Genomic DNA, 72,089 nt, shown 5'->3' with positions numbered 1-72,089 from the left:
TATGTTGCATTGCATTTGTTTCGTGTTATTACCTAATTTTGTCAGCCATTTCTGACATCACATTGCACTTTACTATGTGGAAATAGTACTATTTATGTGAAACTATTCATAAACTGTAAACATTTGTCAGTAGGCAATTCGATAAAGACTTCCGGCTCCTCGGGCTGGTGCGAATATTTCAATGTCCGTATGTGCCAAACCGTTGGTTTGTGACACACCTTTACACGTCTCTCGCTCGCTACGCTCGCTCGAAAGCTATAGCTTAACCTAAAACCAATCCATCTTGCGTTCAGTATTCGATATGGTGGTGACATATTTCGAATTTGCGAACGTGTCGCATCGGTTGTGAGGTTGGACTAGATTTTTACGAGCGAGCGGATCAAGCGAGCAACGATCACAATTTCCAAGCTATACATATACCTTATATTGCATTGCATTTGTTTCGTGTTATTACCTAATTTTGTCAGCCATTTCGGACATCACATTGCACTGTAGAATGTGGAAATAGTACTATTTATGTGAAGCTATTCATAAACTGTAAACATTTGTCAGTAGGCCATAGGATAACGACTTCCGGCTCCTCGGGCTGGTGCGAATATTTCAATGTCCGTATGTGCCAAACCGTTGGTTTGTGACACACCTTTACGCGTCCCTCGCTCGCTGCGCTCGCTCGAAAACTATTGCCCAACCTAAAACCAATCCATCTTGCGTTCATTATTCGATATAGTGGCGACTTATTTCAAATTTGCGAACGTGTCGCATCGGTTGTGAGGTCGGACTAGATTTTTACGAGCGAGCGGAGCGATCGAGCAACGATCACAATTTCCAAGCTATACATATACCTTATATTGCATTGCATTTGTTTCGTGTTATTACCTAATTTTGTCAGCCATTTCTGACATCACATTGCACTTTACTAAGTTGAAATAGTACTATTTATGTGAAACTATTCATAAGCTGTAAACATTTGTCAGTAGGCAATTCGATAAAGACTTCCGGCTCCTCGGGCTGGTGCGAATATTTCAATGTGCGTATGTGCCAAACCGTTGGTTTGTGACACACCTTTACGCGTCTCTCGCTCGCTGCGCTCGCTCGAAAGCTATAGCCTAACCTAAAACCATACATCTTGCGTTCAGTAATCGATATGGTGGCGACATATTTCGAATTTGCGAACGTGTCGCATCGGTTGTGAGGTTGGACTAGATTTTTACGAGCGAGCGGAGCGAGCGAGCAACGGTGACAATTTCCAAGCTATACATATACCCTATATTGCATTGCATTTGTTTCGTGTTATTACCTAATTTTGTCAGCCATTTCGGACATCACATTGCACTGTAGTATGTGGAAATAGTACTATTTATGTGAAACTATTCATAAACTGTAAACATTTGTCAGTAGGCAATTCGATAAAGACTTCCGGCTCCTCGGGCTAGTGCGAATATTTCAATGTCCGTATGTGCCAAACCGTTGGTTTGTGACACACCTTTACACGTCTCTCGCTCGCTACGCTCGCTCGAAAGCTATAGCTTAACCTAAAACCAATCCATCTTGCGTTCAGTATTCGATATGGTGGCGACTTATTTCAAATTTGCGAACGTGTCGCATCGGTTGTGAGGTCGGACTAGATTTTTACGAGCGAGCGGAGCGAGCGAGCAACGATCACAATTTCCAAGCTATATATATACCTTATATTGCATTGCATTTGTTTCGTGTTATTACCTAATTTTGTCAGCCATTTCTGACATCACATTGCACTTTACTATGTGGAAATAGTACTATTTATGTGAAACTATTCATAAACGGGAAACATTTGTCAGTAGGCAATTCGATAAAGACTTCCGGCTCCTCGGGCTGGTGCGAATATTTCAATGTCCGTATGTGCCAAAATGTTGGTTTGTGACACACCTCTACGCGTCCCTCGCACGCTGCGCTCGCTCGAAAACTATTGCCCAACCTAACACCAATACACCTTGCGTTCATTATTCGATTGGTGGCGACATATTTCGAATTTGCGAACGTGTCGGATCGGTTGTGAGGTTGGACTAGATTTTTACGAGCGAGCGGAGCGAGCGAGCAACGGTGACAATTTCCAAGCTATACATATACCTTATATTGCCTTGCATATATTTCGTGTTATTACCTAATTTTGTCAGCCATTTCTGACATCACATTGCACTTTACTATGTGGAAATAGTACTATTTATGTGAAACTATTCATAAACTGTAAACATTTGTCAGTAGGCAATTCGATAAAGACCTCCGGCTCCTCGGGCTGGTGCGAATATTTCAATGTCCGTGTGTGCCAAACCGTTGGTTTGTGACACACCTTTACGCGTCTCTCGCTCGCTGCGCTCGCTCGAAAACTATTGCCCAACCTAAAACCAATACATCTTGCGTTCATTATTCGATATGGTGGCGACATATTTCAAATTTTCGAACGTGTCGGATCGGTTGTGAGGTTGGACTAGATTTTTACGAGCGAGCGGAGCGAGCGAGCAACGGTGACAGTTTCCAAGCTATACATATACCTTATATTGCCTTGCATTTGTTTCGTGTTATTACCTAATTTTGTCAGCCATTTCTGACATCACATTGCACTTTACTATGTGGAAATAGTACTATTTATGTGAAACTATTCATAAACTGTAAACATTTGTCAGTAGGCAATTCGATAAGGACTTCCGGCTCCTCGGGCTGGTGCGAATATTTCAATGTCCGAATGTGACAAACCGTTGGTTTGTGACACACCTTTACGCGTCTCACGCTCGGTGCGCTCGCTCGAAAGCTATAGCCTAACCTAAAACCATACATCTTGCGTTCAGTAATCGATATGGTGGCGACATATTTCGAATTTGCGAACGTGTCGCATCGGTTGTGAGGTTGGACTAGATTTTTACGAGCGAGCGGAGCGAGCGAGCAACGGTGACAATTTCCAAGCTATACATATACCTTACATTGCATTGCATATGTTTCGTGTTATTACCTAATTTTGTCAGCCATTTCGGACATCACATTGCACTGTAGTATGTGGAAATAGTACTATTTCTGTGAAACTATTCATAAACTGTAAACATTTGTCAGTAGGCAATTCGATAAATACTTCCGGCTCCTCTGGCTGGTGCGAATATTTCAATGTCCGTATGTGCCAAACCGTTGGTTTGTGACACACCTTTACGCGTCCCTCGCACGCTGCGCTCGCTCAAAAACTATTGCCCAACCTAAAACCAATACACCTTGCGTTCATTATTCGATTGGTGGCGACATATTTCGAATTTGCGAACGTGACGGATCGGTTGTGAGGTTGGACTAGATTTTTACGAGCGAGCGGAGCGAGCGAGCAACGGTGACAATTTCCAAGCTATACATATACCTTATATTGCCTTGCATATATTTCGTGTTATTACCTAATTTTGTCAGCCATTTCTGACATCACATTGCACTTTACTATGTGGAAATAGTACTATTTATGTGAAACTATTCATAAACTGTAAACATTTGTCAGTAGGCAATTCGATAAAGACTTCCAGCTCCTCGGGCTGGTGCGAATATTTCAATGTCCGTATGTGCCAAACCGTTGGTTTGTGACACACCTTTACACGTCTCTCGCTCGCTACGCTCGCTCGAAAGCTATAGCTTAACCTAAAACCAAGCCATCTTGCGTTCAGTATTCGATATGGTGGTGACATATATCGAATTTGCGAACGTGTCGCATCGGTTGTGAGGTTGGACTAGATTTTTACGAGCGAGCGGAGCGAGCGAGCAACGATCACAATTTCCAAGCTATACATATACCTTATATTGCCTTGCATTTGTTTCGTGTTATTACCTAATTTTGTCAGCCATTTCTGACATCACATTGCACTTTACTATGTGGAAATAGTACTATTTATGTGAAACTATTCATAAACAGTAAACATTTGTCAGTAGGCAATTCGATAAAGACATCCGGCTCCTCGGGCTGGTGCGAATATTTCAATGTCCGTATGTGCCAAACCGTTGGTTTGTGACACACCTTTACGCGTCCCTCGCTCGCCGCGCTCGCTCGAAAACTATTGCCCAACATAAAACCATACATCTTGCGTTCAGTAATCGATATGGTGGCGACATATTTCGAATTTGCGAACGTGTCGCATCGGTTGTGAGGTCGGACTAGATTTTTACGAGCGAGAGGAGCGAGCGAGCAACGATGACAATTTCCAAGCTATACATATACCTTATATTGCCTTGCATATATTTCGTGTTATTACCTAATTTTGTCAGCCATTTCTGACATCAAATTGCACTTTACTATGTGGAAATAGTACTATTTATGTGAAACTATTCATAAACTGTAAACATTTGTCAGTAGGCAATTCGATAAGGACTTCCGGCTCCTCGGGCTGGTGCGAATATTTCAATGTCCGAATGTGACAAACCGTTGGTTTGTGACACACCTTTACTCGTCTCACGCTCGGTGCGCTCGCTCGAAAGCTATAGCCTAACCTAAAACCATACATCTTGCGTTCAGTAATCGATATGGTGGCGACATATTTCGAATTTGCGAACGTGTCGCATCGGTTGTGAGGTTGGACTAGATTTTTACGAGCGAGCGGAGCGAGCGAGCAACGGTGACAATTTCCAAGCTATACATATACCTTATATTGCCTTGCATATATTTCGTGTTATTACCTAATTTTGTCAGCCATTTCTGACATCACATTGCACTTTACTATGTGGAAATAGTACTATTTATGTGAAACTATTCATAAACTGTAAACATTTGTCAGTAGGCAATTCGATAAAGACTTCCGGCTCCTCGGGCTGGTGCGAATATTTCAATGTCCGTATGTGCCAAACCGTTGGTTTGTGACACACCTTTACACGTCTCTCGCTCGCTACGCTCGCTCGAAAGCTATAGCTTAACCTAAAACCAAGCCATCTTGCGTTCAGTATTCGATATGGTGGTGACATATATCGAATTTGCGAACGTGTCGCATCGGTTGTGAGGTTGGGCTAGATTTTTACGAGCGAGCGGAGCGAGCGAGCAACGATCACAATTTCCAAGCTATACATATACCTTATATTGCCTTGCATATATTTCCTGTTATTACCTAATTTTGTCAGCCATTTCTGACATCAAATTGCACTTTACTAAGTGGAAATAGTACTATTTATGTGAAACTATTCATAAACGGGAAACATCTGTCAGTAGGCAATTCGATAAAGACTTCCGGCTCCTCGGGCTGGTGCGAATATTTCAATGTCCGTATGTGCCAAACCGTTGGTTTGTGACACACCTTTACGCGTCTCACGCTCGGTGCGCTCGCTCGAAAGCTATAGCCTAACCTAAAACCATACATCTTGCGTTCAGTAATCGATATGGTGGCGACATATTTCGAATTTGCGAACGTGTCGCATCGGTTGTGAGGTTGGACTAGATTTTTACGAGCGAGCGGAGCGAGCGAGCAACGGTGACAATTTCCAAGCTATACATATACCTTACATTGCATTGCATATGTTTCGTGTTATTACCTAATTTTGTCAGCCATTTCTGACATCAAATTGCACTTTACTAAGTGGAAATAGTACTATTTATGTGAAACTATTCATAAACTGTAAACATTTGTCAGTAGGCAATTCGATAAAGACTTCCGGCTCCTCGGGCTGGTGCGAATATTTCAATGTCCGTATGTGCCAAACCGTTGGTTTGTGACACACCTTTACACGTCTCTCGCTCGCTACGCTCGCTCGAAAGCTATAGCTTAACCTAAAACCAATCCATCTTGCGTTCAGTATTCGATATGGTGGCGACTTATTTCAAATTTGCGAACGTGTCGCATCGGTTGTGAGGTCGGACTAGATTTTTACGAGCGAGCGGAGCGAGCGAGCAACGATCACAATTTCCAAGCTATATTTATACCTTATATTGCATTGCATTTGTTTCGTGTTATTACCTAATTTTGTCAGCCATTTCTGACATCAGATTGCACTTTACTATGTGGAAATAGTACTATTTATGTGAAACTATTCATAAACGGGAAACATTTGTCAGTAGGCAATTCGATAAAGACTTCCGGCTCCTCGGGCTGGTGCGAATATTTCAATGTCCGTATGTGCCAAAATGTTGGTTTGTGACACACCTCTACGCGTCCCTCGCACGCTGCGCTCGCTCGAAAACTATTGCCCAACCTAACACCAATACACCTTGCGTTCATTATTCGATTGGTGGCGACATATTTCGAATTTGCGAACGTGTCGGATCGGTTGTGAGGTTGGACTAGATTTTTACGAGCGAGCGGAGCGAGCGAGCAACGGTGACAATTTCCAAGCTATACATACACCTTATATTGCCTTCCATATATTTCGTGTTATTACCTAATTTTGTCAGCCATTTCTGACATCACATTGCACTTTACTATGTGGAAATAGTACTATTTATGTGAAACTATTCATAAACTGTAAACATTTGTCAGAAGGCAATTCGATAAAGACCTCCGGCTCCTCGGGCTGGTGCGAATATTTCAATGTCCGTGTGTGCCAAACCGTTGGTTTGTGACACACCTTTACGCGTCTCTCGCTCGCTGCGCTCGCTCGAAAACTATTGCCCAACCTAAAACCAATACATCTTGCGTTCATTATTCGATATGGTGGCGACATATTTCAAATTTTCGAACGTGTCGGATCGGTTGTGAGGTTGGACTAGATTTTTACGAGCGAGCGGAGCGAGCGAGCAACGGTGACAGTTTCCAAGCTATACATATACCTTATATTGCCTTGCATTTGTTTCGTGTTATTACCTAATTTTGTCAGCCATTTCTGACATCACATTGCACTTTACTATGTGGAAATAGTACTATTTATGTGAAACTATTCATAAACAGTAAACATTTGTCAGTATGCAATTCGATAAAGACATCCGGCTCCTCGGGCTGGTGCGAATATTTCAATGTCCGTATGTGCCAAACCGTTGGTTTGTGACACACCTTTACGCGTCCCTCGCTCGCCGCGCTCGCTCGAAAACTATTGCCCAACATAAAACCATACATCTTGCGTTCAGTAATCGATATGGTGGCGACATATTTCGAATTTGCGAACGTGTCGCATCGGTTGTGAGGTCGGACTAGATTTTTACGAGCGAGAGGAGCGAGCGAGCAACGATGACAATTTCCAAGCTATACATATACCTTATATTGCCTTGCATATATTTCGTGTTATTACCTAATTTTGTCAGCCATTTCTGACATCAAATTGCACTTTACTATGTGGAAATAGTACTATTTATGTGAAACTATTCATAAACTGTAAACATTTGTCAGTAGGCAATTCGATAAGGACTTCCGGCTCCTCGGGCTGGTGCGAATATTTCAATGTCCGAATGTGACAAACCGTTGGTTTGTGACACACCTTTACGCGTCTCACGCTCGCTGCGCTCGCTCGAAAGCTATAGCCTAACCTAAAACCATACATCTTGCGTTCAGTAATCGATATGGTGGCGACATATTTCGAATTTGCGAACGTGTCGCATCGGTTGTGAGGTTGGACTAGATTTTTACGAGCGAGCGGAGCGAGCGAGCAACGGTGACAATTTCCAAGCTATACATATACCTTACATTGCATTGCATATGTTTCGTGTTATTACCTAATTTTGTCAGCCATTTCGGACATCACATTGCACTGTAGTATGTGGAAATAGTACTATTTATGTGAAACTATTCATAGACTGTAAACATTTGTCAGTAGGCAATTCGATAAATACTTCCGGCTCCTCTGGCTGGTGCGAATATTTCAATGTCCGTATGTGCCAAACCGTTGGTTTGTGACACACCTTTACGCGTCCCTCGCACGCTGCGCTCGCTCAAAAACTATTGCCCAACCTAAAACCAATACACCTTGCGTTCATTATTCGATTAGTGGCGACATATTTCGAATTTGCGAACGTGACGGATCGGTTGTGAGGTTGGACTAGATTTTTACGAGCGAGCGGAGCGAGCGAGCAACGGTGACAATTTCCAAGCTATACATATACCTTATATTGCCTTGCATATATTTCGTGTTATTACCTAATTTTGTCAGCCATTTCTGACATCACATTGCACTTTACTATGTGGAAATAGTACTATTTACGTGAAACTATTCATAAACTGTAAACATTAGTCAGTAGGCAATTCGATAAGGACTTCCGGCTCCTCGGGTTGGTGCGAATATTTCAATGTCCGAATGTGACAAACCGTTGGTTTGTGACACACCTTTACGCGTCTCACGCTCGCTGCGCTCGCTCGAAAGCTATAGCCTAACCTAAAACCATACATCTTGCGTTCAGTAATCGATATGGTGGCGACATATTTCGAATTTGCGAACGTGTCGCATCGGTTGTGAGGTTGGACTAGATTTTTGCGAGCGAGCGGAGCGAGCGAGCAACGGTGACAATTTCCAAGCTATACATATACCTTACATTGCATTGCATATGTTTCGTGTTATTACCTAATTTTGTCAGCCATTTCGGACATCACATTGCACTGTAGTATGTGGAAATAGTACTATTTATGTGAAACTATTCATAAACTGTAAACATTTGTCAGTAGGCAATTCGATAAATACTTCCGGCTCCTCTGGCTGGTGCGAATATTTCAATGTCCGTATGTGCCAAACCGTTGGTTTGTGACACACCTTTACGCGTCCCTCGCACGCTGCGCTCGCTCAAAAACTATTGCCCAACCTAAAACCAATACACCTTGCGTTCATTATTCGATTAGTGGCGACATATTTCGAATTTGCGAACGTGACGGATCGGTTGTGAGGTTGGACTAGATTTTTACGAGCGAGCGGAGCGAGCGAGCAACGGTGACAATTTCCAAGCTATACATATACCTTATATTGCCTTGCATATATTTCGTGTTATTACCTAATTTTGTCAGCCATTTCTGACATCACATTGCACTTTACTATGTGGAAATAGTACTATTTACGTGAAACTATTCATAAACTGTAAACATTTGTCAGTAGGCAATTCGATAAAGACTTCCGGCTCCTCGGGCTGGTGCGAATATTTCAATGTCCGTATGTGCCAAACCGTTGGTTTGTGACACACCTTTACACGTCTCTCGCTCGCTACGCTCGCTCGAAAGCTATAGCTTAACCTAAAACCAAGCCATCTTGCGTTCAGTATTCGATATGGTGGTGACATATATCGAATTTGGGAACGTGTCGCATCGGTTGTGAGGTTGGACTAGATTTTTACGAGCGAGCGGAGCGAGCGAGCAACGATCACAATTTCCAAGCTATACATATACCTTATATTGCCTTGCATATATTTCATGTTATTACCTAATTTTGTCAGCCATTTCTGACATCAAATTGCACTTTACTAAGTGGAAATAGTACTATTTATGTGAAACTATTCATAAACTGTAAACATTTGTCAGTAGGCAATTCGATAAAGACTTCCGGCTCCTCGGGCTGGTGCGAATATTTCAATGTCCGTATGTGCCAAACCGTTGGTTTGTGACACACCTTTACGCGTCTCTCGCTCGCTGCGCTCGCTCGAAAGCTATAGCCTAACCTAAAACCATACATCTTGCGTTCAGTAATCGATATGGTGGCGACATATTTCGAATTTGCGAACGTGTCGCATCGGTTGTGAGGTCGGACTAGATTTTTACGAGCGTGCGGAGCGAGCGAGCAACGATCACAATTTCCAAGCTATACATACACCTTATATTGCATTGCATTTGTTTCGTGTTATTACCTAATTTTGTCAGCCATTTCTGACATCACATTGCACTTTACTATGTGGAAATAGTACTATTTATGTGAAACTATTCATAAATTGTAAACATTTGTCAGTAGGCAATTCGATAAAGACTTCCTGCTCCTCGGGCTGGTGCGAATATTTCAATGTCCGTATTTGCCAAACCGTTGGTTTGTGACACACCTTTACAGGGCTCTCGCTCGCTACGCTCGCTCAAAAGCTATAGCTTAACCTAAAACCAATACACCTTGCGTTCATTATTCGATTGGTGGCGACATATTTCGAATTTGCGAACGTGACGGATCGGTTGTGAGGTTGGACTAGATTTTTACGAGCGAGCGGAGCGAGCGAGCAACGGTGACAATTTCCAAGCTATACATATACCCTATATTGCGTTGCATTTGTTTCGTGTTATTACCTAATTTTGTCAGCCATTTCGGACATCACATTGCACTGTAGTATGTGGAAATAGTACTATTTATGTGAAACTATTCATAAACTGTAAACATTTGTCAGTAGGCAATTCGATAAAGACTTCCGGCTCCTCGGGCTAGTGCGAATATTTCAATGTCCGTATGTGCCAAACCGTTGGTTTGTGACACACCTTTACACGTCTCTCGCTCGCTACGCTCGCTCGAAAGCTATAGCTTAACCTAAAACCAATCCATCTTGCGTTCAGTATTCGATATGGTGGCGACTTATTTCAAATTTGCGAACGTGTCGCATCGGTTGTGAGGTCGGACTAGATTTTTACGAGCGAGCGGAGCGAGCGAGCAACGATCACAATTTCCAAGCTATATATATACCTTATATTGCATTGCATTTGTTTCGTGTTATTACCTAATTTTGTCAGCCATTTCTGACATCACATTGCACTTTACTATGTGGAAATAGTACTATTTATGTGAAACTATTCATAAACGGGAAACATTTGTCAGTAGGCAATTCGATAAAGACTTCCGGCTCCTCGGGCTGGTGCGAATATTTCAATGTCCGTATGTGCCAAAATGTTGGTTTGTGACACACCTCTACGCGTCCCTCGCACGCTGCGCTCGCTCGAAAACTATTGCCCAACCTAACACCAATACACCTTGCGTTCATTATTCGATTGGTGGCGACATATTTCGAATTTGCGAACGTGTCGGATCGGTTGTGAGGTTGGACTAGATTTTTACGAGCGAGCGGAGCGAGCGAGCAACGGTGACAATTTCCAGGCTATACATATACCTTATATTGCCTTGCATATATTTCGTGTTATTACCTAATTTTGTCAGCCATTTCTGACATCACATTGCACTTTACTATGTGGAAATAGTACTATTTATGTGAAACTATTCATAAACTGTAAACATTTGTCAGTAGGCAATTCGATAAAGACCTCCGGCTCCTCGGGCTGGTGCGAATATTTCAATGTCCGTGTGTGCCAAACCGTTGGTTTGTGACACACCTTTACGCGTCTCTCGCTCGCTGCGCTCGCTCGAAAACTATTGCCCAACCTAAAACCAATACATCTTGCGTTCATTATTCGATATGGTGGCGACATATTTCAAATTTTCGAACGTGTCGGATCGGTTGTGAGGTTGGACTAGATTTTTACGAGCGAGCGGAGCGAGCGAGCAACGGTGACAGTTTCCAAGCTATACATATACCTTATATTGCCTTGCATTTGTTTCGTGTTATTACCTAATTTTGTCAGCCATTTCTGACATCACATTGCACTTTTCTATGTGGAAATAGTACTATTTATGTGAAACTATTCATAAACTGTAAACATTTGTCAGTAGGCAATTCGATAAGGACTTCCGGCTCCTCGGGCTGGTGCGAATATTTCAATGTCCGAATGTGACAAACCGTTGGTTTGTGACACACCTTTACGCGTCTCACGCTCGCTGCGCTCGCTCGAAAGCTATAGCCTAACCTAAAACCATACATCTTGCGTTCAGTAATCGATATGGTGGCGACATATTTCGAATTTGCGAACGTGTCGCATCGGTTGTGAGGTTGGACTAGATTTTTACGAGCGAGCGGAGCGAGCGAGCAACGGTGACAATTTCCAAGCTATACATATACCTTACATTGCATTGCATATGTTTCGTGTTATTACCTAATTTTGTCAGCCATTTCGGACATCACATTGCACTGTAGTATGTGGAAATAGTACTATTTATGTGAAACTATTCATAAACTGTAAACATTTGTCAGTAGGCCATAGGATAACGACTTCCGGCTCCTCGGGCTGGTGCGAATATTTCAATGTCCGTATGTGCCAAACCGTTGGTTTGTGACACACCTTTACGCGTCCCTCGCTCGCTGCGCTCGCTCGAAAACTATTGCCCAACCTAAAACCAATCCATCTTGCGTTCATTATTCGATTGGTGGCGACATATTTCGAATTTGCGAACGTGACGGATCGGTTGTGAGGTTGGACTAGATTTTTACGAGCGAGCCCAGCGAGCGAGCAACGATCACAATTTCCAAGCTATACATATACCTTATATTGCCTTGCATATATTTCATGTTATTACCTAATTTTGTCAGCCATTTCTGACATCAAATTGCACTTTACTAAGTGGAAATAGTACTATTTATGTGAAACTATTCATAAACTGTAAACATTTGTCAGTAGGCAATTCGATAAAGACTTCCGGCTCCTCGGGCTGGTGCGAATATTTCAATGTCCGTATGTGCCAAACGGTTGGTTTGTGACACACCTTTACGCGTCTCTCGCTCGCTGCGCTCGCTCGAAAGCTATAGCCTAACCTAAAACCATACATCTTGCGTTCAGTAATCGATATGGTGGCGACATATTTCGAATTTGCGAACGTGTCGCATCGGTTGTGAGGTTGGACTAGATTTTTACGAGCGAGCGGAGCGAGCGAGCAACGGTGACAATTTCCAAGCTATACATATACCTTATATTGCATTGCATTTGTTTCGTGTTATTACCTAATTTTGTCAGCCATTTCTGACCTCACATTGCACTTTACTATGTGGAAATAGTACTATTTATGTGAAACTATTCATAAACTGTAAACATTTGTCAGTAGGCAATTCGATAAAGACTTCCGGCTCCTCGGGCTGGTGCGAATATTTCAATGTCCGTATGTGCCAAACCGTTGGTTTGTGACACACCTTTACGCGTCTCTCGCTCGCTGCGCTCGCTCGAAAGCTATAGCCTAACCTAAAACCAAGCCATCTTGCGTTCAGTATTCGATATGGTGGTGACATATATCGAATTTGCGAACGTGTCGCATCGGTTGTGAGGTTGGACTAGATTTTTACGAGCGAGCGGAGCGAGCGAGCAACGATCACAATTTCCAAGCTATACATATACCTTATATTGCCTTGCATATATTTCATGTTATTACCTAATTTTGTCAGCCATTTCTGACATCAAATGGCACTTTACTATGTGGAAATAGTACTATTTATGTGAAACTATTCATAAACTGTAAACATTTGTCAGTAGGCAATTCGATAAATACTTCCGGCTCCTCTGGCTGGTGCGAATATTTCAATGTCCGTATGTGCCAAACCGTTGGTTTGTGACACACCTTTACGCGTCCCTCGCACGCTGCGCTCGCTCAAAAACTATTGCCCAACCTAAAACCAATACACCTTGCGTTCATTATTCGATTAGTGGCGACATATTTCGAATTTGCGAACGTGACGGATCGGTTGTGAGGTTGGACTAGATTTTTACGAGCGAGCGGAGCGAGCGAGCAACGCTGACAATTTCCAAGCTATACATATACCTTATATTGCCTTGCATATATTTCGTGTTATTACCTAATTTTGTCAGCCATTTCTGACATCACATTGCACTGTACTATGTGGAAATAGTACTATTTATGTGAAACTATTCATAAACTGTAAACATTTGTCAGTAGGCAATTCGATAAAGACTTCCGGCTCCTCGGGCTGGTGCGAATATTTCAATGTCCGCATGTGCCAAACCGTTGGTTTGTGACACACCTTTACACGTCTCTCGCTCGCTACGCTCGCTCGAAAGCTATAGCTTAACCTAAAACCAAGCCATCTTGCGTTCAGTATTCGATATGGTGGTGACATATATCGAATTTGCGAACGTGTCGCATCGGTTGTGAGGTTGGACTAGATTTTTACGAGCGAGCGGAGCGAGCGAGCAACGATCACAATTTCCAAGCTATACATATACCTTATATTGCCTTGCATATATTTCATGTTATTACCTAATTTTGTCAGCCATTTCTGACATCAAATTGCACTTTACTAAGTGGAAATAGTACTATTTATGTGAAACTATTCATAAACTGTAAACATTTGTCAGTAGGCAATTCGATAAAGACTTCCGGCTCCTCGGGCTGGTGCGAATATTTCAATGTCCGTATGTGCCAAACCGTTGGTTTGTGACACACCTTTACGCGTCTCTCGCTCGCTGCGCTCGCTCGAAAGCTATAGCCTAACCTAAAACCATACATCTTGCGTTCAGTAATCGATATGGTGGCGAAATATTTCGAATTTGCGAACGTGTCGCATCGGTTGTGAGGTTGGACTAGATTTTTACGAGCGAGCGGAGCGAGCGAGCAACGGTGACAATTTCCAAGCTATACATATACCTTATATTGCATTGCATTTGTTTCGTGTTATTACCTAATTTTGTCAGCCATTTCGGACATCACATTGCACTGTAGTATGTGGAAATAGTACTATTTATGTGAAGCTATTCATAAACTGTAAACATTTGTCAGTAGGCCATAGGATAACGACTTCCGGCTCCTCGGGCTGGTGCGAATATTTCAATGTCCGTATGTGCCAAACCGTTGGTTTGTGACACACCTTTACGCGTCCCTCGCTCGCTGCGCTCGCTCGAAAACTATTGCCCAACCTAAAACCAATCCATCTTGCGTTCATTATTCGATTGGTGGCGACATATTTCGAATTTGCGAACGTGACGGATCGGTTGTGAGGTTGGACTAGATTTTTACGAGCGAGCCCAGCGAGCGAGCAACGATCACAATTTCCAAGCTATACATATACCTTATATTGCCTTGCATATATTTCATGTTATTACCTAATTTTGTCAGCCATTTCTGACATCAAATTGCACTTTACTAAGTGGAAATAGTACTATTTATGTGAAACTATTCATAAACTGTAAACATTTGTCAGTAGGCAATTCGATAAAGACTTCCGGCTCCTCGGGCTGGTGCGAATATTTCAATGTCCGTATGTGCCAAACGGTTGGTTTGTGACACACCTTTACGCGTCTCTCGCTCGCTGCGCTCGCTCGAAAGCTATAGCCTAACCTAAAACCATACATCTTGCGTTCAGTAATCGATATGGTGGCGACATATTTCGAATTTGCGAACGTGTCGCATCGGTTGTGAGGTTGGACTAGATTTTTACGAGCGAGCGGAGCGAGCGAGCAACGGTGACAATTTCCAAGCTATACATATACCTTATGTTGCATTGCATTTGTTTCGTGTTATTACCTAATTTTGTCAGCCATTTCTGACATCACATTGCACTTTACTATGTGGAAATAGTACTATTTATGTGAAACTATTCATAAACTGTAAACATTTGTCAGTAGGCAATTCGATAAAGACTTCCGGCTCCTCGGGCTGGTGCGAATATTTCAATGTCCGTATGTGCCAAACCGTTGGTTTGTGACACACCTTTACGCGTTTGTCGCTCGCTGCGCTCGCTCGAAAGCTAAAGCCTAACCTAAAACCATACATCTTGCGTTCATTATTCGATATGCTGGCGACATATATCGAATTTGCGAACGTGTCGGATCGGTTGTGAGGTTGGACTAGATTTTTACGAGCGAGCGGAGCGAGCGAATAACGGTCATCATTTCCAAGCTATACATATACCTTATATTGCATTGCATTTGTTTCGTGTTATTACCTAATTTTGTCAGCCATTTCTGACCTCACATTGCACTTTACTATGTGGAAATAGTACTATTTATGTGAAACTATTCATAAACTGTAAACATTTGTCAGTAGGCAATTCGATAAAGACTTCCGGCTCCTCGGGCTGGTGCGAATATTTCAATGTCCGTATGTGCCAAACCGTTGGTTTGTGACACACCTTTACGTGTCTCTCGCTCGCTGCGCTCGCTCGAAAGCTATAGCCTAACCTAAAACCATACATTTTGCGTTCAGTAATCGATATGGTGGTGACATATTTCGAATTTGCGAACGTGTCGTATCGGTTGTGAGGTTGGACTAGATTTTTACGAGCGAGCGGAGCGAGCGAGCAACGATTACAATTTCCAAGCTATACATATACCTTATATTGCCTTGCATATATTTCGTGATATTACCTAATTTTGTCAGCCATTTCTGACATCACATTGCACTTTACTATGTGGAAATAGAACTATTTATGTGAAAATATTCATAAACTGTAAACATTTGTCAGTAGGCAATTCGATAAAGACTTCCGGCTCCTCGGGCTGGTGCGAATATTTCAATGTCCGTATGTGCCAAACCGTTGGTTTGTGACACACCTTTACACGTCTCTCGCTCGCTACGCTCGCTCGAAAGCTATAGCTTAACCTAAAACCCAAGCCATCTTGCGTTCAGTATTCGATATGGTGGTGACATATATCGAATTTGCGAACGTGTCGCATCGGTTGTGAGGTTGGACTAGATTTTTACGAGCGAGCGGAGCGAGGCGAGCAACGGTGACAATTTCCAAGCTATACATATACCTTATATTGCCTTGCATATATTTCGTGTTATTACCTAATTTTGTCAGCCATTTCTGACATCACATTGCACTTTACTATGTGGAAATAGTACTATTTATGTGAAACTATTCATAAACTGTAAACATTTGTCAGTAGGCAATTCGATAAAGACTTCCGGCTCCTCGGGCTGGTGCGAATATTTCAATGTCCGTATGTGCCAAACCGTTGGTTTGTGACACACCTTTACACGTCTCTCGCTCGCTACGCTCGCTCGAAGCTATAGCTTAACCTAAAACCAATCCATCTTGCGTTCAGTATTCGATATGGTGGTGACATATTTCGAATTTGCGAACGTGTCGCATCGGTTGTGAGGTTGGACTAGATTTTTACGAGCGAGCGGAGCGAGCGAGCAACGATCACAATTTCCAAGCTATACATATACCTTATATTGCATTGCATTTGTTTCGTGTTATTACCTAATTTTGTCAGCCATTTCGCACATCACATTACACTTTACTATGTGGAAATAGTACAATTTATGTGAAACTATTCATAAACTGTAAACATTTGTCAGTAGGCAATTCGATAGACTTCCAGCTCCTCGGGCTGGTGCGAATATCTCAATGTCCGTATGTGCCAAACCGTTGGTTTGTGACACACCCTTTACGCGTCTCTCGCTCGCTGCGCTCGCTCGAAAGTTATAGCCTAACCTAAAACCATACATCTTGCGTTCAGTAATTGATATGGTGGCGACATATTTCGAATTTGCGAACGTGTCGCATCGGTTGTGAGGTTGGACTAGATTTTTACGAGCGAGCGGAGCGAGCGAGCAACGGTGACAATTTCCAAGCTATACATATACCTTATATTGCATTGCATTTGTTTCGTGTTATTACCTAATTTTGTCAGCCATTTCGGACATACATTGCACAGTAGTATGTGGAAAATAGTACTATTTATGTGAAGCTATTCATAAACTGTAAGCATTTGTCAGTAGGCCATAGGATAACGACTTCCGGCTCCTCGGGCTGGTGCGAATATTTCAATGTCCGTATGTGCCAAACCGTTGGTTTGTGACACACCTTTACGCGTCCCTCGCTCGCTGCGCTCGCTCGAAAGTTATAGCCTAACCTAAAACCATACATCCTTGCGTTTAGTAATTGATATGGTGGCGACATATTTCGAATTTGCGAACGTGTCGCATCGGTTGTGAGGTTGGACTAGATTTTTACGAGCGAGCGGAGCGAGCGAGCAACGGTGACAATTTCCAAGCTATACATATACCTTATATTGCATTGCATTTGTTTCGTGTTATTACCTAATTTTGTCAGCTATTTCGGACATCACATTGCACAGTAGTATGTGGAAATAGTACTATTTATGTGAAGCTATTCATAAACTGTAAGCATTTGTCAGTAGGCCATAGGATAACGACTTCCGGCTCCTCGGGCTGGTGCGAATATTTCAATGTCCGTATGTGCCAAACCGTTGGTTTGTGACACACCTTTACCGCGTCCCTCGCTCGCTGCGCTCGCTCGAAAACTATTGCCCAACCCTAAAACCAATCCATCTTGCGTTCATTATTCGATATGGTGGCGACTTATTTCAAATTTGCGAACGTGTCGCATCGGTTGTGAGGTCGGATTAGATTTTTACGAGCGAGCGGAGCGAGCGAGCAATGATCACAATTTCCAAGCTATACATATACCTTATATTGCATTGCATTTGTTTCGTGTTATTACCTAATTTTGTCAGCCATTTCTGACATCACATTGCACTTTACTATGTGGAAATAGTACTATTTATGTGAAACTATTCATAAACTGTAAACATTTGTCAGTAGACAATTTGATAAAGACTTCCGGCTCCTCGGGCTGGTGCGAATATTTCAATGTCCGTATTTGCCAAACCGTTGGTTTGTGACACACCTTTACAGGTCTCTCGCTCGCTACGCTCGCTCGAAAGCTATAGCTTAACCTAAAACCAATCCATCTTGCGTTCAGTATTCGATATGGTGGTGACATATTTCGAATTTGCGAACGTGTCGCATCGGTTGTGAGGTTGGACTAGATTTTTACGAGCGAGCGGAGCGAGCGAGCAACGATCACAATTTCCAAACTATACATATACCTTATATTGCCTTGCATATATTTCGTGTTATTACCTAATTTTGTCAGCCATTTCTGACATCAAATTGCACTTTACTATGTGGAAATAGTACTATTTATGTGAAACTATTCACAAACTGTAAACATTTGGCAGTAGGCCATAGGATAAAGACTTCCGGCTCCTCGGGCTGGTGCGAATATTTCAATGTCCGTATGTGCCAAACCGTTGGTTTGTGACACACCTTTACACGTCTCTCGCTCGCTACGCTCGCTCGAAAGCTATAGCTTAACCTAAAACCAAGCCATCTTGCGTTCAGTATTCGATATGGTGGTGACATATATCGAATTTGCGAACGTGTCGCATCGGTTGTGAGGTTGGACTAGATTTTTACGAGCGAGCGGAGCGAGCGAGCAACGATCACAATTTCCAAGCTATACATATACCTTATATTGCCTTGCATATATTTCATGTTATTACCTAATTTTGTCAGCCATTTCTGACATCAAATTGCACTTTACTAAGTGGAAATAGTACTATTTATGTGAAACTATTCATAAACTGTAAACATTTGTCAGTAGGCAATTCGATAAAGACTTCCGGCTCCTCGGGCTGGTGCGAATATTTCAATGTCCGTATGTGCCAAACCGTTGGTTTGTGACACACCTTTACGCGTCTCTCGCTCGCTGCGCTCGCTCGAAAGCTATAGCCTAACCTAAAACCATACATCTTGCGTTCAGTAATCGATATGGTGGCGACATATTTCGAATTTGCGAACGTGTCGCATCGGTTGTGAGGTTGGACTAGATTTTTACGAGCGAGCGGAGCGAGCGAGCAACGGTGACAATTTCCAAGCTATACATATACCTTATATTGCATTGCATTTGTTTCGTGTTATTACCTAATTTTGTCAGCCATTTCGGACATCACATTGCACTGTAGTATGTGGAAATAGTACTATTTATGTGAAGCTATTCATAAACTGTAAACATTTGTCAGTAGGCCATAGGATAACGACTTCCGGCTCCTCGGGCTGGTGCGAATATTTCAATGTCCGTATGTGCCAAACCGTTGGTTTGTGACACACCTTTACGCGTCCCTCGCTCGCTGCGCTCGCTCGAAAACTATTGCCCAACCTAAAACCAATCCATCTTGCGTTCATTATTCGATTGGTGGCGACATATTTCGAATTTGCGAACGTGACGGATCGGTTGTGAGGTTGGACTAGATTTTTACGAGCGAGCCCAGCGAGCGAGCAACGATCACAATTTCCAAGCTATACATATACCTTATATTGCCTTGCATATATTTCATGTTATTACCTAATTTTGTCAGCCATTTCTGACATCAAATTGCACTTTACTAAGTGGAAATAGTACTATTTATGTGAAACTATTCATAAACTGTAAACATTTGTCAGTAGGCAATTCGATAAAGACTTCCGGCTCCTCGGGCTGGTGCGAATATTTCAATGTCCGTATGTGCCAAACGGTTGGTTTGTGACACACCTTTACGCGTCTCTCGCTCGCTGCGCTCGCTCGAAAGCTATAGCCTAACCTAAAACCATACATCTTGCGTTCAGTAATCGATATGGTGGCGACATATTTCGAATTTGCGAACGTGTCGCATCGGTTGTGAGGTTGGACTAGATTTTTACGAGCGAGCGGAGCGAGCGAGCAACGGTGACAATTTCCAAGCTATACATATACCTTATGTTGCATTGCATTTGTTTCGTGTTATTACCTAATTTTGTCAGCCATTTCTGACATCACATTGCACTTTACTATGTGGAAATAGTACTATTTATGTGAAACTATTCATAAACTGTAAACATTTGTCAGTAGGCAATTCGATAAAGACTTCCGGCTCCTCGGGCTGGTGCGAATATTTCAATGTCCGTATGTGCCAAACCGTTGGTTTGTGACACACCTTTACACGTCTCTCGCTCGCTACGCTCGCTCGAAAGCTATAGCTTAACCTAAAACCAATCCATCTTGCGTTCAGTATTCGATATGGTGGCGACTTATTTCAAATTTGCGAACGTGTCGCATCGGTTGTGAGGTCGGACTAGATTTTTACGAGCGAGCGGAGCGAGCGAGCAACGATCACAATTTCCAAGCTATACATATACCTTATATTGCATTGCATTTGTTTCGTGTTATTACCTAATTTTGTCAGCCATTTCGGACATCACATTGCACTGTAGTATGTGGAAATAGTACTATTTATGTGAAGCTATTCATAAACTGTAAACATTTGTCAGTAGGCCATAGGATAACGACTTCCGGCTCCTCGGGCTGGTGCGAATATTTCAATGTCCGTATGTGCCAAACCGTTGGTTTGTGACACACCTTTACGCGTCCCTCGCTCGCTGCCCTCGCTCGAAAACTATTGCCCAACCTAAAACCAATCCATCTTGCGTTCATTATTCGATTGGTGGCGACATATTTCGAATTTGCGAACGTGACGGATCGGTTGTGAGGTTGGACTAGATTTTTACGAGCGAGCGGAGCGAGCGAGCAACGGTGACAATTTCCAAGCTATACATATACCTTATATTGCCTTGCATATATTTCGTGTTATTACCTAATTTTGTCAGCCATTTCTGACATCACATTGCACTTTACTATGTGGAAATAGTACTATTTATGTGAAACTATTCATAAACTGTAAACATTTGTCAGTAGGCAATTCGATAAAGACTTCCGGCTCCTCGGGCTGGTGCGAATATTTCAATGTCCGTATGTGCCAAACCGTTGGTTTGTGACACACCTTTACACGTCTCTCGCTCGCTACGCTCGCTCGAAAGCTATAGCTTAACCTAAAACCAATCCATCTTGCGTTCAGTATTCGATATGGTGGCGACTTATTTCAAATTTGCGAACGTGTCGCATCGGTTGTGAGGTCGGACTAGATTTTTACGAGCGAGCGGAGCGAGCGAGCAACGATCACAATTTCCAAGCTATACATATACCTTATATTGCATTGCATTTGTTTCGTGTTATTACCTAATTTTGTCAGCCATTTCGGACATCACATTGCACTTTACTATGTGGAAATAGTACTATTTATGTGAAGCTATTCATAAACTGTAAACATTTGTCAGTAGGCCATAGGATAACGACTTCCGGCTCCTCGGGCTGGTGCGAATATTTCAATGTCCGTATGTGCCAAACCGTTGGTTTGTGACACACCTTTACACGTCTCCCGCTCGCTACGCTCGCTCGAAAGCTATAGCTTAACCTAAAACCAATCCATCTTGCGTTCAGTATTCGATATGGTGGTGACATATTTCGAATTTGCGAACGTGTCGCATCGGTTGTGAGGTTGGACTAGATTTTTACGAGCGAGCGGAGCGAGCGAGCAACGATCACAATTTCCAAGCTATACATATACCTTATATTGCATTGCATTTGTTTCGTGTTATTACCTAATTTTGTCAGCCATTTCGGACATCACATTGCACTGTAGTATGTGGAAATAGTACTATTTATGTGAAGCTATTCATAAACTGTAAACATTTGTCAGTAGGCCATAGGATAACGACTTCCGGCTCCTCGGGCTGGTGCGAATATTTCAATGTCCGTATGTGCCAAACCGTTGGTTTGTGACACACCTTTACGCGTCCCTCGCTCGCTGCGCTCGCTCGAAAACTATTGCCCAACCTAAAACCAATCCATCTTGCGTTCATTATTCGATATGGTGGCGACTTATTTCAAATTTGCGAACGTGTCGCATCGGTTGTGAGGATGGACTAGATTTTTACGAGCGAGCGGAGCGAGCGAGCGACGGTGACAATTTCCAAGCTATACAGATACCTTATATTGCATTGCATTTGTTTCGTGTTATTACCTAATTTTGTCAGCCATTTCGGACATCACATTGCACTGTAGTATGTGGAAATAGTACTATTTATGTGAAACTATTCATAAACTGTGAACATTTGTCAGTAGGCAATTCGATAGAGACTTCCGGCTCCTCGGGCTGGTGCGAATATCTCAATGTCCGTATGTGCCAAACCGTTGGTTTGTGACACACATTTACGCGTCCCTCGCACGCTGCGCTCGCTTGAAAACTATTGCCCAACCTAAAACCAATACACCTTGCGTTCATTATTCGATTGGTGGCGACATATTTCGAATTTGCGAACGTGACGGATCGGTTGTGAGGTTGGACTAGATTTTTACGAGCGAGCGGAGCGAGCGAGCAACGGTGACAATTTCCAAGCTATACATATACCTTATATTGCCTTGCATATATTTCGTGTTATTACCTAATTTTGTCAGCCATTTCTGACATCACATTGCACTTTACTATGTGGAAATAGTACTATTTATGTGAAACTATTCATAAACTGTAAACATTTGTCAGTAGGCAATTCGATAAAGACTTCCGGCTCCTCGGGCTGGTGCGAATATTTCAATGTCCGTATGTGCCAAACCGTTGGTTTGTGACACACCTTTACACGTCTCTCGCTCGCTACGCTCGCTCGAAAGCTATAGCTTAACCTAAAACCAATCCATCTTGCGTTCAGTATTCGATATGGTGGTGACATATTTCGAATTTGCGAACGTGTCGCATCGGTTGTGAGGTTGGACTAGATTTTTACGAGCGAGCGGAGCGAGCGAGCAACGATCACAATTTCCAAGCTATACATATACCTTATATTGCATTGCATTTGTTTCGTGTTATTACCTAATTTTGTCAGCCATTTCGCACATCACATTACACTTTACTATGTGGAAATAGTACAATTTATGTGAAACTATTCATAAACTGTAAACATTTGTCAGTAGGCAATTCGATAGACTTCCAGCTCCTCGGGCTGGTGCGAATATCTCAATGTCCGTATGTGCCAAACCGTTGGTTTGTGACACACCTTTACGCGTCTATCGCTCGCTGCGCTCGCTCGAAAGTTATAGCCTAACCTAAAACCATACATCTTGCGTTCAGTAATTGATATGGTGGCGACATATTTCGAATTTGCGAACGTGTCGCATCGGTTGTGAGGTTGGACTAGATTTTTACGAGCGAGCGGAGCGAGCGAGCAACGGTGACAATTTCCAAGCTATACATATACCTTATATTGCATTGCATTTGTTTCGTGTTATTACCTAATTTTGTCAGCCATTTCGGACATCACATTGCACAGTAGTATGTGGAAATAGTACTATTTATGTGAAGCTATTCATAAACTGTAAGCATTTGTCAGTAGGCCATAGGATAACGACTTCCGGCTCCTCGGGCTGGTGCGAATATTTCAATGTCCGTATGTGCCAAACCGTTGGTTTGTGACACACCTTTACGCGTCCCTCGCTCGCTGCGCTCGCTCGAAAACTATTGCCCAACCTAAAACCAATCCATCTTGCGTTCATTATTCGATATGGTGGCGACTTATTTCAAATTTGCGAACGTGTCGCATCGGTTGTGAGGTCGGATTAGATTTTTACGAGCGAGCGGAGCGAGCGAGCAATGATCACAATTTCCAAGCTATACATATACCTTATATTGCATTGCATTTGTTTCGTGTTATTACCTAATTTTGTCAGCCATTTCTGACATCACATTGCACTTTACTATGTGGAAATAGTACTATTTATGTGAAACTATTCATAAACTGTAAACATTTGTCAGTAGACAATTTGATAAAGACTTCCGGCTCCTCGGGCTGGTGCGAATATTTCAATGTCCGTATTTGCCAAACCGTTGGTTTGTGACACACCTTTACAGGTCTCTCGCTCGCTACGCTCGCTCGAAAGCTATAGCTTAACCTAAAACCAATCCATCTTGCGTTCAGTATTCGATATGGTGGTGACATATTTCGAATTTGCGAACGTGTCGCATCGGTTGTGAGGTTGGACTAGATTTTTACGAGCGAGCAACGATCACAATTTCCAAACTATACATATACCTTATATTGCCTTGCATATATTTCGTGTTATTACCTAATTTTGTCAGCCATTTCTGACATCAAATTGCACTTTACTATGTGGAAATAGTACTATTTATGTGAAACTATTCACAAACTGTAAACATTTGGCAGTAGGCCATAGGATAAAGACTTCCGGCTCCTCGGGCTGGTGCGAATATTTCAATGTCCGTATGTGCCAAACCGTTGGTTTGTGACACGCCTTTACGCGTCTCTCGCTCGCTGCGCTCGCTCGAAAGCTATAGCCTAACCTAAAACCATACATCTTGCGTTCAGTAATCGATATGGTGGCGACATATTTCGAATTTGCGAACGTGTCGCATCGGTTGTGAGGTTGGACTAGATTTTTACGAGCGAGCGGAGCGAGCGAGCAACGATCACAATTTCCAAGCTATACATATACCTTATATTGCCTTGCATATATTTCGTGATATTACCTAATTTTGTCAGCCATTTCTGACATCACATTGCATTTTACTATGTGGAAATAGTACAATTTATGTGAAACTATTCATAAACTGTAAACATTTGTCAGTAGGCAATTCGATAAAGACATCCGGCTCCTCGGGCTGGTGCGAATATTTCAATGTCCGTATGTGCCAAACCGTTGGTTTGTGACACACCTTTACACGTCTCTCGCTCGCTACGCTCGCTCGAAAGCTATAGCTTAACCTAAAACCAATCCATCTTGCGTTCAGTATTCGATATGGTGGCGACTTATTTCAAATTTGCGAACGTGTCGCATCGGTTGTGAGGTCGGACTAGATTTTTACGAGCGAGCGGAGCGAGCGAGTAACGGTGACAATTTCCAAGCTATACATATACCTTATATTGCATTGCATTTGTTTCGTGTTATTACCTAATTTTGTCAGCCATTTCGGACATCACATTGCACAGTAGTATGTGGAAATAGTACTATTTATGTGAAACCATTCATAAACTGTAAACATTTGTCAGTAGACAATTCGATAAAGACTTCCGGCTCCTCGGGCTGGTGGGAATATTTCAATGTCCCTATGTGCCAAACCGTTGGTTTGTGACACACCATTGCACGGCTCTCGCTCGCTACGCTCGCTCGAAAGCTATAACTTAACCTAAAACCAATCCATCTTGCGTTCAGTATTCGATATGGTTGTGACATATTTCGAATTTGCGAACGTGTCGCATCGGTTGTGACGTTGGACTAGATTTTTACTAGCGAGCGGGGCGAGCGAGCAACGATCACAATTTCCAAGCTATACATATACCATATATTGCATTGCATTTGTTTCGAGTTATTACCTAATTTTGTCAGCCATTTCTGACATCACATTGCACTTTACTATGTGGAAATAGTACTATTTATGTGAAACTATTCATAAACTGTAAACATTTGTCAGTAGGCAATTCGATAAAGACTTCCGGCTCCTCGGGCTGGTGCGAATATTTCAATATCCGTGTGTGCCAAACCGTTGGTTTGTGACACACCTTTACGCGTCTCTCGCTCGCTGCGCTCGCTCGAAAGCTATAGCCTAACCTAAAAACATACATCTTGCGTTCAGTAATCGATATGGTGGTGACATATTTCGAATTTGCGAACGTGTCGCATCTGTTGTGACGTTGGACTAGATTTTTACTAGCGAGCGGAGCGAGCGAGCAACGATCACAATTTCCAAGCTATACATATACCTTATATTGCCTTGCATATATTTCGTGATATTACCTAATTTTGTCAGCCATTTCTGACATCACATTGCATTTTACTATGTGGAAATAGTACAATTTATGTGAAACTATTCATAAACTGTAAACATTTGTCAGTAGGCAATTCGATAAAGACATCCGGCTCCTCGGGCTGGTGCGAATATTTCAATGTCCGTATTTGCCAAACCGTTGGTTTGTGACACACCTTTACAGGTCTCTCGCTCGCTACGCTCGCTCGAAAGCTATAGCTTAACCTAAAACCAATCCATCTTGCGTTCAGTATTCGATATGGTGGTGACATATTTCGAATTTGCGAACGTGTCGCATCGGTTGTGAGGTTGGACTATATTTTTACGAGCCAGCGGAGCGAGCGAGCAACGATCACAATTTCCAAGCTATACATATACCTTATATTGCCTTGCATATATTTCGTGTTATTACCTAATTTTGTCAGCCATTTCTGACATCACATTGCACTTTACTATGTGGAAATAGTACTATTTATGTGAAACTATTCATAAACTGTAAACATTTGTCAGTAGGCAATTCGATAAAGACTTCCGGCTCCTCGGGCTGGTGCGAATATTTCAATGTCCGTATGTGCCAAACCGTTGGTTTGTGACACACCTTTACGCGTCCCTCGCTCGCTGCGCTCGCTCGAAAGCTATAGCTTAACCTAAAACCAATCCATCTTGCGTTCAGTATTCGATATGGTGGTGACATATTTCGAATTTGCGAACGTGTCGCATCGGTTGTGACGTTGGACTAGATTTTTACTAGCGAGCGGGGCGAGCGAGCAACGATCACAATTTCCAAGCTATACATATACCATATATTGCATTGCATTTGTTTCGAGTTATTACCTAATTTTGTCAGCCATTTCTGACATCACATTGCACTTTACTATGTGGAAATAGTACTATTTATGTGAAACTATTCATAAACTGTAAACATTTGTCAGTAGGCAATTCGATAAAGACTTCCGGCTCCTCGGGCTGGTGCGAATATTTCAATATCCGTGTGTGCCAAACCGTTGGTTTGTGACACACCTTTACGCGTCTCTCGCTCGCTGCGCTCGCTCGAAAGCTATAGCCTATCCTAAAACCATACATCTTGCGTTCAGTAATCGATATGGTGGTGACATATTTCGAATTTGCGAACGTGTCGCATCGGTTGTGAGGTTGGACTAGATTTTTACGAGCGAGCGACGCGAGCGAGCAACGATCACAATTTCCAAGCTATACATATACCTTATATTGCCTTGCATATATTTCGTGTTATTACCTAACTTTGTCAGCCATTTCTGACATCATATTGCACTTTACTATGTGGAAATAGTACTATTTATGTGAAACTATTCATAAACTGTAAACATTTGTCACTAGGCAATTCGATAAAGACTTCCGGCTCCTCGGGCTGGTGCGAATATTTCAATGTCCGTATGTGCCAAACCGTTGGATTGTGACACACCTTTACGCGTCTCTCGCTCGCTGCGCTCGCTCGAAAGCTATAGCCTAACCTAAAACAATACATCTTGCGTTCAGTAATCGATATGGTGGCGACATATTTTGAATTTGCGAACGTGTCGCATCGGTTGTGAAGTTGGACTAGATTTTTACGAGCGAGCGGAGCGAGCGAGCAACGATTACAATTTCCAAGCTATACATATACCTTATATTGCCTTGCATATATTTCGTGATATTACCTAATTTTGTCAGCCATTTCTGACATCAAGTTGCACTTTACTATGTGGAAATAGTACTATTTATGTGAAACTATTCATAAACTGTAAACATTTGTCAGTAGGCAATTCGATAAAGACTTCCGGCTCCTCGGGCTGGTGCGAATATTTCAATATCCGTATGTGCCAAACCGTTGGTTTGTGACACGCCTTTACGCGTCTCTCGCTCGCTGCGCTCGCTCGAAAGCTATAGCCTAACCTAAAACCATACATCTTGCGTTCAGTAATCGATATGGTGGCGACATATTTCGAATTTGCGAACGTGTCGCATCGGTTGTGAGGTTGGACTAGATTTTTACGAGCGAGCGGAGCGAGCGAGCAACGATCACAATTTCCAAGCTATACATATACCTTATATTGCCTTGCATATATTTCGTGTTATTACCTAATTTTGTCAGCCATTTCTGACATCACATTGCACTTTACTATGTGGAAATAGTACTATTTATGTGAAACTATTCATAAACTGTAAACATTTGTCAGTAGGCAATTCGATAATGACTTCCGGCTCCTCGGGCTGGTGCGAATATTTCAATGTCCGTATCTGCCAAACCGTTGGTTAGTGACACACCTTTACGCGTCTCTCGCTCGCTGCGCTCGCTCGAAAGCTATAGCCTAACCTAAAAACATACATCTTGCGTTCAGTAATCGATATGGTGGTGACATATTTCGAATTTGCGAACGTGTCGCATCGGTTGTGACGTTGGACTAGATTTTTACTAGCGAGCGGAGCGAGCGAGCAACGATCACAATTTCCAAGCTATACATATACCTTATATTGCCTTGCATATATTTCGTGATATTACCTAATTTTGTCAGCCATTTCTGACATCACATTGCATTTTACTATGTGGAAATAGTACAATTTATGTGAAACTATTCATAAACTGTAAACATTTGTCAGTAGGCAATTCGATAAAGACATCCGGCTCCTCGGGCTGGTGCGAATATTTCAATGTCCGTATTTGCCAAACCGTTGGTTTGTGACACACCTTTACAGGTCTCTCGCTCGCTACGCTCGCTCGAAAGCTATAGCTTAACCTAAAACCAATCCATCTTGCGTTCAGTATTCGATATGGTGGTGACATATTTCGAATTTGCGAACGTGTCGCATCGGTTGTGAGGTTGGACTATATTTTTACGAGCGAGCGGAGCGAGCGAGCAACGATCACAATTTCCAAGCTATACATATACCTTATATTGCCTTGCATATATTTCGTGTTATTACCTAATTTTGTCAGCCATTTCTGACATCACATTGCACTTTACTATGTGGAAATAGTACTATTTATGTGAAACTATTCATAAACTGTAAACATTTGTCAGTAGGCAATTCGATAAAGACTTCCGGCTCCTCGGGCTGGTGCGAATATTTCAATGTCCGTATGTGCCAAACCGTTGGTTTGTGACACACCTTTACGCGTCCCTCGCTCGCTGCGCTCGCTCGAAAGCTATAGCTTAACCTAAAACCAATCCATCTTGCGTTCAGTATTCGATATGGTGGTGACATATTTCGAATTTGCAAACGTGTCGCATCGGTTGTGACGTTGGACTAGATTTTTACTAGCGAGCGGGGCGAGCGAGCAACGATCACAATTTCCAAGCTATACATATACCATATATTGCATTGCATTTGTTTCGAGTTATTACCTAATTTTGTCAGCCATTTCTGACATCACATTGCACTTTACTATGTGGAAATAGTACTATTTATGTGAAACTATTCATAAACTGTAAACATTTGTCAGTAGGCAATTCGATAAAGACTTCCGGCTCCTCGGGCTGGTGCGAATATTTCAATATCCGTGTGTGCCAAACCGTTGGTTTGTGACACACCTTTACGCGTCTCTCGCTCGCTGCGCTCGCTCGAAAGCTATAGCCTATCCTAAAACCATACATCTTGCGTTCAGTAATCGATATGGTGGTGACATATTTCGAATTTGCGAACGTGTCGCATCGGTTGTGAGGTTGGACTAGATTTTTACGAGCGAGCGACGCGAGCGAGCAACGATCACAATTTCCAAGCTATACATATACCTTATATTGCCTTGCATATATTTCGTGTTATTACCTAACTTTGTCAGCCATTTCTGACATCATATTGCACTTTACTATGTGGAAATAGTACTATTTATGTGAAACTATTCATAAACTGTAAACATTTGTCACTAGGCAATTCGATAAAGACTTCCGGCTCCTCGGGCTGGTGCGAATATTTCAATGTCCGTATGTGCCAAACCGTTGGATTGTGACACACCTTTACGCGTCTCTCGCTCGCTGCGCTCGCTCGAAAGCTATAGCCTAACCTAAAACAATACATCTTGCGTTCAGTAATCGATATGGTGGCGACATATTTCGAATTTGCGAACGTGTCGCATCGGTTGTGAAGTTGGACTAGATTTTTACGAGCGAGCGGAGCGAGCGAGCAACGATTACAATTTCCAAGCTATACATATACCTTATATTGCCTTGCATATATTTCGTGATATTACCTAATTTTGTCAGCCATTTCTGACATCAAGTTGCACTTTACTATGTGGAAATAGTACTATTTATGTGAAACTATTCATAAACTGTAAACATTTGTCAGTAGGCAATTCGATAAAGACTTCCGGCTCCTCGGGCTGGTGCGAATATTTCAATATCCGTATGTGCCAAACCGTTGGTTTGTGACACGCCTTTACGCGTCTCTCGCTCGCTGCGCTCGCTCGAAAGCTATAGCCTAACCTAAAACCATACATCTTGCGTTCAGTAATCGATATGGTGGCGACATATTTCGAATTTGCGAACGTGTCGCATCGGTTGTGAGGTTGGACTAGATTTTTACGAGCGAGCGGAGCGAGCGAGCAACGATCACAATTTCCAAGCTATACATATACCTTATATTGCCTTGCATATAATTCGTGTTATTACCTAATTTTGTCAGCCATTTCTGACATCACATTGCACTTTACTATGTGGAAATAGTACTATTTATGTGAAACTATTCATAAACTGTAAACATTTGTCAGTAGGCAATTCGATAATGACTTCCGGCTCCTCGGGCTGGTGCGAATATTTCAATGTCCGTATCTGCCAAACCGTTGGTTAGTGACACACCTTTACGCGTCTCTCGCTCGCTGCGCTCGCTCGAAAGCTATAGCCTAACCTAAAAACATACATCTTGCGTTCAGTAATCGATATGGTGGTGACATATTTCGAATTTGCGAACGTGTCGCATCGGTTGTGACGTTGGACTAGATTTTTACTAGCGAGCGGAGCGAGCGAGCAACGATCACAATTTCCAAGCGATACATATACCTTATATTGCCTTGCATATATTTCGTGATATTACCTAATTTTGTCAGCCATTTCTGACATCACATTGCATTTTACTATGTGGAAATAGTACAATTTATGTGAAACTATTCATAAACTGTAAACATTTGTCAGTAGGCAATTCGATAAAGACATCCGGCTCCTCGGGCTGGTGCGAATATTTCAATGTCCGTATTTGCCAAACCGTTGGTTTGTGACACACCTTTACAGGTCTCTCGCTCGCTACGCTCGCTCGAAAGCTATAGCTTAACCTAAAACCAATCCATCTTGCGTTCAGTATTCGATATGGTGGTGACATATTTCGAATTTGCGAACGTGTCGCATCGGTTGTGAGGTTGGACTATATTTTTACGAGCGAGCGGAGCGAGCGAGCAACGATCACAATTTCCAAGCTATACATATACCTTATATTGCCTTGCATATATTTCGTGTTATTACCTAATTTTGTCAGCCATTTCTGACATCACATTGCACTTTACTATGTGGAAATAGTACTATTTATGTGAAACTATTCATAAACTGTAAACATTTGTCAGTAGGCAATTCGATAAAGACTTCCGGCTCCTCGGGCTGGTGCGAATATTTCAATGTCCGTATGTGCCAAACCGTTGGTTTGTGACACACCTTTACGCGTCCCTCGCTCGCTGCGCTCGCTCGAAAGCTATAGCTTAACCTAAAACCAATCCATCTTGCGTTCAGTATTCGATATGGTGGTGACATATTTCGAATTTGCGAACGTGTCGCATCGGTTGTGACGTTGGACTAGATTTTTACTAGCGAGCGGGGCGAGCGAGCAACGATCACAATTTCCAAGCTATACATATACCATATATTGCATTGCATTTGTTTCGAGTTATTACCTAATTTTGTCAGCCATTTCTGACATCACATTGCACTTTACTATGTGGAAATAGTACTATTTATGTGAAACTATTCATAAACTGTAAACATTTGTCAGTAGGCAATTCGATAAAGACTTCCGGCTCCTCGGGCTGGTGCGAATATTTCAATATCCGTGTGTGCCAAACCGTTGGTTTGTGGACACACCTTTACGCGTCTCTCGCTCGCTGCGCTCGCTCGAAAGCTATAGCCTATCCTAAAACCATACATCTTGCGTTCAGTTATCGATATGGTGGTGACATATTTCGAATTTGCGAACGTGTCGCATCGGTTGTGAGGTTGGACTAGATTTTTACGAGCGAGCGACGCGAGCGAGCAACGATCACAATTTCCAAGCTATACATATACCTTATATTGCCTTGCATATATTTCGTGTTATTACCTAACTTTGTCAGCCATTTCTGACATCATATTGCACTTTACTATGTGGAAATAGTACTATTTATGTGAAACTATTCATAAACTGTAAACATTTGTCACTAGGCAATTCGATAAAGACTTCCGGCTCCTCGGGCTGGTGCGAATATTTCAATGTCCGTATGTGCCAAACCGTTGGATTGTGACACACCTTTACGCGTCTCTCGCTCGCTGCGCTCGCTCGAAAGCTATAGCCTAACCTAAAACAATACATCTTGCGTTCAGTAATCGATATGGTGGCGACATATTTTGAATTTGCGAACGTGTCGCATCGGTTGTGAAGTTGGACTAGATTTTTACGAGCGAGCGGAGCGAGCGAGCAACGATTACAATTTCCAAGCTATACATATACCTTATATTGCCTTGCATATATTTCGTGATATTACCTAATTTTGTCAGCCATTTCTGACATCAAGTTGCACTTTACTATGTGGAAATAGTACTATTTATGTGAAACTATTCATAAACTGTAAACATTTGTCAGTAGGCAATTCGATAAAGACTTCCGGCTCCTCGGGCTGGTGCGAATATTTCAATATCCGTATGTGCCAAACCGTTGGTTTGTGACACGCCTTTACGCGTCTCTCGCTCGCTGCGCTCGCTCGAAAGCTATAGCTTAACCTAAAACCAATCCATCTTGCGTTCAGTATTCGATATGGTGGTGACATATTTCGAATTTGCGAACGTGTCGCATCGGTTGTGAGGTTGGACTATATTTTTACGAGCGAGCGGAGCGAGCGAGCAACGATCACAATTTCCAAGCTATACATATACCTTATATTGCCTTGCATATATTTCGTGTTATTACCTAATTTTGTCAGCCATTTCTGACATCACATTGCACTTTACTATGTGGAAATAGTACTATTTATGTGAAACTATTCATAAACTGTAAACATTTGTCAGTAGGCAATTCGATAAAGACTTCCGGCTCCTCGGGCTGGTGCGAATATTTCAATGTCCGTATGTGCCAAACCGTTGGTTTGTGACACACCTTTACGCGTCCCTCGCTCGCTGCGCTCGCTCGAAAACTATTGCCCAACCTAAAACCATACATCTTGCGTTCAGTAATCGATATGGTGGCGACATATTTCGAATTTGCGAACGTGTCGCATCGGTTGTGAGGTCGGACTAGATTTTTACGAGCGAGCGGAGCGAGCGAGCAACGATCACAATTTCCAAGCTATACATATACCTTATATTGCCTTGCATATATTTCGTGTTATTACCTAATTTTGTCAGCCATTTCTGACATCACATTGCACTTTACTATGTGGAAATAGTACTATTTATGTGAAACTATTCGTAAACTGTAAACATTTGTCAGTAGGCAATTCGATAAAGACTTCCGGCTCCTCGGGCTGGTGCGAATATTTCAATGTCCTGTATGTGCCAAACCGTTGGTTTGTGACACACCTTTACGCGTCCCTCGCTCGCTGCGCTCGCTCGAAAACTATTGCCCAACCTAAAACCATACATCTTGCGTTCAGTAATCGATATGGTGGCGACATATTTCGAATCTGCGAACGTGTCGCATCGGTTGTGAGGTCGGACTAGATTTTTACGAGCGAGCGGAGCGAGCGAGCAACGATCACAATTTCCAAGCTATACATATACCTTATATTGCATTGCATTTGTTTCGTGTTATTACCTAATTTTGTCAGCCATTTCGGACATCACATTGCACTGTAGTATGTGGAAATAGTACTATTTATGTGAAACTATTCATAAACTGTAAACATTTGTCAGTAGACAATTCGATAAAGACTTCCGGCTCCTCGGGCTGTTGGGAATATTTCAATGTCCCTATGTGCAATACCGTTGGATTGTGACACACCTTTACACGTCTCTCGCTCGCTACGCTCGCTCGAAAGCTATAGCTTAACCTAAAACCAATCCATCTTGCGTTCAGTATTCGATATGGTGGTGACATATTTCGAATTTGCGAACGAGTCGCATCGGTTGTGAGGTTGGACTAGATTTTTACGAGCGAGCGGAGCGAGCGAGCAACGGTGACAATTTCCAAGCTATACATATACCTTATATTGCATTGCATTTGTTTCGTGTTATTACCTAATTTTGTCAGCCATTTCGGACATCACATTGCACTGTAGTATGTGGAAATAGTACTATTTATGTGAAACCATTCATAAACTGTAAACATTTGTCAGTAGACAATTCGATAAAGACTTCCGGCTCCTCGGGCTGGTGGGAATATTTCAATGTCCCTATGTGCCAAACCGTTGGTTTGTGACACACCATTGCACGGCTCTCGCTCGCTACGCTCGCTCGAAAGCTATAACTTAACCTAAAACCAATCCATCTTGCGTTCAGTATTCGATATGGTGGTGACATATTTCGAATTTGCGAACGTGTCGCATCGGTTGTGACGTTGGACTAGATTTTTACTAGTGAGCGGGGCGAGCGAGCAACGATCACAATTTCCAAGCTATACATATACCATATATTGCATTGCATTTGTTTCGAGTTATTACCTAATTTTGTTAGCCATTTCTGACATCACATTGCACTTTACTATGTGGAAATAGTACTATTTATGTGAAACTATTCATAAACTGTAAACATTTGTCAGTAGGCAATTCGATAATGACTTCCGGCTCCTCGGGCTGGTGCGAATATTTCAATATCCGTATGTGCCAAACCGTTGGTTTGTGACACGCCTTTACGCGTCTCTCGCTCGCTGCGCTCGCTCGAAAGCTATAGCCTAACCTAAAAACATACATCTTGCGTTCAGTAATCGATATGGTGGTGACATATTTCGAATTTGCGAACGTGTCGCATCGGTTGTGAGGTTGGACTAGATTTTTACGAGCGAGCGGAGCGAGCGAGCAACGATTACAATTTCCAAGCTATACATATACCTTATATTGCCGTGCATATATTTCTTGATATTACCTAATTTTGTCAGCCATTTCTGACATCAAATTGCACTTTACTATGTGGAAATAGTACTATTTATGTGAAACTATTCATAAACTGTAAACATTTGTCAGTAGGCAATTCGATAAAGACTTTCGGCTCCTCGGGCTGGTGCGAATATTTCAATATCCGTATGTGCCAAACTGTTGGTTTGTGACACACCTTTACGCGTCACTCGTTCGCTGCGCTCGCTCGAAAGCTATAGCCTAACCTAAAACCATACATCTTGCGTTCAGTAATCGATATGGTGGCGACATATTTCGAATTTGCGAACGTGTCGCATCGGTTGTGAGGTTGGACTAGATTTTTACGAGCGAGCGGAGCGAGCGAGCTACGGTGACAATTTCCAAGCTATACATATACCTTATATTGCATTGCATTTGTTTCGTGTTATTACCTAATTTTGTCAGCCATTTCGGACATCACATTGCACTGTAGTATGTGGAAATAGTACTATTTATGTGAAACTATTCATAAACTGTAAACATTTGTCAGTAGGCAATTCGATAAAGACTTCCGGCTCCTCAGGCTGGTGCGAATATTTCAATGTCCGTATGTGCCAAACCGTTGGTTTGTGACACACCTTTACGCGTCTCTCGCTCGCTGCGCTCGCTCGAAAGCTATAGCCAAACCTAAAACCATACATCTTGCGTTCAGTTATCGATATGGTGGCGACATATTTCGAATTTGCGAACGTGTCGCATCGGTTGTGAGGTTGGACTAGATTTTTACGAGCGAGCGGAGCGAGCGAGCTACGGTGACAATTTCCAAGCTATACATATACCTTATATTGCATTGCATTTGTTTCGTGTTATTACCTAATTTTGTCAGCCATTTCGGACATCACATTGCACTGTAGTATGTAGAAATAGTACTATTTATGTGAAACTATTCATAAACTGTAAACATTTGTCAGTAGGCAATTCGATAAAGACTTCCGGCTCCTCGGGCTGGTGCGAATATTTCAATGTCCGTATGTGCCAAACCGTTGGTTTGTGACACACCTTTACGCGTCCCTCGCTCGCTGCGCTCGCTCGAAAACTATTGCCCAACCTAAAACCATACATCTTGCGTTCAGTAATCGATATGGTGGCGACATATTTCGAATTTGCGAACGTGTCGCATCGGTTGTGAGGTCGGACTAGATTTTTACGAGCGAGCGGAGCGAGCGAGCAACGATCACAATTTCCAAGCTATACATATACCTTATATTGCCTTGCATATATTTCGTGTTATTACCTAATTTTGTCAGCCATTTCTGACATCACATTGCACTTTACTATGTGGAAATAGTACTATTTATGTGAAACTATTCGTAAACTGTAAACATTTGTCAGTAGGCAATTCGATAAAGACTTCCGGCTCCTCGGGCTGGTGCGAATATTTCAATGTCCTGTATGTGCCAAACCGTTGGTTTGTGACACACCTTTACGCGTCCCTCGCTCGCTGCGCTCGCTCGAAAACTATTGCCCAACCTAAAACCATACATCTTGCGTTCAGTAATCGATATGGTGGCGACATATTTCGAATCTGCGAACGTGTCGCATCGGTTGTGAGGTCGGACTAGATTTTTACGAGCGAGCGGAGCGAGCGAGCAACGATCACAATTTCCAAGCTATACATATACCTTATATTGCATTGCATTTGTTTCGTGTTATTACCTAATTTTGTCAGCCATTTCGGACATCACATTGCACTGTAGTATGTGGAAATAGTACTATTTATGTGAAACTATTCATAAACTGTAAACATTTGTCAGTAGGCAATTCGATAAAGACTTCCGGCTCCTCGGGCTGGTGCGAATATTTCAATGTCCGTATGTGCCAAACCGTTGGTTTGTGACACACCTTTACGCGTCCCTCGCTCGCTGCGCTCGCTCGAAAACTATTGCCCAACCTAAAACCATACATCTTGCGTTCAGTAATCGATATGGTGGCGACATATTTCGAATTTGCGAACGTGTCGCATCGGTTGTGAGGTCGGACTAGATTTTTACGAGCGAGCGGAGCGAGCGAGCAACGATCACAATTTCCAAGCTATACATATACCTTATATTGCCTTGCATATATTTCGTGTTATTACCTAATTTTGTCAGCCATTTCTGACATCACATTGCACTTTACTATGTGGAAATAGTACTATTTATGTGAAACTATTCGTAAACTGTAAACATTTGTCAGTAGGCAATTCGATAAAGACTTCCGGCTCCTCGGGCTGGTGCGAATATTTCAATGTCCTGTATGTGCCAAACCGTTGGTTTGTGACACACCTTTACGCGTCCCTCGCTCGCTGCGCTCGCTCGAAAACTATTGCCCAACCTAAAACCATACATCTTGCGTTCAGTAATCGATATGGTGGCGACATATTTCGAATCTGCGAACGTGTCGCATCGGTTGTGAGGTCGGACTAGATTTTTACGAGCGAGCGGAGCGAGCGAGCAACGATCACAATTTCCAAGCTATACATATACCTTATATTGCATTGCATTTGTTTCGTGTTATTACCTAATTTTGTCAGCCATTTCGGACATCACATTGCACTGTAGTATGTGGAAATAGTACTATTTATGTGAAACTATTCATAAACTGTAAACATTTGTCAGTAGACAATTCGATAAAGACTTCCGGCTCCTCGGGCTGTTGGGAATATTTCAATGTCCCTATGTGCAATACCGTTGGATTGTGACACACCTTTACACGTCTCTCGCTCGCTACGCTCGCTCGAAAGCTATAGCTTAACCTAAAACCAATCCATCTTGCGTTCAGTATTCGATATGGTGGTGACATATTTCGAATTTGCGAACGAGTCGCATCGGTTGTGAGGTTGGACTAGATTTTTACGAGCGAGCGGAGCGAGCGAGCAACGGTGACAATTTCCAAGCTATACATATACCTTATATTGCATTGCATTTGTTTCGTGTTATTACCTAATTTTGTCAGCCATTTCGGACATCACATTGCACTGTAGTATGTGGAAATAGTACTATTTATGTGAAACCATTCATAAACTGTAAACATTTGTCAGTAGACAATTCGATAAAGACTTCCGGCTCCTCGGGCTGGTGGGAATATTTCAATGTCCCTATGTGCCAAACCGTTGGTTTGTGACACACCATTGCACGGCTCTCGCTCGCTACGCTCGCTCGAAAGCTATAACTTAACCTAAAACCAATCCATCTTGCGTTCAGTATTCGATATGGTGGTGACATATTTCGAATTTGCGAACGTGTCGCATCGGTTGTGACGTTGGACTAGATTTTTACTAGTGAGCGGGGCGAGCGAGCAACGATCACAATTTCCAAGCTATACATATACCATATATTGCATTGCATTTGTTTCGAGTTATTACCTAATTTTGTTAGCCATTTCTGACATCACATTGCACTTTACTATGTGGAAATAGTACTATTTATGTGAAACTATTCATAAACTGTAAACATTTGTCAGTAGGCAATTCGATAATGACTTCCGGCTCCTCGGGCTGGTGCGAATATTTCAATATCCGTATGTGCCAAACCGTTGGTTTGTGACACGCCTTTACGCGTCTCTCGCTCGCTGCGCTCGCTCGAAAGCTATAGCCTAACCTAAAAACATACATCTTGCGTTCAGTAATCGATATGGTGGTGACATATTTCGAATTTGCGAACGTGTCGCATCGGTTGTGAGGTTGGACTAGATTTTTACGAGCGAGCGGAGCGAGCGAGCAACGATTACAATTTCCAAGCTATACATATACCTTATATTGCCGTGCATATATTTCTTGATATTACCTAATTTTGTCAGCCATTTCTGACATCAAATTGCACTTTACTATGTGGAAATAGTACTATTTATGTGAAACTATTCATAAACTGTAAACATTTGTCAGTAGGCAATTCGATAAAGACTTTCGGCTCCTCGGGCTGGTGCGAATATTTCAATATCCGTATGTGCCAAACTGTTGGTTTGTGACACACCTTTACGCGTCACTCGTTCGCTGCGCTCGCTCGAAAGCTATAGCCTAACCTAAAACCATACATCTTGCGTTCAGTAATCGATATGGTGGCGACATATTTCGAATTTGCGAACGTGTCGCATCGGTTGTGAGGTTGGACTAGATTTTTACGAGCGAGCGGAGCGAGCGAGCTACGGTGACAATTTCCAAGCTATACATATACCTTATATTGCATTGCATTTGTTTCGTGTTATTACCTAATTTTGTCAGCCATTTCGGACATCACATTGCACTGTAGTATGTGGAAATAGTACTATTTATGTGAAACTATTCATAAACTGTAAACATTTGTCAGTAGGCAATTCGATAAAGACTTCCGGCTCCTCAGGCTGGTGCGAATATTTCAATGTCCGTATGTGCCAAACCGTTGGTTTGTGACACACCTTTACGCGTCTCTCGCTCGCTGCGCTCGCTCGAAAGCTATAGCCAAACCTAAAACCATACATCTTGCGTTCAGTTATCGATATGGTGGCGACATATTTCGAATTTGCGAACGTGTCGCATCGGTTGTGAGGTTGGACTAGATTTTTACGAGCGAGCGGAGCGAGCGAGCTACGGTGACAATTTCCAAGCTATACATATACCTTATATTGCATTGCATTTGTTTCGTGTTATTACCTAATTTTGTCAGCCATTTCGGACATCACATTGCACTGTAGTATGTAGAAATAGTACTATTTATGTGAAACTATTCATAAACTGTAAACATTTGTCAGTAGGCAATTCGATAAAGACTTCCGGCTCCTCGGGCTGGTGCGAATATTTCAATGTCCGTATGTGCCAAACCGTTGGTTTGTGACACACCTTTACGCGTCTCTCGCTCGCTGCGCTCGCTCGAAAGCTATAGCCTAACCTAAAACCATACATCTTGCGTTCAGTAATCGATATGGTGGTGACATATTTCGAATTTGCGAACGTGTCGCATCGGTTGTGAGGTTGGACTAGATTTTTACGAGCGAGCGAGCGAGCGAGCAACGATTACAATTTCCAAGCTATACATATACCTTATATTGCCTTGCATATATTTCGTGATATTACCTAATTTTGTCAGCCATTTCTGATATCACATTGCACTTTACTATGTGGAAATAGTACTATTTATGTGAAACTATTCATAAACTGTAAACATTTGTCAGTAGGCAATTCGATAAAGACTTCCGGCTCCTCGGGCTGGTGCGAATATTTCAATGTCCGTATGTGCCAAACCGTCGGTTTGTGACACACCTTTACACGTCTCTCGCTCGCTACGCTCGCTCGAAAGCTATAGCTTAACCTAAAACCAAGCCATCTTGCGTTCATTATTCGATATGGTGCCGACATACATCGAATTTGCGAACGTGTCGGATCGGTTGTGAGGTTGGAATAGATTTTTACGAGCGAGCGGAGCGAGCGAATAACGGTCATCATTTCCAAGCTATACATATACCTTATATTGCATTGCATTTGTTTCGTGTTATTACCTAATTTGGTCAGCCATTTCTGACATCACATTGCACTTTACTATGTGGAAATAGTACTATTTATGTGAAACTATTCATAAACTGTAAACATTTGTCATTAGGCAATTCGATAAAGACTTCCGGCTCCTCGGGCTGGTGCGAATATTTCAATGTCCGTATGTGCCAAACCGTTGGTTTGTGACACACCTTTACGCGTCTCTCGCTCGCTGCGCTCGCTCGAAAGCTATAGCCTAACCTAAAACCATACATCTTGCGTTCAGTAATCGATATGGTGGTGACATATTTCGAATTTGCGAACGTGTCGCATCGGTTGTGAGGTTGGACTAGATTTTTACGAGCGAGCGGAGCGAGCGAGCAACGATTACAATTTCCAAGCTATACATATACCTTATATTGCCGTGCATATATTTCTTGATATTACCTAATTTTGTCAGCCATTTCTGACATCAAATTGCACTTTACTATGTGGAAATAGTACTATTTATGTGAAACTATTCATAAACTGTAAACATTTGTCAGTAGGCAATTCGATAAAGACTTTCGGCTCCTCGGGCTGGTGCGAATATTTCAATATCCGTATGTGCCAAACTGTTGGTTTGTGACACACCTTTACGCGTCACTCGTTCGCTGCGCTCGCTCGAAAGCTATAGCCTAACCTAAAACCATACATCTTGCGTTCAGTAATCGATATGGTGGCGACATATTTCGAATTTGCGAACGTGTCGCATCGGTTGTGAGGTTGGACTAGATTTTTACGAGCGAGCGAAGCGAGCGAGCTACGGTGACAATTTCCAAGCTATACATATACCTTATATTGCATTGCATTTGTTTCGTGTTATTACCTAATTTTGTCAGCCATTTCGGACATCACATTGCACTGTAGTATGTGGAAATAGTACTATTTATGTGAAACTATTCATAAACTGTAAACATTTGTCAGTAGGCAATTCGATAAAGACTTCCGGCTCCTCAGGCTGGTGCGAATATTTCAATGTCCGTATGTGCCAAACCGTTGGTTTGTGACACACCTTTACGCGTCTCTCGCTCGCTGCGCTCGCTCGAAAGCTATAGCCTAACCTAAAACCATACATCTTGCGTTCAGTTATCGATATGGTGGCGACATATTTCGAATTTGCGAACGTGTCGCATCGGTTGTGAGGTTGGACTAGATTTTTACGAGCGAGCGGAGCGAGCGAGCTACGGTGACAATTTCCAAGCTATACATATACCTTATATTGCATTGCATTTGTTTCGTGTTATTACCTAATTTTGTCAGCCATTTCGGACATCACATTGCACTGTAGTATGTAGAAATAGTACTATTTATGTGAAACTATTCATAAACTGTAAACATTTGTCAGTAGGCAATTCGATAAAGACTTCCGGCTCCTCGGGCTGGTGCGAATATTTCAATGTCCGTATGTGCCAAACCGTTGGTTTGTGACACACCTTTACGCGTCTCTCGCTCGCTGCGCTCGCTCGAAAGCTATAGCCTAACCTAAAACCATACATCTTGCGTTCAGTAATCGATATGGTGGTGACATATTTCGAATTTGCGAACGTGTCGCATCGGTTGTGAGGTTGGACTAGATTTTTACGAGCGAGCGAGCGAGCGAGCAACGATTACAATTTCCAAGCTATACATATACCTTATATTGCCTTGCATATATTTCGTGATATTACCTAATTTTGTCAGCCATTTCTGATATCACATTGCACTTTACTATGTGGAAATAGTACTATTTATGTGAAACTATTCATAAACTGTAAACATTTGTCAGTAGGCAATTCGATAAAGACTTCCGGCTCCTCGGGCTGGTGCGAATATTTCAATGTCCGTATGTGCCAAACCGTCGGTTTGTGACACACCTTTACACGTCTCTCGCTCGCTACGCTCGCTCGAAAGCTATAGCTTAACCTAAAACCAAGCCATCTTGCGTTCATTATTCGATATGGTGCCGACATACATCGAATTTGCGAACGTGTCGGATCGGTTGTGAGGTTGGAATAGATTTTACGAGCGAGCGGAGCGAGCGAATAACGGTCATCATTTCCAAGCTATACATATACCTTATATTGCATTGCATTTGTTTCGTGTTATTACCTAATTTGGTCAGCCATTTCTGACATCACATTGCACTTTACTATGTGGAAATAGTACTATTTATGTGAAACTATTCATAAACTGTAAACATTTGTCATTAGGCAATTCGATAAAGACTTCCGGCTCCTCGGGCTGGTGCGAATATTTCAATGTCCGTATGTGCCAAACCGTTGGTTTGTGACACACCTTTACGCGTCTCTCGCTCGCTGCGCTCGCTCGAAAGCTATAGCCTAACCTAAAACCATACATCTTGCGTTCAGTATTCGATATGGTGGTGACATATTTCGAATTTGCGAACGAGTCGCATCGGTTGTGAGGTTGGACTAGATTTTTACGAGCGAGCGGAGCGAGCGAGCAACGGTGACAATTTCCAAGCTATACATATACCTTATATTGCATTGCATTTGTTTCGTGTTATTACCTAATTTTGTCAGCCATTTCGGACATCACATTGCACTGTAGTATGTGGAAATAGTACTATTTATGTGAAACCATTCATAAACTGTAAACATTTGTCAGTAGACAATTCGATAAAGACTTCCGGCTCCTCGGGCTGGTGGGAATATTTCAATGTCCCTATGTGCCAAACCGTTGGTTTGTGACACACCATTGCACGGCTCTCGCTCGCTACGCTCGCTCGAAAGCTATAACTTAACCTAAAACCAATCCATCTTGCGTTCAGTATTCGATATGGTGGTGACATATTTCGAATTTGCGAACGTGTCGCATCGGTTGTGACGTTGGACTAGATTTTTACTAGCGAGCGGGGCGAGCGAGCAACGATCACAATTTCCAAGCTATACATATACCATATATTGCATTGCATTTGTTTCGAGTTATTACCTAATTTTGTCAGCCATTTCTGACATCACATTGCACTTTACTATGTGGAAATAGTACTATTTATGTGAAACTATTCATAAACTGTAAACATTTGTCAGTAGGCAATTCGATAAAGACTTCCGGCTCCTCGGGCTGGTGCGAATATTTCAATATCCGTATGTGCCAAACCGTTGGTTTGTGACACGCCTTTACGCGTCTCTCGCTCGCTGCGCTCGCTCGAAAGCTATAGCCTAACCTAAAACCATACATCTTGCGTTCAGTAATCGATATGGTGGCGACATATTTCGAATTTGCGAACGTGTCGCATCGGTTGTGAGGTTGGACTAGATTTTTACGAGCGAGCGGAGCGAGCGAGCAACGATCACAATTTCCAAGCTATACATGTACCTTATATTGCCTTGCATATATTTCGTGTTATTACCTAATTTTGTCAGCCATTTCTGACATCACATTGCACTTTACTATGTGGAAATAGTACTATTTATGTGAAACTATTCATAAACTGTAAACATTTGTCAGTAGGCAATTCGATAATGACTTCTGGCTCCTCGGGCTGGTGCGAATATTTCAATGTCCGTATGTGCCAAACCGTTGGTTAGTGACACACCTTTACGCGTCTCTCGCTCGCTGCGCTCGCTCGAAAGCTATAGCCTAACCTAAAAACATACATCTTGCGTTCAGTAATCGATATGGTGGTGACATATTTCGAATTTGCGAACGTGTCGCATCGGTTGTGAGGTTGGACTAGATTTTTACGAGCGAGCGGAGCGAGCGAGCAACGATTACAATTTCCAAGCTATACATATACCTTATATTGCCTTGCATATATTTCGTGATATTACCTAATTTTGTCAGCCATTTCTGACATCAAATTGCACTTTACTATGTGGAAATAGTACTATTTATGTGAAACTATTCATAAACTGTAAACATTTGTCAGTAGGCAATTCGATAAAGACTTTCGGCTCCTCGGGCTGGTGCGAATATTTCAATATCCGTATGTGCCAAACTGTTGGTTTGTGACACACCTTTACGCGTCACTCGTTCGCTGCGCTCGCTCGAAAGCTATAGCCTAACCTAAAACCATACATCTTGCGTTCAGTAATCGATATGGTGGCGACATATTTCGAATTTGCGAACGTGTCGCATCGGTTGTGAGGTTGGACTAGATTTTTACGAGCGAGCGGAGCGAGCGAGCTACGGTGACAATTTCCAAGCTATACATATACCTTATATTGCATTGCATTTGTTTCGTGTTATTACCTAATTTTGTCAGCCATTTCGGACATCACATTGCACTGTAGTATGTGGAAATAGTACTATTTATGTGAAACTATTCATAAACTGTAAACATTTGTCAGTAGGCAATTCGATAAAGACTTCCGGCTCCTCGGGCTGGTGCGAATATTTCAATGTCCGTATGTGCCAATCCGTTGGTTTGTGACACACCTTTACGCGTCTCTCGCTCGCTGCGCTCGCTCGAAAGCTATAGCCTAACCTAAAACCATACATCTTGCGTTCAGTAATCGATATGGTGGCGACATATTTCGAATTTGCGAACGTGTCGCATCGGTTGTGAGGTTGGACTAGATTTTTACGAGCGAGCGGAGCGAGTGAGCTACGGTGACAATTTCCAAGCTATACATATACCTTATATTGCATTGCATTTGTTTCGTGTTATTACCTAATTTTGTCAGCCATTTCGGACATCACATTGCACTGTAGTATGTGGAAATAGTACTATTTATGTGAAACTATTCATAAACTGTAAACATTTGTCAGTAGGCAATTCGATAAAGACTTCCGGCTCCTCGGGCTGGTGCGAATATTTCAATGTCCGTATGTGCCAAACCGTTGGTTTGTGACACACCTTTACGCGTCTCTCGCTCGCTGCGCTCGCTCGAAAGCTATAGCCTAACCTAAAACCATACATCTTGCGTTCAGTAATCGATATGGTAGTGACATATTTCGAATTTGCGAACGTGTCGCATCGGTTGTGAGGTTGGACTAGATTTTTACGAGCGAGCGGAGCGAGCGAGCAACTATTACAATTTCCAAGCTATACATATACCTTATGTTGCCTTGCATATATTTCGTGATATTACCTAATTTTGTCAGCCATTTCTGACATCACATTGCACTTTACTATGTGGAAATAGTACTATTTATGTGAAACTATTCATAAACTGTAAACATTTGTCAGTAGGCAATTCGATAAAGACTTCCGGCTCCTCGGGCTGGTGCGAATATTTCAATGTCCGTATGTGCCAAACCGTCGGTTTGTGACACACCTTTACACGTCTCTCGCTCGCTACGCTCGCTCGAAAGCTATAGCTTAACCTAAAACCAAGCCATCTTGCGTTCATTATTCGATATGGTAACGACATACATCGAATTTGCGAACGTGTCGGATCGGTTGTGAGGTTGGAATAGATTTTTACGAGCGAGCGGAGCGAGCGAATAACGGTCATCATTTCCAAGCTACACATATACCTTATATTGCATTGCATTTGTTTCGTGTTATTACCTAATTTGGTCAGCCATTTCTGACATCACATTGCACTTTACTATGTGGAAATAGTACTATTTATGTGAAACTATTCATAATCTGTAAACATTTGACATTAGGCAATTCGATAAAGACTTCCGGCTCCTCGGGCTGGTGCGAATATTTCAATGTCCGTATGTGCCAAACCGTTGGTTTGTGACACACCTTTACGCGACTCTCGCTCGCTGCGCTCGCTCGAAAGCTATAGCCTAACCTAAAACCATACATCTTGCGTTCAGTTATCGATATGGTGGCGACATATTTCGAATTTGCGAACGTGTCGCATCGGTTGTGAGGTTGGACTAGATTTTTACGAGCGAGCGGAGCGAGCGAGCTACGGTGACAAATTCCAAGCTATACATATACCTTATATTGCATTGCATTTGTTTCGTGTTATTACCTAATTTTGTCAGCCATTTCGGACATCACATTGCACTGTAGTATGTGGAAATAGTACTATTTATGTGAAACTATTCATAAACTGTAAACATTTGTCAGTAGGCAATTCGATAAAGACTTCCGGCTCCTCGGGCTGGTGCGAATATTTCAATGTCCGTATGTGCCAATCCGTTGGTTTGTGACACACCTTTACGCGTCTCTCGCTCGCTGCGCTCGCTCGAAAGCTATAGCCTAACCTAAAACCATACATCTTGCGTTCAGTAATCGATATGGTGGCGACATATTTCCAATTTGGAACGTGTCGCATCGGTTGTGAGGTTGGACTAGATTTTTACGAGCGAGCGGAGCGAGCGAGCTACGGTGACAATTTCCAAGCTATACATATACCTTATATTGCATTGCATTTGTTTCGTGTTATTACCTAATTTTGTCAGCCATTTCGGACATCACATTGCACTGTAGTATGTGGAAATAGTACTATTTATGTGAAACTATTCATAAACTGTAAACATTTGTCAGTAGGCAATTCGATAAAGACTTCCGGCTCCTCGGGCTGGTGCGAATATTTCAATGTCCGTATGTGCCAAACCGTTGGTTTGTGACACACCTTTACGCGTCTCTCGCTCGCTGCGCTCGCTCGAAAGCTATAGCCTAACCTAAAACCATACATCTTGCGTTCAGTTATCGATATGGTGGCGACATATTTCGAATTTGCGAACGTGTCGCATCGGTTGTGAGGTTGGACTAGATTTTTACGAGCGAGCGGAGCGAGCGAGCTACGGTGACAATTTCCAAGCTATACATATACCTTATATTGCATTGCATTTGTTTCGTGTTATTACCTAATTTTGTCAGCCATTTCGGACATCACATTGCACTGTAGTATGTAGAAATAGTACTATTTATGTGAAACTATTCATAAACTGTAAACATTTGTCAGTAGGCAATTCGATAAAGATTTCCGGCTCCTCGGGCTGGTGCGAATATTTCAATGTCCGTATGTGCCAAACCGTTGGTTTGTGACACACCTTTACGCGTCTCTCGCTCGCTGCGCTCGCTCGAAAGCTATAGCCTAACCTAAAACCATACATCTTGCGTTCAGTAATCGATATGGTGGTGACATATTTCGAATTTGCGAACGTGTCGCATCGGTTGTGAGGTTGGACTAGATTTTTACGAGCGAGCGAGCGAGCGAGCAACGATTACAATTTCCAAGCTATACATATACCTTATATTGCCTTGCATATATTTCGTGATATTACCTAATTTTGTCAGCCATTTCTGACATCACATTGCACTTTACTATGTGGAAATAGTACTATTTATGTGAAACTATTCATAAACTGTAAACATTTGTCAGTAGGCAATTCGATAAAGACTTCCGGCTCCTCGGGCTGGTGCGAATATTTTAATGTCCGTATGTGCCAAACCGTCGGTTTGTGACACACCTTTACACGTCTCTCGCTCGCTACGCTCGCTCGAAAGCTATAGCTTAACCTAAAACCAAGCCATCTTGCGTTCATTATTCGATATGGTGCCGACATACATCGAATTTGCGAACGTGTCGGATCGGTTGTGAGGTTGGAATAGATTTTTACGAGCGAGCGGAGCGAGCGAATAACGGTCATCATTTCCAAGCTATACATATACCTTATATTGCATTGCATTTGTTTCGTGTTATTACCTAATTTGGTCAGCCATTTCTGACATCACATTGCACTTTACTATGTGGAAATAGTACTATTTATGTGAAACTATTCATAAACTGTAAACATTTGTCATTAGGCAATTCGATAAAGACTTCCGGCTCCTCGGGCTGGTGCGAATATTTCAATGTCCGTATGTGCCAAACCGTTGGTTTGTGACACACCTTTACGCGTCTCTCGCTCGCTGCGCTCGCTCGAAAGCTATAGCCTAACCTAAAACCATACATCTTGCGTTCAGTTATCGATATGGTGGCGACATATTTCGAATTTGCGAACGTGTCGCATCGGTTGTGAGGTTGGACTAGATTTTTACGAGCGAGCGGAGCGAGCGAGCTACGGTGACAATTTCCAAGCTATACATATACCTTATATTGCATTGCATTTGTTTCGTGTTATTACCTAATTTTGTCAGCCATTTCGGACATCACATTCCACTGTAGTATGTGGAAATAGTACTATTTATGTGAAACTATTCATAAACTGTAAACATTTGTCAGTAGGCAATTCGATAAAGACTTCCGGCTCCTCGGGCTGGTGCGAATATTTCAATGTCCGTATGTGCCAAACCGTTGGTTTGTGACACACCTTTACGCGTCTCTCGCTCGCTGCGCTCGCTCGAAAGCTATAGCCTAACCTAAAAACATACATCTTGCGTTCAGTAATCGATATGGTGGTGACATATTTCGAATTTGCGAACGTGTCGCATCGGTTGTGAGGTTGGACTAGATTTTTACGAGCGAGCGGAGCGAGCGAGCAACGATTACAATTTCCAAGCTATACATATACCTTATATTGCCTTGCATATATTTCGTGATATTACCTAATTTTGTCAGCCATTTCTGACATCAAATTGCACTTTACTATGTGGAAATAGTACTATTTATGTGAAACTATTCATAAACTGTAAACATTTGTCAGTAGGCAATTCGATAAAGACTTCCGGCTCCTCGGGCTGGTGCGAATATTTCAATGTCCGTATGTGCCAAACCGTCGGTTTGTGCCACACCTTTACACGTCTCTCGCTCGCTACGCTCGCTCGAAAGCTATAGCTTAACCTAAAACCAAGCCATCTTGCGTTCATTATTCGATATGGTGCCGACATACATCGAATTTGCGAACGTGTCGGATCGGTTGTGAGGTTGGAATAGATTTTTACGAGCGAGCGGAGCGAGCGAATAACGGTCATCATTTCCAAGCTATACATATACCTTATATTGCATTGCATTTGTTTCGTGTTATTACCTAATTTGGTCAGCCATTTCTGACATCACATTGCACTTTACTATGTGGAAATAGTACTATTTATGTGAAACTATTCATAAACTGTAAACATTTGTCATTAGGCAATTCGATAAAGACTTCCGGCTCCTCGGGCTGGTGCGAATATTTCAATGTCCGTATGTGCCAAACCGTTGGTTTGTGACACACCTTTACGCGTCTCTCGCTCGCTGCGCTCGCTCGAAAGCTATAGCCTAACTTAAAACCATACATCTTGCGTTCAGTTATCGATATGGTGGCGACATATTTCGAATTTGCGAACGTGTCGCATCGGTTGTGAGGTTGGACTAGATTTTTACGAGCGAGCGGAGCGAGCGAGCTACGGTGACAATTTCCAAGCTATACATATACCTTATATTGCATTGCATTTGTTTCGTGTTATTACCTAATTTTGTCAGCCATTTCGGACATCACATTGCACTGTAGTATGTGGAAATAGTACTATTTATGTGAAACTATTCATAAACTGTAAACATTTGTCAGTAGGCAATTCGATAAAGACTTCCGGCTCCTCGGGCTGGTGCGAATATTTCAATGTCCGTATGTGCCAAACCGTTGGTTTGTGACACACCTTTACGCGTCTCTCGCTCGCTGCGCTCGCTCGAAAGCTATAGCCTAACCTAAAACCATACATCTTGCGTTCAGTAATCGATATGGTGGTGACATATTTCGAATTTGCGAACGTGTCGCATCGGTTGTGAGGTTGGACTAGATTTTTACGAGCGAGCGGAGCGAGCGAGCAACGATTACAATTTCCAAGCTATACATATACCTTATACTGCCTTGCATATATTTCGTGATATTACCTAATTTTGTCAGCCATTTCTGACATCACATTGCACTTTACTATGTGGAAATAGTACTATTTATGTGAAACTATTCATAAACTGTAAACAATTGTCAGTAGGCAATTCGATAAAGACTTCCGGCTCCTCGGGCTGGTGCGAATATTTCAATGTCCGTATGTGCCAAACCGTTGGTTTGTGACACACCTTTACGCGTCTCTCGCTCGCTGCGCTCGCTCGAAAGCTATAGCCTAACCTAAAACCATACATCTTGCGTTCAGTAATCGATATGGTGGTGACATATTTCGAATTTGCGAACGTGTCGCATCGGTTGTGAGGTTGGACTAGATTTTTACGAGCGAGCGGAGCGAGCGAGCAACGATTACAATTTCCAAGCTATACATATACCTTATATTGCCTTGCATATATTTCGTGATATTACCTAATTTTGTCAGCCATTTCTGACATCACATTGCACTTTACTATGCGGAAATAGTACTATTTATGTGAAACTATTCATAAACTGTACACATTTGTCAGTAGGCAATTCGATAAAGACTTCCGGCTCCTCGGGCTGGTGCGAATATTTCAATGTCCGTATGTGCCAAACCGTTGGTTTGTGACACACCTTTACACGTCTCTCGCTCGCTACGCTCGCTCGAAAGCTATAGCTTAACCTAAAACCAAGCCATCTTGCGTTCATTATTCGATATGGTGGTGACATATTTCGAATTTGCGAACGTGTCGCATCGGTTGTGAGGTTGGACTAGATTTTTACGAGCGAGCGGAGCGAGCGAGCAACGATTACAATTTCCAAGCTATACATATACCTTATATTGCCCTGCATATATTTCGTGATATTACCTAATTTTGTCAGCCATTTCTGACATCAAATTGCACTTTACTATGTGGAAATAGTACTATTTATGTGAAACTATTCATAAACTGTAAACATTTGTCAGTAGGCAATTCGATAAAGACTTCCGGCTCCTCGGGCTGGTGCGAATATTTCAATGTCCGTATGTGCCAATCCGTTGGTTTGTGACACACCTTTACGCGTCTCTCGCTCGCTGCGCTCGCTCGAAAGCTATAGCCTAACCTAAAACCATACATCTTGCGTTCAGTAATCGATATGGTGGCGACATATTTCGAATTTGCGAACGTGTCGCATCGGTTGTGAGGTTGGACTAGATTTTTACGAGCGAGCGGAGCGAGCGAGCTACGGTGACAATTTCCAAGCTATACATATACCTTACATTGCATTGCATTTGTTTCGTGTTATTACCTAATTTTGTCAGCCATTTCGGACATCACATTGCACTGTAGTATGTGGAAATAGTACTATTTATGTGAAACTATTCATAAACTGTAAACATTTGTCAGTAGGCAATTCGATAAAGACTTCCGGCTCCTCGGGCTGGTGCGAATATTTCAATGTCCGTATGTGCCAAACCGTTGGTTTGTGACACACCTTTACGCGTCTCTCGCTCGCTGCGCTCGCTCGAAAGCTATTGCCTAACCTAAAACCATACATCTTGCGTTCAGTAATCGATATGGTGGCGACATATTTCGAATTTGCGAACGTGTCGCATCGGTTGTGAGGTTGGACTAGATTTTTACGAGCGAGCGGAGCGAGCGAGCTACGGTGACAATTTCCAAGCTATACATATACCTTATATTGCATTGCATTTGTTTCGTGTTATTACCTAATTTTGTCAGCCATTTCGGACATCACATTGCACTGTAGTATGTGGAAATAGTACTATTTATGTGAAACTATTCATAAACTGTAAACATTTGTCAGTAGGCAATTCGATAAAGACTTCCGGCTCCTCGGGCTGGTGCGAATATTTCAATGTCCGTATGTGCCAAACCGTTGGTTTGTGACACACCTTTACGCGACTCTCGCTCGCTGCGCTCGCTCGAAAGCTATAGCCTAACCTAAAACCATACATCTTGCGTTCAGTAATCGATATGGTGGTGACATATTTCGAATTTGCGAACGTGTCGCATCGGTTGTGAGGTTGGACTAGATTTTTACGAGCGAGCGGAGCGAGCGAGCAACGATTACAATTTCCAAGCTATACATATACCTTATATTGCCTTGCATATATTTCGTGATATTACCTAATTTTGTCAGCCATTTCTGACATCACATTGCACTTTACTATGCGGAAATAGTACTATTTATGTGAAACTATTCATAAACTGTACACATTTGTCAGTAGGCAATTCGATAAAGACTTCCGGCTCCTCGGGCTGGTGCGAATATTTCAATGTCCGTATGTGCCAAACCGTTGGTTTGTGACACACCTTTACGCGTCTCTCGCTCGCTGCGCTCGCTCGAAAGCTATAGCTTAACCTAAAACCAAGCCATCTTGCGTTCATTATTCGATATGGTGCCGACATACATCGAATTTGCGAACGTGTCGGATCGGTTGTGAGGTTGGAATAGATTTTTACGAGCGAGCGGAGCGAGCGAATAACGGTCATCATTTCCAAGTTATACATATACCTTATATTGCATTGCATTTGTTTCGTGTTATTACCTAATTTGGTCAGCCATTTCTGACATCACATTGCACTTTACTATGTGGAAATAGTACTATTTATGTGAAACTATTCATAAACTGTAAACATTTGTCATTAGGCAATTCGATAAAGACTTCCGGCTCCTCGGGCTGGTGCGAATATTTCAATGTCCGTATGTGCCAAACCGTTGGTTTGTGACACACCTTTACGCGTCTCTCGCTCGCTGCGCTCGCTCGAAAGCTATAGCCTAACCTAAAACCATACATCTTGCGTTCAGTTATCGATATGGTGGCGACATATTTCGAATTTGCGAACGTGTCGCATCGGCTGTGAGGTTGGACTAGATTTTTACGAGCGAGCGGAGCGAGCGAGCTACGGTGACAATTCCAAGCTATACATATACCTTATATTGCATTGCATTTGTTTCGTGTTATTACCAAATTTTGTCAGCCATTTCGGACATCACATTGCACTGTAGTATGTGGAAATAGTACTATTTATGTGAAACTATTCATAAACTGTAAACATTTGTCAGTAGGCAATTCGATAAAGACTTCCGGCTCCTCGGGCTGGTGCGAATATTTCAATGTCCGTATGTGCCAAACCGTTGGTTTGTGACACACCTTTACGCGTCTCTCGCTCGCTGCGCTCGCTCGAAAGCTATAGCCTAACCTAAAACCATACATCTTGCGTTCAGTAATCGATATGGTGGTGACATATTTCGAATTTGCGAACGTGTCGCATCGGTTGTGAGGTTGGACTAGATTTTTACGAGCGAGCGGAGCGAGCGAGCAACGATTACAATTTCCAAGCTATACATATACCTTATACTGCCTTGCATATATTTCGTGATATTACCTAATTTTGTCAGCCATTTCTGACATCACATTGCACTTTTACTATGTGGAAATAGTACTATTTATGTGAAACTATTCATAAACTGTAAACAATTGTCAGTAGGCAATTCGATAAAGACTTCCGGCTCCTCGGGCTGGTGCGAATATTTCAATGTCCGTATGTGCCAAACCGTTGGTTTGTGACACACCTTTACGCGTCTCTCGCTCGCTGCGCTCGCTCGAAAGCTATAGCCTAACCTAAAACCATACATCTTGCGTTCAGTAATCGATATGGTGGTGACATATTTCGAATTTGCGAACGTGTCGCATCGGTTGTGAGGTTGGACTAGATTTTTACGAGCGAGCGGAGCGAGCGAGCAACGATTACAATTTCCAAGCTATACATATACCTTATATTGCCTTGCATATATTTCGTGATATTACCTAATTTTGTCAGCCATTTCTGACATCACATTGCACTTTACTATGCGGAAATAGTACTATTTATGTGAAACTATTCATAAACTGTACACATTTGTCAGTAGGCAATTCGATAAAGACTTCCGGCTCCTCGGGCTGGTGCGAATATTTCAATGTCCGTATGTGCCAAACCGTTGGTTTGTGACACACCTTTACACGTCTCTCGCTCGCTACGCTCGCTCGAAAGCTATAGCTTAACCTAAAACCAAGCCATCTTGCGTTCATTATTCGATATGGTGGTGACATATTTCGAATTTGCGAACGTGTCGCATCGGTTGTGAGGTTGGACTAGATTTTTACGAGCGAGCGGAGCGAGCGAGCAACGATTACAATTTCCAAGCTATACATATACCTTATATTGCCCTGCATATATTTCGTGATATTACCTAATTTTGTCAGCCATTTCTGACATCAAATTGCACTTTACTATGTGGAAATAGTACTATTTATGTGAAACTATTCATAAACTGTAAACATTTGTCAGTAGGCAATTCGATAAAGACTTCCGGCTCCTCGGGCTGGTGCGAATATTTCAATGTCCGTATGTGCCAATCCGTTGGTTTGTGACACACCTTTACGCGTCTCTCGCTCGCTGCGCTCGCTCGAAAGCTATAGCCTAACCTAAAACCATACATCTTGCGTTCAGTAATCGATATGGTGGCGACATATTTCGAATTTGCGAACGTGTCGCATCGGTTGTGAGGTTGGACTAGATTTTTACGAGCGAGCGGAGCGAGCGAGCTACGGTGACAATTTCCAAGCTATACATATACCTTACATTGCATTGCATTTGTTTCGTGTTATTACCTAATTTTGTCAGCCATTTCGGACATCACATTGCACTGTAGTATGTGGAAATAGTACTATTTATGTGAAACTATTCATAAACTGTAAACATTTGTCAGTAGGCAATTCGATAAAGACTTCCGGCTCCTCGGGCTGGTGCGAATATTTCAATGTCCGTATGTGCCAAACCGTTGGTTTGTGACACACCTTTACGCGTCTCTCGCTCGCTGCGCTCGCTCGAAAGCTATTGCCTAACCTAAAACCATACATCTTGCGTTCAGTAATCGATATGGTGGCGACATATTTCGAATTTGCGAACGTGTCGCATCGGTTGTGAGGTTGGACTAGATTTTTACGAGCGAGCGGAGCGAGCGAGCTACGGTGACAATTTCCAAGCTATACATATACCTTATATTGCATTGCATTTGTTTCGTGTTATTACCTAATTTTGTCAGCCATTTCGGACATCACATTGCACTGTAGTATGTGGAAATAGTACTATTTATGTGAAACTATTCATAAACTGTAAACATTTGTCAGTAGGCAATTCGATAAAGACTTCCGGCTCCTCGGGCTGGTGCGAATATTTCAATGTCCGTATGTGCCAAACCGTTGGTTTGTGACACACCTTTACGCGACTCTCGCTCGCTGCGCTCGCTCGAAAGCTATAGCCTAACCTAAAACCATACATCTTGCGTTCAGTAATCGATATGGTGGTGACATATTTCGAATTTGCGAACGTGTCGCATCGGTTGTGAGGTTGGACTAGATTTTTACGAGCGAGCGGAGCGAGCGAGCAACGATTACAATTTCCAAGCTATACATATACCTTATATTGCCTTGCATATATTTCGTGATATTACCTAATTTTGTCAGCCATTTCTGACATCACATTGCACTTTACTATGCGGAAATAGTACTATTTATGTGAAACTATTCATAAACTGTACACATTTGTCAGTAGGCAATTCGATAAAGACTTCCGGCTCCTCGGGCTGGTGCGAATATTTCAATGTCCGTATGTGCCAAACCGTTGGTTTGTGACACACCTTTACGCGTCTCTCGCTCGCTGCGCTCGCTCGAAAGCTATAGCTTAACCTAAAACCAAGCCATCTTGCGTTCATTATTCGATATGGTGCCGACATACATCGAATTTGCGAACGTGTCGGATCGGTTGTGAGGTTGGAATAGATTTTTACGAGCGAGCGGAGCGAGCGAATAACGGTCATCATTTAGAAGTTATACATATACCTTATATTGCATTGCATTTGTTTCGTGTTATTACCTAATTTGGTCAGCCATTTCTGACATCACATTGCACTTTACTATGTGGAAATAGTACTATTTATGTGAAACTATTCATAAACTGTAAACATTTGTCATTAGGCAATTCGATAAAGACTTCCGGCTCCTCGGGCTGGTGCGAATATTTCAATGTCCGTATGTGCCAAACCGTTGGTTTGTGACACACCTTTACGCGTCTCTCGCTCGCTGCGCTCGCTCGAAAGCTATAGCCTAACCTAAAACCATACATCTTGCGTTCAGTTATCGATATGGTGGCGACATATTTCGAATTTGCGAACGTGTCGCATCGGCTGTGAGGTTGGACTAGATTTTTACGAGCGAGCGGAGCGAGCGAGCTACGGTGACAATTTCCAAGCTATACATATACCTTATATTGCATTGCATTTGTTTCGTGTTATTACCAAATTTTGTCAGCCATTTCGGACATCACATTGCACTGTAGTATGTGGAAATAGTACTATTTATGTGAAACTATTCATAAACTGTAAACATTTGTCAGTAGGCAATTCGATAAAGACTTCCGGCTCCTCGGGCTGGTGCGAATATTTCAATGTCCGTATGTGCCAAACCGTTGGTTTGTGACACACCTTTACGCGTCTCTCGCTCGCTGCGCTCGCTCGAAAGCTATAGCCTAACCTAAAACCATACATCTTGCGTTCAGTAATCGATATGGTGGTGACATATTTCGAATTTGCGAACGTGTCGCATCGGTTGTGAGGTTGGACTAGATTTTTACGAGCGAGCGGAGCGAGCGAGCAACGATTACAATTTCCAAGCTATACATATACCTTATACTGCCTTGCATATATTTCGTGATATTACCTAATTTTGTCAGCCATTTCTGACATCACATTGCACTTTACTATGTGGAAATAGTACTATTTATGTGAAACTATTCATAAACTGTAAACAATTGTCTGTAGGCAATTCGATAAAGACTTCCGGCTCCTCGGGCTGGTGCGAATATTTCAATGTCCGTATGTGCCAAACCGTTGGTTTGTGACACACCTTTACGCGTCTCTCGCTCGCTGCGCTCGCTCGAAAGCTATAGCCTAACCTAAAACCATACATCTTGCGTTCAGTAATCGATATGGTGGTGACATATTTCGAATTTGCGAACGTGTCGCATCGGTTGTGAGGTTGGACTAGATTTTTACGAGCGAGCGGAGCGAGCGAGCAACGATTACAATTTCCAAGCTATACATATATCTTATATTGCCTTGCATATATTTCGTGATATTACCTAATTTTGTCAGCCATTTCTGACATCACATTGCACTTTACTATGCGGAAATAGTACTATTTATGTGAAACTATTCATAAACTGTACACATTTGTCAGTAGGCAATTCGATAAAGACTTCCGGCTCCTCGGGCTGGTGCGAATATTTCAATGTCCGTATGTGCCAAACCGTTGGTTTGTGACACACCTTTACACGTCTCTCGCTCGCTACGCTCGCTCGAAAGCTATAGCTTAACCTAAAACCAAGCCATCTTGCGTTCATTATTCGATATGGTGGTGACATATTTCGAATTTGCGAACGTGTCGCATCGGTTGTGAGGTTGGACTAGATTTTTACGAGCGAGCGGAGCGAGCGAGCAACGATTACAATTTCCAAGCTATACATATACCTTATATTGCCCTGCATATATTTCGTGATATTACCTAATTTTGTCAGCCATTTCTGACATCAAATTGCACTTTACTATGTGGAAATAGTACTATTTATGTGAAACTATTCATAAACTGTAAACATTTGTCAGTAGGCAATTCGATAAAGACTTCCGGCTCCTCGGGCTGGTGCGAATATTTCAATGTCCGTATGTGCCAATCCGTTGGTTTGTGACACACCTTTACGCGTCTCTCGCTCGCTGCGCTCGCTCGAAAGCTATAGCCTAACCTAAAACCATACATCTTGCGTTCAGTAATCGATATGGTGGCGACATATTTCGAATTTGCGAACGTGTCGCATCGGTTGTGAGGTTGGACTAGATTTTTACGAGCGAGCGGAGCGAGCGAGCTACGGTGACAATTTCCAAGCTATACATATACCTTACATTGCATTGCATTTGTTTCGTGTTATTACCTAATTTTGTCAGCCATTTCGGACATCACATTGCACTGTAGTATGTGGAAATAGTACTATTTATGTGAAACTATTCATAAACTGTAAACATTTGTCAGTAGGCAATTCGATAAAGACTTCCGGCTCCTCGGGCTGGTGCGAATATTTCAATGTCCGTATGTGCCAAACCGTTGGATGGTGACACACCTTTACGCGTCTCTCGCTCGCTGCGCTCGCTCGAAAGCTATAGCCTAACCTAAAACCATACATCTTGCGTTCAGTAATCGATATGGTAGTGACATATTTCGAATTTGCGAACGTGTCGCATCGGTTGTGAGGTTGGACTAGATTTTTACGAGCGAGCGGAGCGAGCGAGCAACGATTACAATTTCCAAGCTATACATATACCTTATATTGCCTTGCATATATTTCGTGATATTACCTAATTTTGTCAGCCATTTCTGACATCACATTGCACTTTACTATGTGGAAATAGTACTATTTATGTGAAACTATTCATAAACTGTAAACATTTGTCAGTAGGCAATTCGATAAAGACTTCCGGCTCCTCGGGCTGGTGCGAATATTTCAATGTCCGTATGTGCCAAACCGTTGGTTTGTGACACACCTTTACGCGTCTCTCGCTCGCTGCGCTCGCTCGAAAGCTATAGCCTAACCTAAAACCATACATCTTGCGTTCAGTAATCGATATGGTAGTGACATATTTCGAATTTGCGAACGTGTCGCATCGGTTGTGAGGTTGGACTAGATTTTTACGAGCGAGCGGAGCGAGCGAGCAACGATTACAATTTCCAAGCTATACATATACCTTATATTGCCTTGCATATATTTCGTGATATTACCTAATTTTGTCAGCCATTTCTGACATCACATTGCACTTTACTATGTGGAAATAGTACTATTTATGTGAAACTATTCATAAACTGTAAACATTTGTCAGTAGGCAATTCGATAAAGACTTCCGGCTCCTCGGGCTGGTGCGAATATTTCAATGTCCGTATGTGCCAAACCGTTGGTTTGTGACACACCTTTACGCGTCTCTCGCTCGCTGCGCTCGCTCGAAAGCTATAGCTTAACCTAAAACCAAGCCATCTTGCGTTCATTATTCGATATTGTGCCGACATACATCGAATTTGCGAACGTGTCGGATCGGTTGTGAGGTTGGAATAGATTTTTACGAGCGAGCGGAGCGAGCGAATAACGGTCATCATTTCCGAGCTATACATATACCTTATATTGCATTGCATTTGTTTCGTGTTATTACCTAATTTGGTCAGCCATTTCTGACATCACATTGCACTTTACTATGTGGAAATAGTACTATTTATGTGAAACTATTCATAAACTGTAAACATTTGTCATTAGGCAATTCGATAAAGACTTCCGGCTCCTCGGGCTGGTGCGAATATTTCAATGTCCGTATGTGCCAAACCGTTGGTTTGTGACACACCTTTACGCGTCTCTCGCTCGCTGCGCTCGCTCGAAAGCTATAGCCTAACCTAAAACCATACATCTTGCGTTCAGTTATCGATATGGTGGCGACATATTTCGAATTTGCGAACGTGTCGCATCGGCTGTGAGGTTGGACTAGATTTTTACGAGCGAGCGGAGCGAGCGAGCTACGGTGACAATTTCCAAGCTATACATATACCTTATATTGCATTGCATTTGTTTCGTGTTATTACCAAATTTTGTCAGCCATTTCGGACATCACATTGCACTGTAGTATGTGGAAATAGTACTATTTATGTGAAACTATTCATAAACTGTAAACATTTGTCAGTAGGCAATTCGATAAAGACTTCCGGCTCCTCGGGCTGGTGCGAATATTTCAATGTCCGTATGTGCCAAACCGTTGGTTTGTGACACACCTTTACGCGTCTCTCGCTCGCTGCGCTCGCTCGAAAGCTATAGCCTAACCTAAAACCATACATCTTGCGTTCAGTAATCGATATGGTGGTGACATATTTCGAATTTGCGAACGTGTCGCATCGGTTGTGAGGTTGGACTAGATTTTTACGAGCGAGCGGAGCGAGCGAGCAACGATTACAATTTCCAAGCTATACATATACCTTATACTGCCTTGCATATATTTCGTGATATTACCTAATTTTGTCAGCCATTTCTGACATCACATTGCACTTTACTATGTGGAAATAGTACTATTTATGTGAAACTATTCATAAACTGTAAACATTTGTCAGTAGGCAATTCGATAAAGACTTCCGGCTCCTCGGGCTGGTGCGAATATTTCAATGTCCGTATGTGCCAAACCGTTGGTTTGTGACACACCTTTACGCGTCTCTCGCTCGCTGCGCTCGCTCGAAAGCTATAGCCTAACCTAAAACCATACATCTTGCGTTCAGTAATCGATATGGTGGTGACATATTTCGAATTTGCGAACGTGTCGCATCGGTTGTGAGGTTGGACTAGATTTTTACGAGCGAGCGGAGCGAGCGAGCAACGATTACAATTTCCAAGCTATACATATACCTTATATTGCCTTGCATATATTTCGTGATATTACCTAATTTTGTCAGCCATTTCTGACATCACATTGCACTTTACTATGCGGAAATAGTACTATTTATGTGAAACTATTCATAAACTGTACACATTTGTCAGTAGGCAATTCGATAAAGACTTCCGGCTCCTCGGGCTGGTGCGAATATTTCAATGTCCGTATGTGCCAAACCGTTGGTTTGTGACACACCTTTACACGTCTCTCGCTCGCTACGCTCGCTCGAAAGCTATAGCTTAACCTAAAACCAAGCCATCTTGCGTTCATTATTCGATATGGTGGTGACCTATTTCGAATTTGCGAACGTGTCGCATCGGTTGTGAGGTTGGACTAGATTTTTACGAGCGAGCGGAGCGAGCGAGCAACGATTACAATTTCCAAGCTATACATATACCTTATATTGCCCTGCATATATTTCGTGATATTACCTAATTTTGTCAGCCATTTCTGACATCAAATTGCACTTTACTATGTGGAAATAGTACTATTTATGTGAAACTATTCATAAACTGTAAACATTTGTCAGTAGGCAATTCGATAAAGACTTTCGGATCCTCGGGCTGGTGCGAATATTTCAATATCCGTATGTGCCAAACTGTTGGTTTGTGACACACTTTTACGCGTCACTCGTTCGCTGCGCTCGCTCGAAAGCTATAGCCTAACCTAAAACCATACATCTTGCGTTCAGTAATCGATATGGTGGCGACATATTTCGAATTTGCGAACGTGTCGCATCGGTTGTGAGGTTGGACTAGATTTTTACGAGCGAGCGGAGCGAGCGAGCTACGGTGACAATTTCCAAGCTATACATATACCTTATATTGCATTGCATTTGTTTCGTGTTATTACCTAATTTTGTCAGCCATTCGGACATCACATTGCACTGTAGTATGTGGAAATAGTACTATTTATGTGAAACTATTCATAAACTGTAAACATTTGTCAGTAGGCAATTCGATAAAGACTTCCGGCTCCTCGGGCTGGTGCGAATATTTCAATGTCCGTATGTGCCAATCCGTTGGTTTGTGACACACCTTTACGCGTCTCTCGCTCGCTGCGCTCGCTCGAAAGCTATAGCCTAACCTAAAACCATACATCTTGCGTTCAGTAATCGATATGGTGGCGACATATTTCGAATTTGCGAACGTGTCGCATCGGTTGTGAGGTTGGACTAGATTTTACGAGCGAGCGGAGCGAGCGAGCTACGGTGACAATTTCCAAGCTATACATATACCTTATATTGCATTGCATTTGTTTCGTGTTATTACCTAATTTTGTCAGCCATTTCGGACATCACATTGCACTGTAGTATGTGGAAATAGTACTATTTATGTGAAACTATTCATAAACTGTAAACATTTGTCAGTAGGCAATTCGATAAAGACTTCCGGCTCTTCGGGCTGGTGCGAATATTTCAATGTCCGTATGTGCCAAACCGTTGGTTTGTGACACACCTTTACGCGTCTCTCGCTCGCTGCGCTCGCTCGAAAGCTATAGCCTAACCTAAAACCATACATCTTGCGTTCAGTAATCGATATGGTAGTGACATATTTCGAATTTGCGAACGTGTCGCATCGGTTGTGAGGTTGGACTAGATTTTTACGAGCGAGCGGAGCGAGCGAGCAACGATTACAATTTCCAAGCTATACATATACCTTATATTGCCTTGCATATATTTCGTGATATTACCTAATTTTGTCAGCCATTTCTGACATCACATTGCACTTTACTATGTGGAAATAGTACTATTTATGTGAAACTATTCATAAACTGTAAACATTTGTCAGTAGGCAATTCGATAAAGACTTCCGGCTCCTCGGGCTGGTGCGAATATTTCAATGTCCGTATGTGCCAAACCGTTGGTTTGTGACACACCTTTACGCGTCTCTCGCTCGCTGCGCTCGCTCGAAAGCTATAGCCTAACCTAAAACCATACATCTTGCGTTCAGTAATCGATATGGTGGTGACATATTTCGAATTTGCGAACGTGTCGCATCGGTTGTGAGGTTGGACTAGATTTTTACGAGCGAGCGGAGCGAGCGAGCAACGATTACAATTTCCAAGCTATACATATACCTTATATTGCCTTGCATATATTTCGTGATATTACCTAATTTTGTCAGCCATTTCTGACATCACATTGCACTTTACTATGTGGAAATAGTACTATTTATGTGAAACTATTCATAAACTGTAAACATTTGTCAGTAGGCAATTCGATAAAGACTTCCGGCTCCTCGGGCTGGTGCGAATATTTCAATGTCCGTATGTGCCAAACCGTTGGTTTGTGACACACCTTTACGCGTCTCTCGCTCGCTGCGCTCGCTCGAAAGCTATAGCCTAACCTAAAACCATACATCTTGCGTTCAGTAATCGATATGGTGGTGACATATTTCGAATTTGCGAACGTGTCGCATCGGTTGTGAGGTTGGACTAGATTTTTACGAGCGAGCGGAGCGAGCGAGCAACGATTACAATTTCCAAGCTATACATATACCTTATATTGCCTTGCATATATTTCGTGATATTACCTAATTTTGTCAGCCATTTCTGACATCAAATTGCACTTTACTATGTGGAAATAGTACTATTTATGTGAAACTATTCATAAACTGTAAACATTTGTCAGTAGGCAATTCGATAAAGACTTTCGGCTCCTCGGGCTGGTGCGAATATTTCAATATCCGTATGTGCCAAACTGTTGGTTTGTGACACACTTTTACGCGTCACTCGTTCGCTGCGCTCGCTCGAAAGCTATAGCCTAACCTAAAACCATACATCTTGCGTTCAGTAATCGATATGGTGGCGACATATTTCGAATTTGCGAACGTGTCGCATCGGTTGTGAGGTTGGACTAGATTTTTACGAGCGAGCGGAGCGAGCGAGCTACGGTGACAATTTCCAAGCTATACATATACCTTATATTGCATTGCATTTGTTTCGTGTTATTACCTAATTTTGTCAGCCATTTCGGACATCACATTGCACTGTAGTATGTGGAAATAGTACTATTTATGTGAAACTATTCATAAACTGTAAACATTTGTCAGTAGGCAATTCGATAAAGACTTCCGGCTCCTCGGGCTGGTGCGAATATTTCAATGTCCGTATGTGCCAATCCGTTGGTTTGTGACACACCTTTACGCGTCTCTCGCTCGCTGCGCTCGCTCGAAAGCTATAGCCTAACCTAAAACCATACATCTTGCGTTCAGTAATCGATATGGTGGCGACATATTTCGAATTTGCGAACGTGTCGCATCGGTTGTGAGGTTGGACTAGATTTTTACGAGCGAGCGGAGCGAGCGAGCTACGGTGACAATTTCCAAGCTATACATATACCTTATATTGCATTGCATTTGTTTCGTGTTATTACCTAATTTTGTCAGCCATTTCGGACATCACATTGCACTGTAGTATGTGGAAATAGTACTATTTATGTGAAACTATTCATAAACTGTAAACATTTGTCAGTAGGCAATTCGATAAAGACTTCCGGCTCCTCGGGCTGGTGCGAATATTTCAATGTCCGTATGTGCCAAACCGTTGGTTTGTGACACACCTTTACGCGTCTCTCGCTCGCTGCGCTCGCTCGAAAGCTATAGCCTAACCTAAAACCATACATCTTGCGTTCAGTAATCGATATGGTAGTGACATATTTCGAATTTGCGAACGTGTCGCATCGGTTGTGAGGTTGGACTAGATTTTTACGAGCGAGCGGAGCGAGCGAGCAACGATTACAATTTCCAAGCTATACATATACCTTATATTGCCTTGCATATATTTCGTGATATTACCTAATTTTGTCAGCCATTTCTGACATCACATTGCACTTTACTATGTGGAAATAGTACTATTTATGTGAAACTATTCATAAACTGTAAACATTTGTCAGTAGGCAATTCGATAAAGACTTCCGGCTCCTCGGGCTGGTGCGAATATTTCAATGTCCGTATGTGCCAAACCGTTGGTTTGTGACACACCTTTACGCGTCTCTCGCTCGCTGCGCTCGCTCGAAAGCTATAGCCTAACCTAAAACCATACATCTTGCGTTCAGTAATCGATATGGTGGTGACATATTTCGAATTTGCGAACGTGTCGCATCGGTTGTGAGGTTGGACTAGATTTTTACGAGCGAGCGGAGCGAGCGAGCAACGATTACAATTTCCAAGCTATACATATACCTTATATTGCCTTGCATATATTTCGTGATATTACCTAATTTTGTCAGCCATTTCTGACATCACATTGCACTTTACTATGTGGAAATAGTACTATTTATGTGAAACTATTCATAAACTGTAAACATTTGTCAGTAGGCAATTCGATAAAGACTTCCGGCTCCTCGGGCTGGTGCGAATATTTCAATGTCCGTATGTGCCAAACCGTTGGTTTGTGACACACCTTTACGCGTCTCTCGCTCGCTGCGCTCGCTCGAAAGCTATAGCCTAACCTAAAACCATACATCTTGCGTTCAGTAATCGATATGGTGGTGACATATTTCGAATTTGCGAACGTGTCGCATCGGTTGTGAGGTTGGACTAGATTTTTACGAGCGAGCGGAGCGAGCGAGCAACGATTACAATTTCCAAGCTATACATATACCTTATATTGCCTTGCATATATTTCGTGATATTACCTAATTTTGTCAGCCATTTCTGACATCAAATTGCACTTTACTATGTGGAAATAGTACTATTTATGTGAAACTATTCATAAACTGTAAACATTTGTCAGTAGGCAATTCGATAAAGACTTTCGGCTCCTCGGGCTGGTGCGAATATTTCAATATCCGTATGTGCCAAACTGTTGGTTTGTGACACACTTTTACGCGTCACTCGTTCGCTGCGCTCGCTCGAAAGCTATAGCCTAACCTAAAACCATACATCTTGCGTTCAGTAATCGATATGGTGGCGACATATTTCGAATTTGCGAACGTGTCGCATCGGTTGTGAGGTTGGACTAGATTTTTACGAGCGAGCGGAGCGAGCGAGCTACGGTGACAATTTCCAAGCTATACATATACCTTATATTGCATTGCATCTGTTTCGTGTTATTACCTAATTTTGTCAGCCATTTCGGACATCACATTGCACTGTAGTATGTGGAAATAGTACTATTTATGTGAAACTATTCATAAACTGTAAACATTTGTCAGTAGGCAATTCGATAAAGACTTCCGGCTCCTCGGGCTGGTGCGAATATTTCAATGTCCGTATGTGCCAATCCGTTGGTTTGTGACACACCTTTACGCGTCTCTCGCTCGCTGCGCTCGCTCGAAAGCTATAGCCTAACCTAAAACCATACATCTTGCGTTCAGTAATCGATATGGTGGCGACATATTTCGAATTTGCGAACGTGTCGCATCGGTTGTGAGGTTGGACTAGATTTTTACGAGCGAGCGGAGCGAGCGAGCTACGGTGACAATTTCCAAGCTATACATATACCTTATATTGCATTGCATTTGATTCGTGTTATTACCTAATTTTGTCAGCCATTTCGGACATCACATTGCACTGTAGTATGTGGAAATAGTACTATTTATGTGAAACTATTCATAAACTGTAAACATTTGTCACTAGGCAATTCGATAAAGACTTCCGGCTCCTCGGGCTGGTGCGAATATTTCAATGTCCGTATGTGCCAAACCGTTGGTTTGTGACACACCTTTACGCGTCTCTCGCTCGCTGCGCTCGCTCGAAAGCTATAGCCTAACCTAAAACCATACATCTTGCGTTCAGTAATCGATATGGTAGCGACATATTTCGAATTTGCGAACGTGTCGCATCGGTTGTGAGGTTGGACTAGATTTTTACGAGAGAGCGGAGCGAGCGAGCAACGATTACAATTTCCAAGCTATACATATACCTTATATTGCCTTGCATATATTTCGTGATATTACCTAATTTTGTCAGCCATTTCTGACATCACATTGCACTTTACTATGTGGAAATAGTACTATTTATGTGAAACTATTCATAAACTGTAAACATTTGTCAGTAGGCAATTCGATAAAGACTTCCGGCTCCTCGGGCTGGTGCGAATATTTCAATGTCCGTATGTGCCAAACCGTCGGTTTGTGACACACCTTTACACGTCTCTCGCTCGCTACGCTCGCTCGAAAGCTATAGCTTAATCTAAAACCAAGCCATCTTGCGTTCATTATTCGATATGGTGCCGACATACATCGAATTTGCGAACGTGTCGGATCGGTTGTGAGGTTGGAATAGATTTTTACGAGCGAGCGGAGCGAGCGAATAACGGTCATCATTTCCAAGCTATACATATACCTTATATTGCCTTGCATATATTTCGTGATATTACCTAATTTTGTCAGCCATTTCTGACATCACATTGCACTTTACTATGTGGAAATAGTACTATTTATGTGAAACTATTCATAAACTGTAAACATTTGTCATTAGGCAATTCGATAAAGACTTCCGGCTCCTCGGGCTGGTGCGAATATTTCAATGTCCGTATGTGCCAAACCGTTGGTTTGTGACACACCTTTACGCGTCTCTCGCTCGCTGCGCTCGCTCGAAAGCTATAGCCTAACCTAAAACCATACATCTTGCGTTCAGTTATCGATATGGTGGCGACATATTTCGAATTTGCGAACGTGTCGCATCGGTTGTGAGGTTGGACTAGATTTTTACGAGCGAGCGGAGCGAGCGAGCTACGGTGACAATTTCCAAGCTATACATATACCTTATATTGCATTGCATTTGTTTCGTGTTATTACCTAATTTTGTCAGCCATTTCGGACATCACATTGCACTGTAGTGTGTGGAAATAGTACTATTTATGTGAAACTATTCATAAACTGTAAACATTTGTCAGTAGGCAATTCGATAAAGACTTCCGGCTCCTCGGGCTGGTGCGAATATTTCAATGTCCGTATGTGCCAAACCGTTGTTTGTGACACACCTTTACGCGTCTCTCGCTCGCTGCGCTCGCTCGAAAGCTATAGCCTAACCTATAACCATACATCTTGCGTTCAGTAATCGATATGGTGGTGACATATTTCGAATTTGCGAACGTGTCGCATCGGTTGTGAGGTTTGGACTAGATTTTTACGAGCGAGCGGAGCGAGCGAGCAACGATTACAATTTCCAAGCTATACATATACCTTATATTGCCTTGCATATATTTCGTGATATTACCTAATTTTGTCAGCCATTTCTGACATCACATTGCACTTTACTATGTGGAAATAGTACTATTTATGTGAAACTATTCATAAACTGTAAACATTTGTCAGTAGGCAATTCGATAAAGACTTCCGGCTCCTCGGGCTGGTGCGAATATTTCAATGTCCGTATGTGCCAAACCGTTGGTTTGTGACACACCTTTACGCGTCTCTCGCTCGCTGCGCTCGCTCGAAAGCTATAGCCTAACCTAAAACCATACATCTTGCGTTCAGTAATCGATATGGTGGTGACATATTTCGAATTTGCGAACGTGTCGCATCGGTTGTGAGGTTGGACTAGATTTTTACGAGCGAGCGGAGCGAGCGAGCAACGATTACAATTTCCAAGCTATACATATACCTTATATTGCCTTGCATATATTTCGTGATATTACCTAATTTTGTCAGCCATTTCTGACATCAAATTTGCACTTTACTATGTGGAAATAGTACTATTTATGTGAAACTATTCATAAACTGTAAACATTTGTCAGTAGGCAATTCGATAAAGACTTTCGGCTCCTCGGGCTGGTGCGAATATTTCAATATCCGTATGTGCCAAACTGTTGGTTTGTGACACACTTTTACGCGTCACTCGTTCGCTGCGCTCGCTCGAAAGCTATAGCCTAACCTAAAACCATACATCTTGCGTTCAGTAATCGATATGGTGGCGACATATTTCGAATTTGCGAACGTGTCGCATCGGTTGTGAGGTTGGACTAGATTTTTACGAGCGAGCGGAGCGAGCGAGCTACGGTGACAATTTCCAAGCTATACATATACCTTATATTGCATTGCATCTGTTTCGTGTTATTACCTAATTTTGTCAGCCATTTCGGACATCACATTGCACTGTAGTATGTGGAAATAGTACTATTTATGTGAAACTATTCATAAACTGTAAACATTTGTCAGTAGGCAATTCGATAAAGACTTCGGCTCCTCGGGCTGGTGCGAATATTTCAATGTCCGTATGTGCCAATCCGTTGGTTTGTGACACACCTTTACGCGTCTCTCGCTCGCTGCGCTCGCTCGAAAGCTATAGCCTAACCTAAAACCATACATCTTGCGTTCAGTAATCGATATGGTGGCGACATATTTCGAATTTGCGAACGTGTCGCATCGGGTTGTGAGGTTGGACTAGATTTTTACGAGCGAGCGGAGCGAGCGAGCTACGGTGACAATTTCCAAGCTATACATATACCTTATATTGCATTGCATTTGATTCGTGTTATTACCTAATTTTGTCAGCCATTTCGGACATCACATTGCACTGTAGTATGTGGAAATAGTACTATTTATGTGAAACTATTCATAAACTGTAAACATTTGTCAGTAGGCAATTCGATAAAGACTTCCGGCTCCTCGGGCTGGTGCGAATATTTCAATGTCCGTATGTGCCAAACCGTTGGTTTGTGACACACCTTTACACGTCTCTCGCTCGCTACGCTCGCTCGAAAGCTATAGCTTAACCTAAAACCAAGCCATCTTGCGTTCATTATTCGATATGGTGGCGACATACATCGAATTTGCGAACGTGTCGCATCGGTTGTGAGGTTGGACTAGATTTTTACGAGCGAGCGGAGCGAGCGAGCAACGGTGACAATTTCCAAGCTATACATATACCTTATATTGCCTTGCATATATTTCGTGATATTACCTAATTTTGTCAGCCATTTCTGACATCACATTGCACTTTACTATGTGGAAATAGTACTATTTATGTGAAACTATTCATAAACTGTAAACATTTGTCAGTAGGCAATTCGATAAAGACTTCCGGCTCCTCGGGCTGGTGCGAATATTTCAATGTCCGTATGTGCCAAACCGTCGGTTTGTGACACACCTTTACACGTCTCTCGCTCGCTACGCTCGCTCGAAAGCTATAGCTTAATCTAAAACCAAGCCATCTTGCGTTCATTATTCGATATGGTGCCGACATACATCGAATTTGCGAACGTGTCGGATCGGTTGTGAGGTTGGAATAGATTTTTACGAGCGAGCGGAGCGAGCGAATAACGGTCATCATTTCCAAGCTATACATATACCTTATATTGCCTTGCATATATTTCGTGATATTACCTAATTTTGTCAGCCATTTCTGACATCACATTGCACTTTACTATGTGGAAATAGTACTATTTATGTGAAACTATTCATAAACTGTAAACATTTGTCATTAGGCAATTCGATAAAGACTTCCGGCTCCTCGGGCTGGTGCGAATATTTCAATGTCCGTATGTGCCAAACCGTTGGTTTGTGACACACCTTTACGCGTCTCTCGCTCGCTGCGCTCGCTCGAAAGCTATAGCCTAACCTAAAACCATACATCTTGCGTTCAGTTATCGATATGGTGGCGACATATTTCGAATTTGCGAACGTGTCGCATCGGTTGTGAGGTTGGACTAGATTTTTACGAGCGAGCGGAGCGAGCGAGCTACGGTGACAATTTCCAAGCTATACATATACCTTATATTGCATTGCATTTGTTTCGTGTTATTACCTAATTTTGTCAGCCATTTCGGACATCACATTGCACTGTAGTGTGTGGAAATAGTACTATTTATGTGAAACTATTCATAAACTGTAAACATTTGTCAGTAGGCAATTCGATAAAGACTTCCGGCTCCTCGGGCTGGTGCGAATATTTCAATGTCCGTATGTGCCAAACCGTTGGTTTGTGACACACCTTTACGCGTCTCTCGCTCGCTGCGCTCGCTCGAAAGCTATAGCCTAACCTATAACCATACATCTTGCGTTCAGTAATCGATATGGTGGTGACATATTTCGAATTTGCGAACGTGTCGCATCGGTTGTGAGGTTGGACTAGATTTTTACGAGCGAGCGGAGCGAGCGAGCAACGATTACAATTTCCAAGCTATACATATACCTTATATTGCCTTGCATATATTTCGTGATATTACCTAATTTTGTCAGCCATTTCTGACATCACATTGCACTTTACTATGTGGAAATAGTACTATTTATGTGAAACTATTCATAAACTGTAAACATTTGTCAGTAGGCAATTCGATAAAGACTTCCGGCTCCTCGGGCTGGTGCGAATATTTCAATGTCCGTATGTGCCAAACCGTTGGTTTGTGACACACCTTTACACGTCTCTCGCTCGCTACGCTCGCTCGAAAGCTATAGCTTAACCTAAAACCAAGCCATCTTGCGTTCACTATTCGATATGGTGCCGACATACATCGAATTTGCGAACGTGTCGGATCGGTTGTGAGGTTGGAATAGATTTTTACGAGCGAGCGGAGCGAGCGAATAACGGTCATCATTTCCAAGCTATACATATACCTTATATTGCATTGCATTTGTTTCGTGTTATTACCTAATTTGGTCAGCCATTTCTGACATCACATTGCACTGTAGTATGTGGAAATAGTACTATTTATGTGAAACTATTCATAAACTGTAAACATTTGTCAGTAGGCAATTCGATAAAGACTTCCGGCTCCTCGGGCTGGTGCGAATATTTCAATGTCCGTATGTGCCAAACCGTTGGTTTGTGACACACCTTTACGCGTCTCTCGCTCGCTGCGCTCGCTCGAAAGCTATAGCCTAACCTAAAACCATACATCTTGCGTTCAGTAATCGATATGGTGGTGACATATTTCGAATTTGCGAACGTGTCGCATCGGTTGTGAGGTTGGACTAGATTTTTACGAGCGAGCGGAGCGAGCGAGCAACGATTACAATTTCCAAGCTATACATATACCTTATATTGCCTTGCATATATTTCGTGATATTACCTAATTTTGTCAGCCATTTCTGACA

The sequence above is a fragment of the Bombus affinis genome, unplaced genomic scaffold, assembly GCF_024516045.1.
Source record: "Bombus affinis isolate iyBomAffi1 unplaced genomic scaffold, iyBomAffi1.2 ctg00000058.1, whole genome shotgun sequence".
Taxonomy (NCBI): domain Eukaryota; kingdom Metazoa; phylum Arthropoda; class Insecta; order Hymenoptera; family Apidae; genus Bombus; species Bombus affinis.
Note: the sequence above shows the minus strand (reverse complement) of the source record.